Here is a 72,089-nt window from a genome sequence, read left to right on the forward strand (position 1 = left end):
TTATTTCATAATACTCTCTAGATCCATCCATGTTGTTCCAAATGGCAGGATTTCTTTTGCTTTTTGTTGTGGCTGAATAATATTCCATTGTGTATATGTACCACATCTTCTTTATCCATTCATCTATTGATGGACACTTAGGTTGCTTCAGTATGTTGGCTGTTGTAAATAATGTGGCGATAAACATAGAGGTGCATTTATCTTTTCAAATTAGGACTTTTGTTTTCTTTGGTTAAATTCCTAGAAGTGGAAGTACTGGGTCGAATGCTATTTCTATTTTTAGTTTTTTGAGGAACCTCCATACTGCTTTCCACAGTAGTTGCACCAATTTACATTCCCACCAACAGTGTAGGGGGGTTCCCTTTTCTCCACATCCTCACCAATACTTGTGATTTCTTGTCTTTTGGATAGTGGCCATTCTAACAGATATAAGGTAACATCTCATTGTGGTTTTGATTTGCATTTCCCTGATAATTAGTGATGTGGAGCATCTTTTCATGTGCTTATTGACCATCTGTATTTCTTTTTTGGAGAAGTGTCTGTTCAGGTCCTCTGCCCATTATTTAATTGGGTTAATTGTTTTTTTGGTGTTCAGGTGTATGAGCTCATTATATATTTTGGATGTTAAACCCTTATTGGATAGATCGTTTATGACTATATTCTCCTATACTCGAGGTTGCCTTTTTGTTCTGCTGATGGTGTCCTTTGCTATACAGAAGTGTTTTAGTTTGATGTAGTCCCACTTGTTCATTTTTTATTTTGTTTCCCTTGCCCAAGAAGATGTATCCAGGAAAAAATTGTTTATGCTTATGTTCAAGAGATTTTTGCCTACATTTTCTTCTAAGAGTTTTATGGTTTCATGTCTTACATTCAGGTCCTGATCCATTTTGAGTTTGCTTTTGTGTATAGGGTTAGACAATAATCCAGTTTCATCCTCTTACATGTAGCTGTCCCTTCCTGTCATTTCTACTGCAGACCCGTTCTCCTGCAACCTCCTGCACGAAGTCTTCCCTGATTCTGGCTGGAGGGATGGTGCCCTCAGGTTCTTCTCACCCTCTTATTAGTGGTGGTTGTTATTTGTGGCCTGAATCCTCTCCCTTGCTGATTTGCAAGCATCTTTGGGCCAGAGGATGGCATTTTCACCATGCTCCAAGTGTGTTTCTCCTCTGTTCCCACATGGCTTTTGATCTTGAGGTCATGTGGAGGTTACAAGTGCTGCACAAGATGAGGAGACCCAGGACTCAGTGGAGAACTCAGTGTAGTCGGCTTGGACATGTACATCTCTGTTCTGTGCTCTAGGTTCTCCGTCTACAATGAGGGAGCTGGATTCAGTGACTTCCAAAGTCCTCCAGGCCTGACGCTTTTATAAATAAACAGAAGGCACTAAATCTTTCTGAAAGTAATTCCTCCCATCTGCCCTCCAAAATTCCAAGTCAACATCCATGTACTCATCATTGGTCTTAGAGCTTTGGTATTGGAGTCACAGAGACGTAAGGTTGAACCTCTGTTCTTAGTAATGGCGGCTGCAGGCAAGAAACTTCCCATTTCAGGGAAATTTCCTTTCTTTGTCAGTACATTGGGGATGATCAGAAAAACCTCAGAGTTATTACAGAGGGAGATTTATAAGAGAGACTTATTAAAGGGCTTAGTATTCATAGAGTCACTTAACTGTAGCTGTTTTCTCATTCTCCAAAAAATATGAGAAGCAGAGAGAGACACCTATAGCTCCACTTTTGACTAAAAGTTTACGTAAACAAATAAACAATTGTGTTTAAAAGTGGGATGGGGTGGGGAGATAACCAGTCATCATTAATATGCTAATTAATTTTACTAATGGTAGTCCTTAGTTTTCAGGACACACTTTATGGCATAAGTATGCCTTAAGGAATGGCAGCCCCCTAAATAAAGCCCTTTCGGGACCGTGCCTTCAACCATTTGACTTGGAACCCTTCATCACCTGCCCTTTACTCCTACTCTTCTGTTTCAGGCTCAGACCTACACAGCTATCTAAAGGTAGGACTGAAGTTGTGTTCCATTAAGAAAAGTGATGGGCAAAACTTGCCTTAAAAACCAACTGTAACAATATTGGCTGGGATCAGTCCGTGCCAGGCACCAGGATAAGAGCCTTGGATGCACTGTCTCCTTAAATCCTTTCTGGTGCTCTCTGCAGTAGGTGTTACTATTCTCTCCACTTCACAGGGGGAAAACCGAGGACCAGAAATATCAAGACACTTGCTTGAGAGCTCAAGGGTGGTGTAAGCAGAGAAGCCAGGAGTTAAATGCAGTAGTCTGATTCCAGGTTCTCCGCGATTAACTACTGGGCTTCATTCCCTCCCCACAGAGGATGATGCCTACAGCCTAGGGAAAGCCGGCAGGATGAGACCAGCTAGGGGGGCCCAGAGAAGGGTTGAGGGCTGACAGCTCTCTCTGCCTACCTCCTGTGCATGTGCTGTAACCCAGGCATCCACCTTTTCTCCCACACTGTATCCACAACTGAGCCTCCTGCTGTTCCCATCTCCACTCTGGCCACTCTGAGTCAGTCTGCCGTCTGTCCGGCCGGGGAGATCCTTCTGATACCACATCTCACTATTCAACTATATCATCCAAACTCACACAGATGAGTAGGGGAAATGTACATTCTTCAATAAGTGGTACCGGAGCAACTGGCTGCCATTCAGGAAAACAACATTTATACACACACACATACGCTTGGAGCTTTGCCCCACCCCTCATGCAAAATATACTCCAAGCGATTCAAATATTTAAAGATAACAAATGAAACCATATTAGAAAAAATATATGAACATTTATAGAATTTTGAAATGGAAAGAGCTTTCCTACGTATTTTACAAAAATACAGAAGTTATAACAGATGGACAGATTTCACTATAAAAACATTGAAGATTCCTATACATAAGGGGGAAAAAAACACCACAAATAAAATTAATGGGGAAAACCCAAATATTGGGGAAAATATTTGCAATGTATATAACAAGTGAAAATGTCCTTGCTACGTAAAGCCTTCTTTCGAAATTATAAGAAAAATTTAATGGCAAAGTGGACAAGATGTGTGAACTGCCAATTATGAAAGAATAAAAATGACCAACACATGCATTAAAAAATTTAGTGTCAGTAGTGCTCAAAGAGATAAGTGAAACAAGACACTATTTTTCACCAATCATGTTGATAAACAGGGTCTGTATATACCTCTGATGGGAGTGTATGTTGGTCCAGCCTTTAGGAGGACAGTTTTGCAACTTGAACCTGCAAAGAAATAAAAATGAACATAACTTTGAGATCTAGGAATTCATTTTGGGAACACACTTAAGAGTAGTCAGAAAGCTTTGTGTCTTTGGAGGAGATAAGGATCACTACATGTTGTTTGTAGCATATGCTGTCTGTTCCTCTGGGAGCTTGTGAGCCCAGCCTGGTCAGAAATGAGTCATTCCCAGTGGTGTCCACAGGATCTCACAATGGTCTGAGTAGAAAATACAGTATTCCCCCATATCCTCAGTTTCACTTTCCAAGGTTTTTGTTACTCTCAGTCAGCTGTGGTCTGGAAGCAGATGATCCTCCTCCTGACCTCGCCTCAGAAGGTCAATGGTAGCCTCGCTCTAGGCCGTGATGCTGCGCCACTTACCAGCTCATCTCATCCCATAGCCGTTTTATCATCTTACATCATCACAAGGAGAAGGATAAGCACAGTACAGTAAGATATTTTGATAGGGACAGAGAGACCATATTCATATAATTTTTATTATAGTATAATTGTTCTATTTTATTATTAGTTACTCTAGTTAATCTCTTACTTGCCTAATTTTTAAATGGAGCTTTATCAAAGGTATGTATGTGTAGGAAAAGCCATGACAGATGTATATATATATATATAGGCTTTGGTACTATGCACAGTTTCAGGCATCCACTGGGATTTTGCAAACGCAGCCCCTGCAGACAGGAAGGAGCTGATGTATGGCTCAGGGAGTGTTTGATGCCTGGTGAATGGGTAGGAGAAAAAGAACAGCAGTTTGTGCTTGGTGGTAACAACTGTGGAGGCTTCCTAGCCACCACCCTCCCGGTCCAGTCCATTCCCCTGGGAGTTGGGGGAAGAGAAAAATTGGGGCAGGTCCTATTAAAAAAAAATTAAATGGATAGCCCAATATTTACTACCCTCAGAAGTGAGTGACCGCTTTTACTCCATGTTCTTAAGGACACTAGGTATTACCTTGCTTTCCCATTTTAGCAGTTCTCTTGAGAGTCCTTGGTAGTTTTAATTTGCATTTACCTAACATGCCTTTTCATATGCTTATTGGTCTTTTGCATATAGAGTGTGTGTGTGTGTGTGTGTGTGTGTGTGTGTGTGTGTGTGTGTGTGTGTGTGTGTGTGTGATGTGCCTGTTAAGTTTCTCCTCTTCCTCCTTCAGCACATTTTTCTATTGGGTTGTCTATGTAATTGATGTCTAGGAGTTCTGTAAACATTTTTGTTTACAAGTCTTTTCTTGGATGTATTTTTCTAAATATCTTTTCTCAGTCTGTGCTCTGGGTTTTTCAATTCCTTCATGGTGTCTTCTGATAAACAGTTCTTATTTTTAAAGTCATCCAATTAATCAAATTTTTCCTTTATGGTTAGTGTTATTTATGTCCTCTTTATACAAAAATTTCACCAACCCCAAGTCATATTCTACTATAGATACATACACACATACATATATTTAAAACAAAGTGTTATTGTTTCACTTTTAAAATTTAGATTTAAAATTCATCTAGAATTGATTTTAATGTGTGGTTAAATTTTTTTTCATGTATTTATCCAATTGATCTGTGGTTACCCAATTTATCCAATTGATCAGTTACTGAAAACATCATTCTTTCCTTTCTGCATTGCAGTGCACTTATACCATCAATCACGTAACCTGTATTTGTGGTTCTCTCTCTCTCCATCCATGGGTCTATTTGCGTTCAAACCATACTGTCTTAATTACTGTAGTTTTATACTGTGTAGCAGTGTAAGGCTTCCAGCTTTGTTCTTCAAGATTGTTTGGAATATTTTCTGGCCTTTTGTATTTTCATATAAATTTTAGAATCGGCTTGTCAATTTCCACAGCCACCTTAAAAACTGCTTGGCAGTACCCAACTACAGCTGAACACTTGTGCACCTAGGTAAGTACTTAACAGAAAGAAATATCCAAGAATGTTCAAAGCAACTCTATTTATAAGTGCCCCAAATTAGAAACAACCCAAATATCCGTCAACAGTTGAATGGATAAATAAATAACCGCGCAGTCAGAGTGGAATGTTTTGCTGCAAATGAGGATAAATGACCCAGCACTACTCAAAACGAGGTGGTTAAATCACATGAGCATGATGTTTAATACAGTAAGTCAAAACCAAGAGAGTGCATACTGTGATTCCATTTATACATCAGCAAAGCTAAGATACAATGTTAGAAGTCTGGAAAGTCATGTTGTGTGGGGAGGAGGGGTCATGGTGCAGGCCTTTTGGGGTGCTCGATGCATCCTCTTTCACTTTGTGAACATAGGAAGGCTTAGTGTTTGCAGGGAAATTTGTCCTACCTATGGCAGGGGTAAATATCAGGACAGATATGAATACAGTATGGTTACTGTCCTTAGCGGAGTTTAGAGTTTGGGGACAGTTAATGAGTGCTAAGTAGGGTTTCAATTACTGTAGTCAAAGAGCTGTTGTTTTTGAAGCCAGGAAATAGAAACATGAAACTAATGCGGCAAATTGCATTTTTAATTTGAAACAAGGTTAAGTTTAATTTAAGGCCTGACTTAATATTTCCTTGGAACTCTGGGGTAGTAGGTATGTTGTAATCTGGAAGGCAAATATAAAAACTCTAAAATCTCTAATATAAAGAAAATTGCTACATGGATCTCTTTATCCTCTATTCTTGGGTACACTGGACAAGTTGCTGACCAATGTCGTTGATTAGATGTGGCTTCACCGATGAACTAGTGAAACGTCGTCGTAGTTGATAGAAGCAAAAACAAGAAATTTCAAATTTCTCTGGATAGTAAGGAATTGCCAAAGCAGCCCCAAAGGACGTGCTACTCCTAGGTAAATTTGGATGGGGAGGTGGTGGTGGGTATTAGATTCTATGAAGCAACCGGGAAGAGGGAGATGGAATTTTCTGTCTAATCATTGGCAGTTTGGGGAAATCCCAGAGGACCAAATGTTCTGGAAGAAAGTTTGTGTAGTCAGAATGTCCCCAAATTAGAACTCTCCGTTTAATCTGGGCCTTCTGGGTCCCTCTGGCTTCATGAAGGGCAGTTTGATTGCTTCCCTAGAAATGTAAACTAGCTCAATCCTACCAAGTGTGGGTGAAAGGGAGGGAGGACTCGGTTACTTGTGCAATGTGGACTGGTTGTGCACTGTTGGAATGAACTGCTATTTTGAGGCTAATTTGTGGTAACATATCTTGGCCCTGTGGAAGAAGTGTGCAATGGACAGGATTCTGGAGGTGTACAGACAAGGATCCAACCCTGCCTTGGCCATTTACAGCTTCTGTGTCTTTGGGATGCCACACCACAACTTCTCTGCTGCCTCAGTTTCCTTTTTGAAAAATGAGGATAATAATGGACACCTTGAATCACACACACCTTGTGAGAATGAACTAAAATATTTTTGAATCCCCCAGCACAATCCCTCAGTCTGGAACATAGCAGGCCTTCACTCAATGGTCATGGTGTTACAATGGTTTTCACAATGCTTTCTGGCTGATGTCGGGCTGGACAGTAAGTGCAGCGCTGAACATCACCTTTTCTAGGTCACTCTGCCCTCAGTTAGAGTTCACACTGAGATTCCACTGAGATGACGTGCAAAAACAAGCAAAGCTAAGTGATGTGCGGTGTTAGAAGCCAGGGAAGTCATGTCATTTGGGGAGGCTTGAAGTCATGTTGCAGGCTTTCTGGGCGCATTCTCTTTCACTGTGGGTATTTTCTCTCTACGTATCATGAGCCAAATCACCTGTTCACTTAGAGCTGGCAAACAATGGAAAATTGGTAGTTAGGCAAGGAGTACTGTGGGCCTCTTAATTGTTCTGTTTCTGCTACTAGCCTTGAAAACTCAACATAGTATGTTTTGTACTTTCTAAAAAAAACCAGTGATAACCCACAATGAGAAATACATTTTGTCTTTAGCACATATGTGTTTATAGTTGAAACAAAAGTCTCACAAGACAATACCTATCACCTATTAACCTCAATGCCCACAGTTACTTTATATTCCAAACTCTTGCATTTCATTTATTTTAAAAATGTTCGTTGCAACCCTTGGTATTGATTTTATTACCCAAAAGTGGACTGAAACTTGCAGAGTAAAGACGCTGCTGTCACCCAGTCCCTGATTGCAGATGGGGGAAGTGAGGCACAGAGAGGGGAAGGGGAGTTGCTTAAGGAAAGGGGTGGGTGGCTGAAGCCTGCTGCAGGGGTCCCAAAGCTCTAGCTCTTTCCACCAGCCACTGCACGGAGATGCATCTACCGTGTGTAAACAGCGACACTCCTAACACCATAGGCTGGGAGGGATTTTTTTTTTTTTTTTAATTCTAAAAAGATCCACAAAGGCTCTCAGGTACAGCCTGCTCTAGAACAGGCCCATTGCTAAAAGGCAGTGCCAGGAAATCTTCTCCTGGAGCTCAGAGCCCCACCCTCACCTGCCAGATGTAGGCAGAAGCCTCACTTTTTCCAGGTAGCCATTAGCACTGTCCATGCTGTGGTCAGAAGAACTAGCTGTTCTTCCTGAGGAACTCTGTGGTTCTGAGATCTTGTCCTGCTTTCTGCAAACAGCGGGAAGCAGTACGCCAGCCTGCCCCCAGGCCTGTCACTGTTGGCAGAGCTAGGATGGCAGACCTTCCAGGGGATTCCGCAGGGATCACAGGGTCTACAGGTTGCACTTTCGCCTCTGTGGGAATGCAATGCCTGGACTTCATTTTGGGAGGGTTTCCTGAATCCCTCCTCTGCACTCTGGGAGAATTTAGCGCTCTTTCGTTACTCTTTCCTCATTCTGTTTTGTTGCTCCCTTTCTGATCATTCCATCCTAAGAGATAGAGAGCTCTTGGTCATCCTGCTGCAGGCGCTGGCCCAGTAAATGTGGGTTAAATCAAAGTGAGCTGTGCTATTTCCCGAGAATTTGTTTCCCTTGAGCTAGATTTTGTCTTTTGTTTTTATTCAGGGCAGGACATGGTCTTTCAGCCTTGTATTCTCAGCTGCACCCAAGCCCAGATACGAGATCTAAGTGTCCATGTCAACGTGGAGGCTTATGTCTGAAGATGCACAATGCCGATGTTGCTGAAACCAAGCTTACAGTTTTCTGCTATGGCAGGAGCCTCTTGTGCCCATTGCTACCTGTTCCTTAGCCCAGGCTGCCATCTACTCATTGGCTAAAATGCCTGAAATTTTGCCCAGGTTACACGCATGCACAGTCAACTGGGAGGTGGGGAATCGCTGAACTGCCCCTTACCAAGACCCTCATCACTGGCAATTGGCATGTATTCATTTATTCTTCTCTTCTTAAATGCTTGAGTGCCTGTTAGTGTTCCATTGCTGGAGATCTAGAGGCCTGAGTGAGACAGATAAGGTCCCTGATCTGATGGTGTTTACATTCTAAGGAAAGAAAGGCACATAATAAACATGTAAACAAATGAGAGATAACTTTAGATAGTGTACAAGTGTTATAAGGAAAGAAAAGAAAAATGATAATGATAGAATGATTTGGGTTGGTTCCTGGAAGGAGATAACATTGATCAGAGATCCCGAATTGCAAACATGCAAGTATCTGGTTCAGGTGAAAGGATTCGAGGCTGGAGGGGGTGGGGGGTGGGGTGGGGCTGCGAGTCAGGGGGGTGGCTAGCCCAACATGCTGGATGAGGTGCAAGCCCACAGAGAAAGGAAAGACCTGAGTCCTACCTTGAGTACTTCTGTATTCAAAGAGGTACTTTTAGGCCCCAAGAAGGAGCAGGGATTTTATTTCAAACTCCATGGGAATCTATCACTTCAACACCTTTTGGACCTTTCTCCCTGCAAACTGCAGATTTCTGTCTCCACCTGCCTGACACTTCTGAAGTATTTTGAAGGCATCCTCAAAACCAAGGGCAAGGCTTGTCTTGTCTTTTTTTTTTTGGTTATTTATTTATTTATTTATTAAGGTATTATTGATATACACTTTTATGAAGGTTTCACATGAAAAAATAATGTGGTTACTACATTTATCCATATTATCAAGTCCCCACCCATACCCCAATGCAGTCACTGTCCATCAGTGTAGTAAGATGACACAGATTCACTATTTACCTTCCCTGTGCTACACTGTTTTCCCCATGACCCCCCCATACCATGTATACTAAACATAATACCCCTCAATCCCCTTCTCCCTCCCTTCCCACCCACCCTCCCACACCCCTCCCCTTTGGTAACCACTAGTTCCTTCTTGGAGTCTCTGAGTCTGCTGCCATTTTGTTCCTTCAGTTTTGCTTCGTTGTTATATTCCACAGATGAGAGAAATCATTTGGGATTTGTCTTTCTCTGCCTGACTTATTTCACTGAGCATAATGTCCTCTAGCTCCATCCATGTTGTTGCAAAGGGTAGGATTTGTTTCTTTCTTATGGCTGAATAGCATTCCATTGTGTATATGTACCACCTCTTCTTTATCCATTTATCTACTGATGGACACTTAGGTTGCTTCCATATCTTGGCTATTGTAAATAGTGCTGTGATAAATATAGGGGTACATATGTCTTTTTGAATCTGAGAAGTTGTATTCTTTGGGTAAATTCCAATGAGTGGGATTCCTGGGTCAAATCTATTTTTAGTGTTTTGAGGAACCTCCATATTGCTTTCCACAATGGTCGAACTAGCTTATATTCCCACCAGCAGTGTAGGAGGGTTCCCCTTTCTCTGCATCCTGGCCAGCATTTGTTGTTCTTAGTCTTTTCGATGCTGGCCATCCTAACTGGTGTGAGGTGATACCTCATTGTGGTTTTAATTTGCATTTCCCTGATGATTAGTGATGTGGAGCATCTTTCATGTGCCTGTTGGCCATCTGAATTTCTTCTTTGGAGAACCATCTCTTCATATCCTCTGCCCATTTTTTAATAGGGTTATTTGCTTTTTGGGTGTTGAGGCATGTGAGTTCTTTATATATTTTGGATGTTAACCCCTTGTCGGATCTGTCATTTACAAATATATTCTCCCATACTGTAGGATGCCTTTTTGTTCTGTTGATGGTGTCCTTTGGCAAGGTTTGTTTTTTCTTTTTGAATTTAAAGAATATAACAAACTGTATCCTTTGTGCAAACATTTCAAGAGATAAAAGAAAAGCAATCACCTCCCGTCTCTCCACCCTAACTAGCAATATAATTCTCATCTTTAATATGATGATGCATTTCTTGCCAATATATGTAATTTTTATGTATTTCATTAAGGTGAGAGTGACCCCTGGTATGGAGCAAAATATATATAATTTACCAGTTACTACATTCCTTCTCTTCTGTCTTCCTTTGTCCATCCGGCCCACCTACCACCTACTGAAACATTGTTAACCTTTACACAGGAGCCAGGCATTGTGTGAATTAAGTGCATTATCTCCAATAATCAACATAACAACCCTGTGAAGTAAGTACTATTATTATTCTCATTTTATGGAGGAAAAACTGGAGGCTCAGAAAGATTAAATAAATTGCCTAAGATTATGTAAATTGTCATCTCTACAGACACAGGTAGGATTTGAACCTAAAAAAATCAACCCCAAAGCTACGGTGCTCTTGACCCTGATCTAGAACCCCTCCCTGAGGCTCTATCCTAACAAGAAGACTCCACCAACTGGGTTCTTTTAAAAGGAACTTCTGCTTCTGCCTAGTTTGGCTGAGAAGTGGACTGTCATTGGGTTTCCTTCATATTTTTATCTCACACACTTACTATAAATAATGCTGATCATTAACATGTGGACAGCTTGTAAACAAAACAGTTAAGTGTTTACCAAGGTCTCTCAAATATATGACCTCACTTGTTGCTCACACAGTATCCATGTGGTATGCCCAGCTGACTGATAAGGAGGGAGGGAAGACAGAGAAGCGAAGTGACCAGCCCAAGGTCGTCTAGATTGCAGGAGTCTTCTTCTGAAGACTAGGAAGACAGGGTGGGTGGGGAGTGGCCGGCGGCTCATGTTATGGGTAGGTACTGATATTCCTTTTATCTTGTCAGGGAATCTTCCTGTGGCAGGCATTACCACAGGAGAGGAAGTGGGGATTAATGTTCTTGATTTGCTTCAGCACAAAAGGGCTGATGCTGTTGTTTGCCCCACGACTTGCCCCAGACCCTTGACTTCTGGAAGCTCTTTGCCATTTGCCCTATCACTATCTCCCAAGGAATCCTGTGAAGTAATGCAGGCCACCTTGTGTCCAAAGTGGCCCAACTAGGACGAGGCAAAGGTGGGCTGCTTGATGCACAGTCCTAGCTTTTCTTTCTAGCACAAGGTATCAATGCTACCTGCAAAAAACCTGTGCAGCCCGTTTGAGTAATAGTTTACAGCTCACAAAGGGCTTTCAGATCTATTAGCCCCAGCGAGGCAGGCGGTCTTGCTACTCTTTGTGCCTGTTGTATAGATGAAGAAACTGAGTCCCAGAGAGTACACGAAGCTAGTGAGTGGTACTGTCAGGACTAGAGTCTAGCTGTATCTAAGATGAAGCCAAGTTTATTCCACACTGTTTCCACTGCACCATTTTAAAAAATAAAAAATAGATATGAAACAGTCAGCAGCTCCCATGTCCCCCACCTCACTCTCAGGATAACCTTGTAGATACTTTCTCCAGGTAGCATCTGAGCATCTGGCAAATGGTGGGATCTCTCCCCATGGCAGCTGGAAATCAGTGAGTGAAACATTTACCAAGTTATTGACATAATGTCTCCCAGTGTTTGTGTAGGTATCAGGCAGTTATAGATTGCTCTTTAACACTCTGTTTAAAAATGAAAATAAATGTGACAATAAGCTCCAAATGGGCCTAATAGAATGTCAAGAATAATCAATACTTGAGTATGGTAAGTTTATAGTTGTGGAGGGAACCAGTGGGGAGCCCTTGGTTCTGTCTGAGTGCACGATGTGGCTGGGGGCCTGCAGGATGGGAGTGAGTTCAGGAGGCCTTTGAGAAGAACTGCAGGAAGGGGCTGGAGCAGGGGTGAGTAGGAAACAGTTAAGAGTTATTAGGCGGAAAGATCACTAACTCCAGGTAGATGATCTCATGCCAGTCACAGGGTCCCTCGTGGATGATACCCAGAGCAACAGCACGGCCACCTCTTAGCTGCTTGTAAAGAGTTTACCTTCTAAGATCAAAGCAGGAATGGGACCAGAGATATGCAAATCCAAGAAGGGATAGAGTAGCTGATGAGAGCAAACCTATCTGGAATTTTAACATATCTTAAGAAGGATTATATCAATCTAAAGGGGGCCAGGTCCTTCCTGGAATCTTGGAAAACGGGATTTGCAGAGGCTGATGGGGTCTCTGCACCAGACCCGAGAGGCTGCTCTACGAGGGGTGTGTAGATGGCTGCTCCAGGACATGTGAGCTCACACCTGCTAACCTTTCAGCTCACATGACTGCATCTGGGCCTCTCCAAGATTCTATTTTACCTGCCCACAGGCAGTTCTGTCTACAGATAGAATATCTGCTAGTCACACCCAGGGGGCTGCTGAGGCCAGGCACCTGTAGGAGCATTTAGGGGGTGGGGATGAAGGGTTAGGGAAGAGGATGGACTGAGCCAGGGCTGTGAGCAGGGAGGGGGCTGGGTGGTCAGGTTAACAACTGGGTCAGGCCAACAAAAGATCACAGTGACCTTGGTAAGAACCGTTTCAGTAGCAGAACGGGCCTGATGCCAGCCTGTGGGCTGTGCAGGTCCAGAGAGGGAGATGGTCGAGCCAGCTGCAGTGAGAACTCAGGCAATAGCAGGAGGCGAATCGGGATGAAGGGAGTGTTATATTGTTTGTGGTGTGCGAGATGAGAGCATGTCGGAATGTTGGCAGGAAGAGCTGACAGAGAGGAATGGGTCATTGATTCCGCAGGGAGAGGAGGCAGGTACAGAGCAGAGCCCCTGAGGAGACTGGAGGGTGGGGGCAGCTCAGGTGGAAGGAGAGAGGCTCAGGCCTGGGGGTGTGCACAGCAGCTGGGGACTCCTTTGCTGAGGCTGAGCAATCCCATTCGGGGTGGGTGCGGCGGTTAGTTTGAGGGGGGGTTGGAGGTATGGAACCAGCTGCTGAGAGAATAGGGGTCTCCTCAGCAGGGGTCAGGAAAAGGCTTCCTAAGTGATGCTTCAGAGCCAGCATGACCCCCACCTAGCAACACGACTGTGAGGGCCAGTCAGGGTGAGGAACACAATCTTTCTGCCCTCCATGACGCAACCATGAATAAGAGGCACCAGATCCCCTCTCCGATGTAAAAGTGAAAGTGATATTAGAAACAGACATTATGAAATCTAGACACATCTGTCTTTCCCTATGTGTCATCTTGCATATGGCTCGGGCAGCCCCGTATCTTTTCCCCAAGGTGGAAAGTCACTGAGGGTGCAGGCTCCTCCTCCTCTTGCAAGTTGGGGTCTCAGTCTCCACACACGTCTTGGGAGGAAAGGGAAGCAGGGTGAAGAGGCGCAACTCCAAAGCCAGGCCGTGTGGAGCCCAGGAGGATAACATTTCTAAGAACTCTGACCTTGGGAGTGGGAGCTGACAGGTGCTCCTTTAGGCAAACCCATCAGGTATAAATAAGTTTTTCTGGGGCCAGTTATTCTTATCACAGGAGTCTTTGCTTTGCCTAATAATGACCAGCTGGGCTCCCAGAGAGACCAAGGTTCCCAGTGCATTTTAATTTGGACTTCAATGTCTGTGAAGAATTCCAGGGACACCTCCTGGTTATGAGGAACATGGGTCACGTGGATAGGCCACGTCCCTCGGGGGGCAGTTTGAGATTAGAGTGGGGGTTCTATGCCTGGAGGTGTGCGGGAAGGAGCTCTTCTGAACTGGGATCTCCTTCTCTAGCAGCTATGTCTGTGCTTCCCCTTCTCTGAGACCTGCTTTGGGCCTAGGTGAGAGAAGAGCAGGTGCCGAGATGCCCCAGTTCATGAAACGAGATGAGCGGTTCCAGAATGGTCTCTCGGTGAACGGCAAATCAGAAACAACAGCTGGAGGGCAAGGCTATCCTACTAAAAGTAAGTTGTAAAGATTATCTAGACTGGACTCGTGATGTGCATGGAGTAGACCTGCCAGTGCCCCTCCAGGGCCAGCAGTGCAGTGGAGAGGGAAGGACCAGAAGGCTGGGGTCTCAATTCCACCACTTTTCACAGTGTGACATTGTCACTCCCTAAGCCTTCATTTCCTCATCCGAGAAGGGTCATGATAATACCCGTATCTTAAAGCTGCTCTGAGGATCGGAGGGGAAATAATGTAATCTGAAGTTCTGTGCCAGTTGAGGCACCCATTACAAAGATTTCTCATAAGTGGAGGTTTCAGATGGTTATAAACTTGCAAGATTTGAGGTGTAGACCACATTCATTTCTTCTGCAAACTTCTGATGTTTCCCTCTGCATGCCAGGCCCTGTGCCAGGCCCCTGGGATATAAAAATGATGAAATGTGAATCTCTGACCTGAAAACTGCTTACAGGTAGTAGGTGAGGGGTGGGCACAGTGATTTCAGCAGAATGTGGTGAGTGTAGAGAGGGCATGAGGAGGGGTGCTCTAGTTTAGGGAGGGGGTCTTAGGTGAACTGAGCTGATTCTGAGAGGGTGAATTTTAGGCTCAGGAAGCAAGAAGGGCTTTCCAGGCATGGAACAGTGTGTTTGGAGAACTTGGAAGAAAATCTATAGGGCCTAACACACGTGATTAGTTAAGCATTTGGAATACGCATAAATAATCATTTCGCATTGGTTCTCATGGTTCTAGGCTGAGGGCATAAGATGATATCTATTGGGCAGTGAAAAAGGCATAGCGCATGCGCCCTGTAGCCAGCTTAGCCTGGGACCATCCAGGCACCGTCACCCGTAATATGCTCATCATTTGATCCCCTTAGGCTGAGTTTACTCATCAGGAAGACAGAAATATTACAACCCACCTTATAGGCTTTTAGAGGTAAATGACATGAAAGATGTGAAAAATTGCTTGAAATACTTGAAGGAAGGAGGAAATGATTGGATGAGGAGTTCAGTGCTTTATGCAACATGTATATTCGTATACACATGATCATATACATATTTATCCTCCCTTCTGTATTACTCCTCCTCCCCCTATTTTGTGGTTCCAGATGGAGGAAGCTGTCTAAGGAATCAGCAAGGTGAAAAAAAAAATTTTTTTAAATTTCCTTTCACAAGTCTTATGTCCTGAATACGTGACCGAGTTACAGAGGTGTAACTGAAACATATTTGGAGAGGTGCAGCATGATGATAAAGAATATGGACTTTAGCATCAGACAGACCAGAGTCCAAACCTCAACACTTCCTAGCTGTGCTTAGGTGCTCTGAGCCTTGGTTTCTTAGTCAGTGAAATGGGGTCTAACACTACCGGCTTCACAGATTACTAATATGCCGTTCTGCCCTGTGCTTTGTACAGGGGTGGGGCTGGGAAGCCTGCACTACACACAAGCGACTAATCCTAACTCCTCCTTCATCAGCATCATCTTTCTGAAATATTTTTATTGTCTCAAATTTTCTTTTATAAAGTTTCTCTGATGACCTTGAAGGCTGAAGTTTGCCCATGCCTTCATTTATTCAACAAATATTCATGGAGTTTCTACTCATGGTAGGCACTGTGCTAAGTTCTGTAAAGTTTTAACTGTGAAAGTATTTGTAGGAGCTCATACCTATAATGCAAGTAAAGTAGTTATTCTGTTGCCATAGGGCTTTGTCAAGTTTCAGGTGCTCTAAATCAGCAATTAATATTGAATCCTCTATTCAGTTCAGAAGGCAAATGTGATTACATTTAAGAAAAGTGTTGGGTACTGGTCTCCCTCTTTTTTTTTTAACCTATCATTAAATTATTATGCTCTGCTTTTTTTCTCACAAAAGAGATTTGAGGTGCCATAACACAGAACTGTCGAAATTAGGAAGACAGATCAAGAGTCATGAAATGTAGTGGAGAAGCTAGTTGATCCAGATATATAATGTAAGAGTATCTGTTGCAATAATGCACACAATTTAGAATGGAGCTTCCTAGGAGCCAAGGAGAAAAGTGAACCAGTCTACCAATAGTCACTTTCTTTGTTCTTCAATAGCAAACTGTAAGAGAGGTTATGAGATACAACTTTAAGGAACATTGAAATGAAAAGTACCCCCAAGACAGAACTATTATTAAAGAAATAGGAATGTCCTTTGTGTGCCTGTCTCCTGTACCAAGAAATGAGAGCTCTTAATGCATTTAGATGATGAGTTAAAGCATCACAGTCAAGTTACCAGGCTTTTTAGTGCTCTGTTTGATGTTGGAATACCTTGAGGAGACTCCAGGGAAATGAAGTGTTTGTATTGTCTTAGAGTCAAGTATCAATTGTCTCAATTGGGCTTTTGACACCTGCTGACAAGCAGAAAGCTGTAGATACAATTATAGGTCAGGTATCTTAATGTTGTTGAAATAGGCAAAATCACAGTAGGAAAAAAACACTAAAAAGCAAAGACAAAACAAAACAAAACAAAAACCCAGACTACCAACCAGTATGTTGACTGAAGAAACATTCATGTTCCATACTGTGTGACTTTAATGGTATTTGATAACAACCAGAAAATTGAAAGACTTTTGTACTATTTTTATGGTTCATTATGTGTAATGTATCATTATGGTGGTTTTGTTCTGATACTAAAGGACAGCTCTTAAAAATACCAGGTGGAAGCTGTGGGCACAGGGCCTCCCAGAAGCTGTAACAATGTGCACCTGGAGAGCAGAGAACTGAAGAGTCACATGTTATGTGAAGACTTGTGCAAGATGCTACAGCCCAGATTTTACAGGTTCCTGTAGGAATTTGATGAACTTGGCATACTCCAGGAATAATTAGTTTAGTTGGGAAACTTGGAAAATATTTGAAAAAAATGAAGGTAGAAGGTTCCTGACAACCCTCTGTTTGATCAGCAGTGGTTTTCAGTAGTGAAGTAATTTTTCCTTTATCCATGAATATTCATTATGCAAGCATTACTGAGCATCTAGCATCTACTATGCATTAGGCCCATTGTAGGGAGTGGTTGTGGCATGGATACAAAGATAAGCCAGCTAGTGTGAGATGCTGGGGCGTAAATGAGCAGCAGTGTGCCAGGTGGCACAGTGCAGGTGGCAGCGAGTGTTACTGGAATCCAGATGAAGAAGGTCTCGGCCTGTGTGAACTGGGGAGGAAATCCCAAAGACAGGAACTCTGGCTGAATCTTGAGCATGAGTTAAGTGTCCCAGGAAGGGAAAAGAGGAAAGGTGTTCTCCGCTTTGAAACAGCATGCAACGAGCAAGTGTTGCCACACCAGAGAGTGTGATGCAAATAGGAAACAACGAGGCCGGTGTGGTGTGAGCAGTGGGACCAGGTGAGGTGAGACCTGAGGCTGGAACCTCAATCTTTAAGTGTGTGGGCTCTGTGGGAGCTCCTGCTGCTGTTCCATAGAGAAGGTGGTCCTGAGAACTTTAGTGTGGATAGGGCTAGATCATGTTTCTGCTTATACCAGGGTCCCTCTTTCTGGGATTGGTATCATTTTGTATATTCAGACTCTGGTCCAATGTGTCTTCTTGGCTGTTGGCCAAAGAACTTAAGTTCTTTGGAAGGTTTCACACCCCTTGAAAACCAGAGGACAGGTTTGGGCAGTTGTCCTTTTGGAAGTCACTGGCGACAGTTGTAGGCATGTCATGATCAGAGCTGTTTTAGAGTGGTCAGCCACGGCCCAGGGCGGGTGGGTAGAGACTGGAGGCAAGGAGGCCACGTGGGATGATGTCCTGTGTGTGGTAAAGTGGTGAAGGCTGGACGGCAGGAGTGGAGAGGAAGGAGTGAATGGGGAGAAGCTACCAGTTTGTTATGGGCCAAGAAGGAACTGAGAGATTCAAAGATGACAGTCATTTCTGGCTTGAACAAAGGGGCAGTTGGTGGCCCAGTTCTTTGAAAGAGGTGGCATTTGAAGAACAGGGATTTGGAGAACACGGTGGATTTATTATGGATGATACTGATTTTATGGGGCTCAGAGGACATAGCCAAATGGTGACTGGATATAAAGGGTTGGAGCTCAGGAGAGAAATGGCAATTATTAGTGAGAGGATGGCCACAGGGAGGACATAAGACCCCGCAGAATGAAGAGTAAGAGAAGAGGCTGTGGGACAAGGACCTGGGGAACAGGGATCCTTCCTGCTGGCCAAGGGAGATTCTTAAAATGGCAGCTCCACCTACTGTGTGACGTCAGGTAAGGGACTGAACTCCCTATACCTTGGTTTGTTTAAGGTAAATTAGAGATAATTGCAGTATGTTTCCCTTGCCATCCAAAAGCAGAGCATGCCTGTGATACGAAAACTGAAATGGTATAAAGCGAAGAAGCAATTACTATTTTGAAAAAGCAACAATCCTCTTTGGATTTCTTTTGGACAGCGAAATCTGGTACTAATGTAGGCTTTGCATGAAAGTGAAGTGGCAATGTGCACACTTTCAGTAGTAGGGGAAACCTGGAACCCTCTGTGGGAGATGCAGCAGGTTAACACATGTGAAATGCTTACCAAGGTGCATGTGGTAAGAGAGCCATATATGTTTGTGACTTTTCTCATGTGGCTGTAACAAAGGGAGTGGTGAGTTTGAGAGTGAACAGAGGACCTGATTTTGAAACCCACCTCCACAGACGGTGAGACTTGGGGCCAACTTCCTGCACCCCTTGGGAGGCTTCCAAACCTTGGGAAGACAGCCAGGGCCCTTGCCCTTACCTGGGTGACATTGAAATTAACTAGTGCCTGGACCCACAGCATCCCTGAGATTCTTATCTAATTGTTCTGGGGTCTGACCAGGGCGTCATGGTTTTGAATATCTCTCTGGTGATTCGGTTGTGCAGTCAAGAAGAGAAGCTCCTCAGAATAGGATCTTGGGGAGATCAAAATGAAGCTGTGTGAAGGGGCATGGTCAGTTCTAAAGTACTTCTGAAACCTTCTCACTGTCTTCCTACGCTAGCTCAGAGTTTTCTCTCTTCCTTTAACTTTAAAAGAAAAACAAGTCTGGTACTGAAAAAAAAAAAAAGAATCCTTTCAGTGCCGGCCATCGGCAGAAAGCGGACTCTTGCTGATGCTTGTCTTTGTCTCCAAAGGAAGCCCAGCCCCACCCTAATAATCCTGAGCTAAGCAGCCTTCTCTGGTCTCCAGGGGGCCCTCTCCAGCCCTCTGGAAGTTCTGGAAGGCAGGATTTGACAAGTGTTTGAATGCCTTCTGTATGGGGAGGGGGAAGAATAAGGAGAGGACTGTGGGGTAGGGGCGCTAACGTGCAGTGTGCATTTCCAAGGAGCAGTGCAGTGCGGGACTCGCCTGTCAGAACACTTTGGGATTCCAGAAAGCCCACTGGAGGGGGAGCATGCTGAGGCATTGAGGGGGAGGCCGGCTGGTTCAGGACCTGTGGCTGTGTGTGCAGAGAAATTGCGTGTTGAAGCTCTGATACTAGGAGAGGAATGTCCACCTTGTTTCAACAGTACTTCATGCACCCCTCTCTCTTCTCCCATCTATTTCTTCCTTGTTATCTTGTCACAAGAATCACAGAGATCATATACGGTCAATTAATACATGATAAAAGAGCCATGGACATAAAATGGGGAAATGACAGCCTCTTCAACAGCTGGTGCTGGCAAAACTGGACAGCTACATGTAGGAGAATGAAACTGCACCATTGTCTAACCCCATACACAAAAGTAAATTCGAAATGGATCAAAGACCTGAATGTAACTCATGAAACCATAAAACTCTTAGAAAAAAAACATAGGCGAAAATCTCTTGGATATAAATGTGAGCAACTTCTTTGAACATATCTCCCCCCGCAAGGGAAACAAAAGCAAAAATGAACAAGTGGGACTATATCAAGCTGAAAAGCTTCTGTACAGCAAAGGACACCATCAATAGAAGAAAAAGGCATCCTACAGTATGGGAGAATATATTCATAAATGACAGATCTGATAAAGGGTTGACATCCAAAATATATAAAGAGCTCACACACCTCAACAAACAAAAAGCAAATAATCCAATTAAAAAATGGGCAGAGGAGCTGAACAGACACTTCTCCAAAGAAGAAATTCAGATGGCCAACAGACACATGAAAAGGTGCTCCACATCACTAGTCATCAGAGAAATGCAAATTAAAACCACAATGAGATATCACCTCACACAAGTAAGGATCACCACCATCCAAAAGACAAACAACAAATGTTGGTGAGGCTGTGGAGAAAGGGGAACCCTCCTACACTGCTGGTGGGAATGTAAATTAGTTCAACCATTGTGGAAAGCAGTATGGAGGTTCCTCAAAAAACTCAAAATAGAAATACCATTTGACCCAGGAATTCCACTTTTAGGAATTTACCCTAAGAATGCAGCAGCCCAGTTTGAAAAAGACAGATGCACCCCTATGTTTATCTCAGCACTATTCACAATAGCCAAGAAATGGAAGCAACCTAAGTGTCCATCAGTAGATGAATGGATAAAAAAGATGTGGTACATATACACAATGGAATACCATTCAGTCATAAGAAGAAAACAAATCCTACCATTTGCAACAGCATGGTTGGAGCTAGAGGGTATTATGCTGAGTGAAATAAGCCAGGAAGAGAAAAACAAGTACCAAAATGATTTCACTCATATGTGGAGTATAAGAACAAAGAAAAAAACTGAAGGAACAAAACAGCAGCAGAATCACAGAACCCAAGAATGGACTAACAGTTACCAAAGGGAAAGGGACTGGGGAGGATGGATGGGGAGAAAGGAATAGGAGTTGGTGGGGGAAGAAAGGGGCCATTAAGATAAGCATGTATAGTGTGGGGGGAGGCACGGGGAGGGCTGTGCAACACAGAGGAGACAAGTAGTAGTTCTACAGCATCTTACTATGCTGATGGACAGTGACTGTAATGGGGTTTGTTGGGGGTACTTGGTGAAGGGGGGAGTCTAGTAAACTATGTAAAGTAAAATAATGTTCCTTATGTAATTTTAGATTAATGATACCTTAAAAAGTAAATAAATAAAATAAAGACTCACAGAGATGTTTTTGACAGCTCTCATAAGTTGGAAGGTTGATTCCTGGAGACTGGGTCCCCAGATTCTTTTTGATCCAGTTCATGCAAGTCATTCCATCCATCCAGCTATCCATTCAGGAAGCCACTCACCCATCTAATGCTCCATCCATCCACCTCCTCTCACTCACCTGTCCTTAGCTCATCCAGCCATCCATTCACTTCCTCTTCAAGTTCCTAGTATCCTAAAGGCTTGTTAATATTTCTATTATGATCCCATGGAGACAATATACTCACCACATCTTAGCTATTTTATTATTATTGTTTCTTAATCAGTTGAATCATTAATTACAAAAAATAAGGGACTTTCTCTATGCCTGGTATTGTGCTAGTTACTAGTGGGAATGTAGTAACTAGCCTGATCGAATTTTGAAGGTTAACATTTTCCAAGTGAATAAAGTGGGCAAGGAGTGGGAAAAGCCTTTTAGGCATAGGGAACAGCTAGTGCAAAGTCTTGCAGGTAAGAGAGGAAGTGCAGCTTAGGGGGAACTGTAGGTAGCTTCTAATGCCAGGGTCGCAGGGCCAGAGACACAGAGCCTGCAGTAGCTGAGATTGGAGAGAGAAGCAAGGGCTGCTGGGTGATGGGAATCTTGGGTTGCTATGCTACGATGTCCAGAGTTGTTGAAGGGATTTCAACTTAGCAGTTGTTATCTGAAATAGACACAAGTTTTCTGTCTGAAGTCAGAAGCAGTTGTCCCTCTAGACTTTGCAAGTTCAGTCAGTGGACAATCTCAGAGTCACCACTCAGACTGGGCCTGGGAGCCAGGTCTCCTGAACCCAGAGCCACTGCCCTCTGTCCACTACGCCACACTATCACCCCTCCTCCTCTGACTCATTCTCCTCCCCATATCTAATCTTTCTCATTTGTCAGTTTTTAATACAGGTCTGTAAACCCTGTCAAAGCTCAATAAATGTTTGTTGAGTGAATCATTCCTTCTTGTTGAAGGTATGTGTATGTGTATGTGCGTGAAAGGCCTCTTGAATTTCTTTGTCCATTCCAGGGCCACTTAGAGTTGCATTGGTGGAAAGCAACTGGGTTAGTGTGGAAAATCAGGGTGTGGGCCTTGGTGCTCTCACCGACCAGCCATGCCTCTTGGCCGAGTCCCACATACCCTTGGGCTTCTGCTGCTCCATCTGGGAGGTGGAGTTGGTGGCTCTGACTGCTTCACAGGGTAGTTGTGAGTTGTGGTAGGTCCATGCCCATGAGAACACTTTACTAACTCTAGAGGGCTGCACATTCATCGGGTGATGTCTCTGCTCCTCACCTGGTTTAGGTAATTGTCATATTTTTTCTAGATCCTGGAAAGTCTCCTTCCTGCCTACTGTAGTTACAGTCCTGGCAGAACACAGATAATACACTGAGGGGTACTGAATAAATGACTTTTACAAAGGGGTGGGGTGGGGGACTTGGGGAAACCCAGAAGCATTCGGACAGTACTTTGGGACTAGTAACAGTGGCATCTCTGCCCACTCTCCTGAGCCTGAAGGGCCAAGGGAGGCCGGCAGGGGATCATATACACACCTCTCTCCCCATCTCCTCCCAGCTCCTGCTATGCCTCTAACTGTGACCCTGACCCAGAAGTGAGGGCCAAGGTTATCACTGATGTAGGCCACAAGTGCACCTTCTGGGACACAGGGCAAAGGGAAGAAGCATGTAGAGCAGATCTGGGGGTCAGACGGGAGGTGTCCAGCTTGCCTCCCCTGCCCACCTTTGTGGTCTCTCCTCTCCAAAGCTGTTCCACTGCATATATGCCTTGTAGCCCCCTTGCCCTTTATTTCACTCACTCCTGTTTGCCAACCAGCCTTTATTCAGGTCTCATCTTCTTCAATAAGCCTTTCTGGGGCTCCTTTCTCTCATGATACAGTCATACTCTGGGATTATTTGCTCTCTGGACATAGGAACTCTTGTCTTATTTCTCTCTCTTACCACCTCCCCCAGGCCCCCAACCCCATGTCCTGGCCTACTATGCCCACTCAGACCCAGTACCTAGCACAGCACCTCTAGGGTGCAAACCAGGAGGTTGTGGCTGCCCTGAGCTGAGCTTTGTGACCATGAAGCACAGTTCTCAATGGGTTTCTCCTCTCCAACAAAGCCTTCGGGGACTCCCTATTTTCCATGAGTTGGGGATATTCCAAAGCTCTTTCTTTGCTATCTGAGATGCTCCTTTGTAACCCTCCCCCTCACCTGTCTGATCCCCAACAGCCATGTTGGCCAGCCTGCTGGGTTTAGGCATTCCTGTCTTCCATTGTTATGCCTTGGATTGTTCTGTGATTCATTCTGATTGGATTTGTTTTTAGAAGTTAGTACTTCTTGGTGATGCATGTGATATAGAATTGCTAGGCAACTCTGGCAGCCTCTACAAAATTATGGGAGAATCAGAATGCATAACACAATAATACGTACACATACATTCTCCTCCTCTCTGTGCAAACACACTTATCTCCTCCATTACCAGCTCAGGGCTGATAAGGTGCAAGGGGTGCCAGAAAGGGCAGGAGAGGTCTGTGGATTCATTGGTTCCTTCTTTCACTAGCTGTGATCTTGAATGAGAACCTTTGTTTCCTACCTTTTCAAGAAGAAAGTTGCACTACCCTCTTTCTGGGCAATCCTGGAGACCCTAGGTGAATTTACATGTAAGCATTGTGAATAAAGAAGCCTAAATGAAACATCAGTAGGTAGGATTCTGTGCTGTACCCAGGGCAGCCCATTGGCATTGCCATTAACCTTCTTGAAGGTGGTAGATTCCATCCCATTTGACCTCTGCCGATGTGTAGTGGTTGCATGTGTGTATATGTTTTGTATCTAGAAAACATAGATGTTTTCATATCAGATGGTAGTTGTTGCAGGCTTCTCAAGTATCATTTATGCTCATCACTGCTTAGAAATTAGATTCACCATTAGATCGTATTAGTTAATGCATTAATAAAGAAGCTTATACCATTCAATCACAAATTTGCTTTTAAATATTTCGGTTTTACAGAATGGCTTTTCTTTGTAATCACATGTATGTTATTTTATGCATGTAAAGCACATTATTTTGAGATGTCCAGAGATGGTCAAATGGGTCCCTAGTATATATTTGCACACACAGAGACACACATATACAACCCACAACCTCTAAAGAATCCAGGCTTAGATTCCAGGAAATACCCTTAGGGGAAACTGCTGGAACCCAAAGCTTCTGATTGCTGTTGTCTATAGATGCTCCAGGCAAACTGAGGAAAGGGCTTGGAAATACAGAGCAAGGGAGATAAAAAATGTGAACAAATTCAGGGAGGCAGGGGGAGGAGCAGGGAAAGCCCACCTCTGACAAGGACTTTGTGATTTTGGATAAATTCCTTCTGTTCTGAGCCACAGTCTTCCAACTTGTGTAATAGTGATGATAGGCTTTACCTTGCAGGGTCATAATGGTGATAAAAAAATATATGTCATGTGTTTTCCACTGAAATTGATGCACATCGTAGGCACTCAGCCATGGCCAGCCCATGAGAAATGAAAAGAGGGAGGTCAGAGGTCAAGTTCTGTGCCCTCTGGGGAGTTGGAGAGGTGGTGAGCAGCCTGGAAAGTGGGCTCTCACCTGCCCTCATGCTCAGGCAGCCTGGCAACAGTCCCCATGGAGCCCGCTGGGATGCAGACCACCAGGATTCCTCAGGGCTGGCACTCGAGGTCTGAAGAACAGAGGAAATCTTGCTTAGGTGACAAGTCCTAGATTCTTCAGAGGACCTGGTACCCTGAGGTGGTCAGACTTCGTGGGGCATGAGGTTAGAATCAGTCTGCCTCTTCCCCACTTAAGGGAAAGCAGACCGTTAATGGGGCTGCAGTGGTCGATGGAGCCTCAATTCCTAGGCTATGAGGACACCTTGTCCTCAGCTCACCTGGGCCTGCCTGTGGCTGAGGGCCGGGAACTCCCTAGGCAGCAGGCTCAGCCAGGTTCTCATGAGGGCTTGCGCGGTGGGTTGGGCAGCGGCGGCTGGGCACAGATGAGCCCACACACTGGACCAGCCTGCTTTGCGGGGCGCTCAGCAGGACCTGCACAAGGGTGATGCAAGAGAGGCACCTGGGGTCATGCTTTTAAGGGGACCCTCTCTCTCTCAGGTGGGACCCTTCCCTCTCACAACCTTGAGAGTGGCGTCCTCCTTAAATTTTGCACCCGAGTGCCTCTCTCTTTCCTTACCTTAGTCCAGGCCCTGGGTCAGGAGTGTGAGATGAACCTCACTGGCCAGCTGTTTCCAGGTTAGGCTTCCTACTGAGACCACTTGAAAAGGTTGTTAAAATGCAGAATTTCTCCTGAGTCAGAATCTGTGGGTGGGGCCTTGGAATCTGTATATATCAGTATCCCTTCAGGCCTTTAGCATGGGGCCAACCCCAGGCAGATCCAGGGATGGCCCTTGGGAAGTGCTGGGCCTATTCCAGATCCCCGCAGATCTTTGTGGCTTCCAAAGCACTTTTCTGTGTGTAATACTTATTTGATTTTCACATTGTCCAAGTGAAATGGGGCATTTTTCAGCAAGGAAAATCACATCAGTGATTATGTACCAGAGCCAGAAGTAGCACTATCCCTTTGTTCATTCATTCATTCATTTTCACTTAGCAAACATGGATTAAATATTTATGGAGGCACCCACAAAGAATAGTAGGGTACACACACACACACACACACACACACACACACACACACACACACACACACACTACTTAACACACAGGACAGTGGAGAGCAGAGGAAGTTTCAGTGGGTGGTATGCTGGGAGGAGGCGTCCCAGAAGGCTTGCTGGAGTAGATTCTCAGGCTGGGCTTTGAAGGTTGAGTGTGATTTCACCATTTATGGAAGGCCTTCTTGCACATACAAAGTTGTGCTTTTTTGGGCTTGAGAAAGCCTGTTCTCCTCAGGGTATGTTCAGTATGTGGGGATTGATGGAGAAGAGGCCAGGGTAGCTATGAGATTGCTGAGTTTGGACGGTATCCTTCAGGCACAGAGAGCCCCTAAGCTGTCTGGGCAGAATGACATCAGCCATGCGATTTAGCCTAGGGCTTCTCAAAGGTGCTGTGCGAGTGGGAATCACCTGGTCATCTTGTTATGATGCAGATTCTGACTCTTAGGTCTGGGGGGTCAGGGTGGGAGGCTGACATTCTGCATTTCTAACAAGTTGCCTTATGGGGCTATGCTGATGCTGCTGGTCCTTGGAAAACACTTAAAGTAGAGACATAAGTAAATATAACTGTACTTCAATCAGTGCGGATGAATGGAGTGAGACTGGAGTCAGGGAAAGCCCAACGCAGGCACTGGGGAGCCGGAGCTGCTTGCTTGCTCTGTCAGCTGGGGAATCAGACCCCCTCATCAGCCCTGGGTTATGTCATCCTCTGTGTTTCTCCCACCCAGGACAGGGAGGAGACAGGAGGGGTCAGGATGCAGCTTTGCTCAAGTCTCTTTAGATGGTGAGTTTTGACAATGGGTATCACAGTGCTCTTGGGGAAGCATCATAACCTATTGAGATTCACTTCCACTCAGGACTTGGAACAGTTTTGCTAGCAGAAAATAGGAGCATCTTCCGTGCTGGGGTAAAATAGTACAACCACAAATGCAGGATCCATAGAATGTGACCAGCTGTTTCAGTGGTTTTCTGTTACTACTTGTGAAGTCTTCCTTCTTGTCATCTGCTCACAGAAGAGCGGTGGCAGTTGCCAGAGGTTTGAGGGAAAAAAAATCATGGGAGAACTTACATTTGAGAAAATTCCATTCATTGACTTAATTATTTCTGGGAATTCAGAAAAGACCACCATGATTCGTTAGCCACGAAAATGCTTGGGCCGACCTTGGAAGTGCTAAAATTCTGCAGGGGCAGCTTTTTGAGAAATCCTGTACTGTGCAATTTTGTAGCCTGAATATTTTGCCTGTATTGAAAGTTTCTGAAAAATCACACAGTGCTACAGCAATATAAGGTGAAATTAACACAGAGAATGAAAATAATTAACACCGAGGGGGCGGTGATAAATCTTGAAGTCCTCACCCTGCCATGCTTCCCCTCGCATGTGAGTTAAGCCTGGTTTCTTTCCAGTCCTCATCATTATGTGGGCTTTTTTTTTTAAAAAAAGTGCAGTGGCAATAACATTTGATTCTGTTTTCTGTTTTTTTTTCTGCTTGACATTGCAGCATAACTATTTTTCCATGTTGTTACACAGGCTCATAATCAAGTTCATGGTCTGTATAATTCACTGGTTAGACGTATGATAGTTTATTTCAACCTTGCTATTGGCCACTTCAGTCACATGATGCTATTAAACACAGAATGAGCAACGCTGTTAGTGGGAGTGTGACATGGTACAACCCTTTTGGGAGAGCTATTTGGCAATATATGTACCACAGGCCTGAAAAATGTTCATTGCCTTAGAGCTAGTCATTCACTTCTGGGAACCTCTCATAAGGAAGTAATCTAAAGTGCAGACCCAGATTTTTGCATCAAGATAGAAACTTTATGTATAATAGAGAAAAATAGAAACTTTATGTATATTAGAGAAAAAAATTAAACATGGGGGAACATGACTATGTAGCTGCTCAATGGAATATTATGCAGCCATTAAAAATGTTTATGAAGCGTTTATAAGTGGAAAATGCTTACATTATGATTGAAATAAGCATGATGTAAAACTATATTTATAGTGGTCCCAGATGTGTAAAAATAGGCTAGTGTGTATGCATAGAAGAAGGTTGGAGGAAACATGCCAAAGTGTTACCAGTGGGTGGTGGAAATAGGAGTGATTTTTTTTTTCTTTAAACTTCAAATGTCTAAAAGTTTATTTTGTTCTGATAAAAAAATTAACACATATTTACTGAGTAAAATTACAAGGATTAAAGAATATGTAATGTAGAATGTTAACCCTTGTTCATTGTCTTCTCAGTATGTATCTAAAACATATGTTTCCAAAATCAGATTAGTGTGAGGATATCAGACCAAACTATTTTTGAAACAGTTGTACATATTGCTTTTTGTCTTGCAGACCTACTTTGCTTAATAAAAAAGACATACATATATCCTAAGACAATTTTAGTTCTAATGCAAGTTTTGGATGTCAGCATTACATTATCTGGATTTCTCTTCATAAGAAAGAAGAAGAGGATGAGTTCAGTTATCAGGAAAACTTAGCACTGGTTATGCACATTATCAGGCAGGCAAGAGCACCATGTTCTGAATTTCCTGGATGTCTTGGATGTGAGTGAAATCAGTTTGTTTCTAGGTCCTTGTCATTCTAGATAATTTATATTGATTCAAAATTACTTTTTATGAGAAAGTTAAAAAATGAAAACCTTTCCATTTCGATGTTTTCTGAAAGTTCTGTAAGACCAAATATTTATTTTATAATAATTAGAACAATCTTTAAAACACATAGTCATAGTATAAAATGAAAAAGTCATGGGGATGTAATACACAGGATGGTAGTTATAGTGAATAAACACTGTATTGCATACCTGAAAGTAGCCAGAAGAGTGGATCTTGAAAGTTCTCATCACAAGAAGAAAAATTTTATAATAAAAAATGGTGACAAATGTCAACCGTCTTTACTGTGATCATTTTGCAATACAGTGGTCCTTTAAACAACACAGGATTTGTAGTGCTGACTCCCTCTATGCAGTTAAAAATCTGTGTATAATCTGACTTCCCCAAACCTAACTATTAATAGCCTACTATTGACTGGAAACCTTGGTGGTAACAGTCAATTAACACATACTTTATATATTACATGTATTTTATACTATATTTTTACAATAAAGTAAGCCAGAGAAAAGAAAATATTTTTTCAAATTGCTAAAAATCCCCAAAACTTTTTCTAAGATGTTTATCACAGAAATCTGCATATAAATGGATATGCACAGTTCAAATAGATGTTGTTCAAGGGTCAAATGTATATGTGAATATCAAATCATGTTGTGCACCTGAAACTGATGTTATGTCAGTTATACCTCAATTCAAAAAAAAAAAAAAAAAAGATTACATAGTTAAAAAACAAAACAAAATAACAACCCCCCAAAAAACATACAGGTACATAATGAGTTCTTTAAGAAAGGTTGGGTTAAATAAATGATGGTATATACATTCAGTGGAATACTATACAGTTGTTAAAGATAATAACAGTGCTTCATCTTTATTGGCATGAAGAAGCATGACTGCAATGTGTTAACCAAGTGATGAAAAGTGAGCCCTAAAACATGCACACTGTGACCCTGGTTTGTAAATATCATGTTCACACACACACACACACAAACACACACACACACACATAATATTCTAGAAGGGGATTCACCAAAACAGTAATAGTGGTAATCTTTAGAGAGTAGCAGCATGGGTGATTTAAACTTTCTACTCATTTGCCTAAATTTTAAAAATTTACTAATTAAACACTCAATATTTACATAATTTAGAAAATAAATTAAAACATTTTTTCAACCTCATTAAAGAAAAAAGGAGGGAAGAAGCAAGATTGGCTTTTGTATGGAAGGTGAAGAACTTTTGAAAGAAATTTAGCTCAGTTTATTTTTTCTGGTTTATTTTCACTGCATGATCTTTCTACTCAGGCCCCATGTGTTCAGACATGCTCCTGAGAAAACCAAAGCTGCTCATTTTTTTTGCCCATTCCACTCTCTTTCTCACCCCATCAGTGGAATTTTCATAGCACTATACCAGATTCTTTAAGACTCTGCTCACTGTTTATTGAATTAAGGATATATAAGGTACTAAGATATCATTAATTAATATGTGAAGGTACTCTCATTAATCCTTTGAGTTCCTTCAGAACAAGGTTGTATGAGCTTGATATTTCTGCTTCTCCCACATCACACAGGGCTTGGTGAGTAGCAGATTCACAATAAAACTTTGCTAAAGGACTGACATGTTGACACAGGATCCTTTCTTCTCCACGAGAAAGGACTGCTGAGAGATAATATTCACCAATAAATGTGCACTAGCAACATAAGACAGTGCCATCCAAGAATTTTACTGAATAATCCAGTATGTGCTAGAGGTTGCAATAGGCACTTAATTTCCCTTAATTCTTTTCAATAACCCATCAAATAGGTATGACTAGCTCCCAACTTACAGATGAGGAAACTGAGGCTGGAGTTTGCACAGCCTGTGAGTGGGACAGACAGTACTTTAACCTATGTCTCTCTGACTCCACAACCCCTGACCTTTCCGCGGGGTAAGAGAGGCGCCAGATGAGTGACTCAGGATATAGGGTCAAAGGTTTCCTTTTTCCAAGGCAAGTGCCCTTTCATGCCAGGTAGCTAATAAACGCTGCTCATTTCATTTATTATTGTCTGGGTACCTTCTGTGCTGGTACCATGTGCCTATAGTAAACTGGTAATGGGTGTGGCAATTTTTTTTTTCCATTAACAGGATGTGCGGAACCTGTCTGCCCAATTAAGGGTTTAATTTCTGTCCTTTAGTCCACATGCCGATGCCTGTGCCTGACCAGCATAACCCCTCCTTTGAACAATATGAAAAAAATCAGGATGCGTTCCTACTAATGAGCATTGACAAGTGATCAGCTCTACCTTCTCTTGTCTTTCCTGAGCACATCTACAGAACTTCACTGGGTTATATGCTGGTGACTGTCAGTTCAAAAGGGAGAAGGGCAAGCCCAGGGAGGTTGATGCACAGAAAGAGCAATGTAGCAAAAGAGCAAAACTCCTATGTCATTTATTTAAAAATATTTACAGTTGGCTTAAAAAATTTTTGTTTTATTATTGAGATAAATTGATGCATCACATTGTATTAGTTTTAGGTGTACAATATAATGTTTTGATATATGTATATATTGCAAAATAATTATCACAGTAACATCCACCACCTCACATAGTTACAAATTTTTTTTCTTGTGGTAACTTTTAAGATCTGCTCTCAGCAACTTTCAAATATATAATACAGTATTGTTAAAGATAGTCATCTTGTGGAACATTACATCTTATAACTGGAAGTTTGTTTCTTTTCACCATCTTCACTCATTTCCCCACCCCACCCCCCACCTCTGGCAACCACCAGCCACCAATCTCTTCTGGGTCTATGAATTTGTTTTTTTTCAAGATTCTGCATATGAGTGAGGTCATGTGATATTTGTCTTTCTTTGTCTGACTTATTTCACTTAATATAATGTCTTCAAGGTCCATTCATGGAGTTGTAGATGGCAGGATTTCCTTCTTTTCGATGCCTCTAATATTCACATATATGTACAGAGAGACACTATATATATACATATATGTGTACATGTATATAATGTATATATTCACATATATACATTATATACACATGCACACACCACATTGTCTTTATCTGTTTATCTTCAATGGACCTTAGGTTATTTTCATGTTCTGGTTATTGTAAATAATGCTGCAGTGAACATGGGGGTGCAGGTATCTTTTTGAGATAGTGATTTGTTTCTTTCAGAAGTGGGGTTGCTGGATCCAGTCAATTTTCTTTATATGCTGCAGTTATGGTCTGTAAAGTCACCATGAACACTAAATGTGCACGCACGCACACACACACACACACACACACACACACACACACACACACACACACACACAAACCCTATATATGCCCATCAGTGCTGTTAAAAGCATTGTAACTCAGACCTGAATGAGCTTCTCTAACATGTATTTCCTCTGAAAGGCTTATTACCACTGTCTGGGCTTATTAGGAAGCGTAGATGGTACTTCAGCACTGTGCTTGGGGACCATTTTAAGCCACGAAATCACCAAAAAAAGTGCAAAAATATGAAAAATGTGACACTAATAGGCCATGAAAAGGATACCTGATTCCAGTATGAGAACTAAAGCAAGAAGGCAGAACCATGCGTCGTTCGCCCTCAGCTGGGAGCGTGTGCGGCTGTCCGTCCGGCTGCTGTATGTAACAAAGCTCCATGAGCTGGGTGGTGTCAACAACACTAATTTTTCCACAGTTTGGAGACTGGATATCAAGGCGTCAGCAGGTTTGGTTACTCCTATGGCCTCTCTCCTTGGTTTGTGGGTGATCACTTTCTCTCTGTGTCTTCATATGGCTTTTTCTGGGGTTTCTCTGCATGTCCCAACCTTTTTTCATAAGGACATCAGACAGAATAGATTTAGGCACATGCTAATGGCCTCATTTTAACGTAATTATCTCTTTAAAGCCTGGTCTCCAAAAACAGTCACATTCTGAGGTTCTGGGTGTTAGGGCTTCAACATATGTATTTGGGGGATAGAATTCAGCCCACAGCAGTGTGTATTCAGGGACTCAGATTTCCCTAGCTCTGTGCTGGTCTCTGGATGACCTTAGAGACCCTGTGAGTACAGTGGTTCCTCCCAATGTGCAATTTTGCTTTCTGCAACTTCAGTTACCTGAGGTCAGCTGTGGTCCTGAAGCAAGCGATCCTCCTCCTGAAGCATCCTCAGAAGGTCATAGCAGCCCAATGCTACATCACAGAGCCTGCATCACTCGCCTCACCTCAGCACATCACACAGGCATTTTATCATCTCCCAGAATCACAGAAGGAAGGGGGACTACAGAACAAGAAGATATTTTGAGAGGGAGAGAGACCACGTTCACATAGGTTTTATTATAGTATATTGGTATAATTGTTCTATTTTATTACTAGCTAATGTTGTTAATCTCTGGCTGTGCCCAATTTGTACATTCAACTTTATCATAGTTTGTATAGGAAAAAACAGGTACAGGGTTGGCTATTACCTTCAGTTTCAGGCATCCACTGGGGGTCTTAGAACATTGCCCCTGTAAGGGAGGAGACTGTATTGATTTGGGGTTACAAATATATTTTAGTGAGTAGGCTAGATTGTAAATTGGATGAATAATTTTGGAATGATGAGGATTGACTGTAACTGCATCATGGACAATTGCTATTAGACACCTGGTGGGCTGTTGAATTTTTGATACTGGCAGGACTGCTCTAAGATAAACTTTCAACTCTAAGAAGATAACTTTGCCTCTAGTTCCCTAGACATGCAGCAAGGATACACAGTCTGAGCAACTAAGAGGAGGGGAGCAGGAGCCCATTCCTTCCTTCATTCCCTCTTTCTTGAATGCTTCTCTTTGGGTGAAATCCTATTTACTTTAAAGACAAGAAAAACAATAGTGCTTTTAAAGTTTCTGGTCTCACCTGAAACATTATAAAATGAGCTATAATTCCTGGGAACACAGTATCAGCATACACTGTAGCTTTCTAGAAAATCTAAGCCAGACAACTAGAGGGGATGGGGTGGGAGAATAGGGGATAATTTCTCACACTCCTCTAGTGCTGTCGCTGCACTGGGCTCCTGTTTTATTGTCTCATTCAGCTCCCAACAGAGCCTATGGGGTGGACATGGCAGCAATTATTGGAGTTAAGGAGATTGAGTTGCATGAAATCATCTTGCTGCTCAGGGGTCAGCATCAGATGCAGGAACTTTAAGCCCTCCCCACCACCCCCAAACTTTTCCTTTTTCTTTGGAACAAACTGAATGGGTCCCAGATGTTGATATCAATGCATCTTCATTTAAGATCGATACTGAAGGTATTTGTGAGTTCTTTTATTTTTCTACACTCATTTCTTGACTATCTATTGTGTGCAAGAGATTGGAGGAGGCATCGGGATCCAAAGGTGAGTGAGCCCTGGCCTCATCCATGGTGGAATTCTGATTGTAGAGAGTGCTGTCCAGTAGAACTATGATGTGAGCTGCATGTGCAATTTTAAGTTGTTTAGTAGGTGCAACAGAAAACTGCAACAGGTGAAATTAATTTGATAGTATACTTATTTAACCCAGTATACCCGAAATATTGTTCTAACATGTAATCAATATAAAAATTGTTAATGCTGCTTTACATTCTTTTATTCATACTATGTTTTTTTCAAACCCCAGTGTGGATTTTATACTTACAGCTTATCTCAGTTTGTCCAAGCCCCACTGGTGGTGCTCAGTAGTCATATGTGGCTGGTGGCTACCATACTGGATGGCACATATCTCAGGGGAGAGAGTTCCGAGCTAATTCGTATACCACCGTAAGATGCTGGTCAAAATGAATGCCTACATTCTGTACCCTGGGAACACAGGGAAGGAGTATTTCTCTGGGAACTGCTTCTGAGGGCTTCCCAGAAGAGGGGATTTTTAAGTTAGAACTTGATTGCACCCAGAAGGACTTGGCAAAGGGGGCAAATGAAAGGGAGAGGCCCTGCTCCCTGAGCTGTTTGCTTCTGAAGTTCTTCCATTTGGCTTCAGTTTTGCAGTGAAAATTCATTTCCAGGAGGAACAATCAGTTTTTAGTTCTGATGAGCTTGCTTGGTGCCATGTGCTTAGAACCAAATACCCCAGTGCTCTAGGGGCTCATCTCTAGACCTGTGCTTCCCAAACTCAAGTGGGCATCAGAGTTACCTGAAGAGCTTGTGAAAACACCAGTTTCTTGGCACTACCCCAGAGTTCCTGATTCAGCAGGCCTGGGCTGGGGCCTGAGAATTTGCATTTCTGGCAAGCTCCAAGCAGCTGCTGCTTAGAGAATCAGTCTTTGCGAACCATTGGTCTAGCAGAGGCGTAAAGCCATCAGATATTCATTCCGCAAACACTCCCAGCTTAGCACCTTGTGATAGGCATTGCTTTAGCACTGGGGATGCAGTAGGTAGTGAGCAAGACAAGTGAAGTCCCCTTCTTCAGCGGGGCTTTGAGCGCGGCCATGAATAACAGACAGCGGTGACCTCAGGGATCTGGAGTTGACTGATAATGTTATCCTACTCTTTGCCCTAAAACTCTGATGCTTAGGAACAGTGCAATGTTTTTTTTTGGTATCATTAATCTACAGTTAGATGAGAAACATTATGTTTACTAAACTCCCCCCATCACCAAGTTCCCCCCACATACCCCATTACAGTCACTGTCCATCAGTGTAGTAAGATGCTGTAGAATCACTACTTGTCTTCTCTGTGTTGTACAGCCCTCCCTGTGCCCTCCCCCACATTATACATGCTAATCGTAATGCCATCTTTCTTCCCCCCAACCTCCCCTTATCCCTCTCTTCCCATCCATCCTCCCCAGTCCCTTTCCCTTTGGTAACTGTTAGCCCATTCCTGGGTTCTGTGAGTGTGCTGCTGTTTTGCTCCTTCAGTTTTTTCGTTGTTCTTATACTCCACAGATGAGTGAAATCATTTGGTACTTGTCTTTCTCTGCCTGGCTTATTTCACTGAGCAGAATACCCTCTAGCTCCATCCACGTTGTTGCAAATGGTAGGATTTTTCTTCTTATGGCTGAATAATATTCCATTGGGTATATGTACCACATCTTCTTTATTCATTCATCTACTGATGGACACTTAGGTTGTTTCCATTTCTTGGCTATTGTAAACAGTGCTGCAATAAACATAGGGGTGCATCTGTCTTTTTCAAACTGGGCTGCTGCATTCTTAGGGTAAATTCCCAGAAGTGGAATTCCTGGGTCAAATGGTATTTCTATTTTGAGCATTTTGAGGCATCTCCATACTGCTTTCCACAATGGTTGAACTAATTTACATTCCCACCAGCAGTGTAGGAGGGTTCCCCTTTCTCCACAACCTCACCAACATTTGTTGTTGTTTGTCTTTTGGATGGCAGCCATCCTTACTGGTGTGAGATGATATCTCATTGTGGTTTTAATTTGCATTTCTCTGATGACTAGCAATGTGGAGCATCTTTTCATGTGTCTGTTGGCCATCTGAATTTCTTCTTTGGAGAACTTCTGTTCAGCTCCTCTGCCCATTTTTTAATTGGATTATTTGCTTTTTGTTTGTTGAGGTGCATGAGCTCTTTAAATATTTTGGATGTCAAGCCTTTATTGGGTCTGTCATTTATGAATATATTCTCCCATACTGTAGGATGCCTTTTTGTTCTATTGGTGGTGTCCTTTGCTGGGAAAAGTACAATGTTTTGATGTCCAAAATTATTTCTACCCCCTGAGGGAAATATCTTTGGACTGAAACATATATATACATGAGAACCTACTACGTAACATTTTTGTGCCAGGAGCTTTACAAACATGATTGTGCTGTATCCAGACCATGGGATAAGCACCATGACCAGTGACTGAGTTTCAGAAAGGTGGGCAGAATGTTCTCGTATTCCCACAGCTAGTTCACGGCAGAGCTGTGCTTTGTCTCTCGTCTGTTGGTTGGTCCATGTGTTCCCTTGGTCCCCTCCACTTAGCAGCCCTCCTCCCTTCTCCAGGTTTTCTTCTAACTTGTCTTACTCATCTCTGAGATCTTTGAGCAACCACTGATTCTTCAGCAAAGCCTTTCTTGACCTCCCTGAAATGTTTCAGTTGTATATTTATTGATTCTTTAATTCACAGGGCTCGTCATATGGCAGTGCTTAATCAAACTTGTTGATTGAATGAATGAGATAAAGGAATTTGTTGAAATCAGGGAAAGCTTCTTGGAAGAGGCAGACCTTGACTTACTAGGCTGAAAAGAAGACATTTTGGGAAACTGAAGGAAGAAGAGCAGCATGGTGTTTAAAACCAGAGACAGTCTTGAACCTGGAGAGGTGGAGGCCCATGGGGGACCAGGCATACTATGCAAACTTGAGACTTAGGTGGATGGGTGGGGGTCATGCTGGGGACAGACTACAGAGGTAGGTGAGGGGTTCTGATAAGGAAGTTCAAGAAATAGGAGCCGCGAAATGCCTGGGGGGTGGGGGGGCAGCTCAGCCACATTTAGCTTTTTTTTTTCTTTTTTAGAGGAAAAACTCAACTCCTCAGGGTCCTCTGATGGGTGCTTGAGGGTTTGATAGGAGGAATCATAGTTAAGATTCAAACTCAACAACCATAGGCTAGGATCAAGTCCTAGTTCCAGCCCTTAATAGCACCTGACTGTGGACAATTTGCTTAACTGTTTTGGAGGTCAGTTTCGTTTGCTGAAAAATAGGCAAACCCCCCCCCCCCAAAAACCCACCGAATTCCTGTACTGCTTTGAGGGCTGAATGAGGTAGTCTGGACTACGTCTGGCATGGGGCAGGTACTGAAGACGCACTAGCTGTTACTTTGAAGATGATTTTCCTCTTGTCTCTCTTTTCTTCTTTCCTTCTCGTTATCCTCCTTCTCTCTCCATACACTGCCCTCAAGAAGAGTTTTAAGGGCTCTGGGTAGAACCCTAAAACTGGTTCTTGGCATGCAGGTAGGTGGGACATCGCTGAGGGGCTAAAAGACTGGGTCTGGGTGGCAGGGAAAGGCACAAAGCAAAGGCGGCCACAGCCAGGGGCACTGAGTCCCACCCTGGTTCCCCACCTCAGGCAGGAGGCAGGTCTGGCCCTTTGGGCGTCTCGGCCTCCCATCAGCACCAGGGAAGCCATAATCCCAGCTGACTACGATTGCTCCTGTTATTCTCTCACTGCCCCAAGTTCCCGATCTCCTCCCAGGAAATAATTTAGCAACTGCTGAGGCCTGCGAGGGGCTGTGGCCACACTAATCCGAAGGGAAGTTCCTGCCTGCAGGGAGGCTGCCATGCACTCACCTCCACACAAAAACAGAAACAAGTGATGCTTAAAGAAGGAAAAACAAACGTTCTGAGTTCACTTGGCTGCAGAGCCTTTTAGAAGACTGCATTACAGTAAATCTAAAAATAAGGCCTGGGGAGGACCAGTGTGCTTTTTCCTTAAATGCACAAAAGGTTTCTCTTTTCTACCTGACTAGGGAACAATATAATTCAACAGGCACATTTTGCCTTATTTTATTGTGTAGAACCAGAAAAGCTCAGGGGAGAAAGAGTTCCTGAGATTGTAGCTTGTTGCTTGAAGATCAAACCCAGGGAAAGTTATTTTTATACCTAGTGGTTTTTTTTTTTTTCCTTCTGTCTCCTTTCAACTGCCTGGTATTTATCCTCACAATTAGGGGTTTGTCTTGTTAAGCAAAGTATTCTTTCTTTCCTTGATTTTAAAAGACATATGCGTTCATTGTAGAAAATAGAAACTACCAAAAAAATAGGGAGGAGGGCAGGGGGAAGGCATCCATCATGCAAAGATAACCATGGTTAACACTTAGATACATTTTCTTCTTGGTGTTTTTTTCTATGCTTTTTAAAAATAGTTAAGTTCATATGATACATATAGCTTTGTATCCCACAGTTGTAATGAAATATTTCCAACACATGGGAGAATACACTGCATGCCCTGTTCCCATCAACTCTCCCTCCCTCTCTCCCCAGAGGTAAGTTTGTTCATGAATCCCATGCTTTTCTTCATTGTTTGCCGGATATTTAGGGGTCACTAAACAATATGTTGCTTACATTTGCATTTGATTTGTATGAATACCAGCATAGTGTATGTTAGAGCTCACGAGTGCTAAGGAACCTTACAGGGGACTTGTCACCCTGTGATTCTGGGTGCATCACCCCAGATTGCAAGTTGAGTCTGGTGTACTGTGTAGGCAGAAGTAATATCATTTTCTATGTGAGCCAAGACATAAAGAAAGGTTAGGAAGCCATTGCTTTTATTTTTGATTCCTCATAAAGTCTGTGATATTCAGCCATGATGATGCGTGAATGATACATATAGCTTTGTTCATTCATTTTTTTCTGCTGTACAGTATTTCATTGTGTGGATCTATCACAAATGGCTGGACTTGCCCATCACCCTATCGGTAGGCACTTAGGTTGTTTTCTGGTGTTTGGCTATTCCACACAATGCTTTTATGAACATTCTAGGCATGTCTCCTCGCTCACATGTGTAAGAGTTCGTAATTTAGGGCCTACATTCTGTGTTGGATCACACATGCCCAAATGTACTAGAAAATGGCAAATTGTTTTCCAAATGACTGCACAAATAATTTAGACTCCTTTGGCAGGGTTTTAGGGGCTCCTGTTGCTACAGATCTTTTGCAATTCTGAGTATTGTCAGACTTTTCAATTTTTGCCATTCTGGTGGATGAAAATGATATCACATTGTGATTCCAATTTAAATTTTCTTGATTTTTCATCAGGTTGGCTGCCTTTATTTTTGTTTTTGTTTTGGCCATTCAAGTTTTCTTCTCTTTTGAAATATCTTTTCATATCTTCTGCTCATTTTTCTGTTAGGCTTGTTTTTTTCTGGATCCATCTGGCTTGGGTTTTTTTGTAAGAATTCTTTATAAATTCTAAGTACTATGCCTTGGTTGTATGTAAATATTTTCTCCTATTTTTTGCCTTTTCACTTTTCTTTATTGTAGTTTGATGCAGAGGTTGTTGAAGTGATAATCTTCAACAGTAGAGTAATCTTTTTTTGGTAAAGTGTAATCTTTTTTTGTTATGTCTTATTTAAGAAATCCCTCTCTACCCTGAAGTCACCAGTATATTCTATATTGTTTTTCCAAAAATTTTCGAGTATTGCTTTTCATTTCAGTCACTAAAATAGGTTTTGTTTTTTTTTTGTATGGGTGAGGTAGGAGTCAACATTTTTGTTTTATCTCCTATATACATAACTGATTGCTCCTTAAACATTTTGAATGGTTCATTTCTATCCACTGACCTTCCATGAAACTCTTTCCTGTTTTAGGTGCCTATGAATGCACAGATTTGTTTCTGGGCTCAATTTTCTCCCAGTTGGCATATATGTCTCCCACATATCAATAGTACCCTGTCTTAATTTTAATAATTTTATAGTAAGTACTGATATTTGAAAGGGCAAGCTTTGTTTGTTATTCTTCAAAATTGTCTGAATCACTATTGGCTCTAGTTCATACATTTCAAATTAGATGTTCGAATTGCTTGGATAACCCTGCTGGTATTTTTTTTTTTTTGAGGCCTCTATTTTATTTCTTCTTTTTTTTTAAAATTAAGGTATCATTAATATACACTCTTATGAAGGTTTCACAAGAAAAACAATATGATTACTACATTCACCCTTATTATTGAGTCCCCACCCACCATACCCCATTGGTGTCACTGTCCATCAGTGTAGTAAGATGCCACAGAGTCCCTACTTGTCTTCTCTGTGCTAAACTGTCTTCCCCGTGACCCCCCCGACACCATGTGCATTAATCATAATACCCCTCAATACCCTTCTCCCTCCCTCCCCACCTACCCTCCCCCACCCCTCCCCTTTGGTAACCACTAGTCCCTTCTTGGGGTCTGTGTCTGTTGCTATTTTATTCCTTGAGTTTCCCTGCTGGTATTTTTTATTTCAATTGTTTGAATCTGCAGATCAGTTTGTGGACAGTTAACATCTATACATTGAAACTTCCTATCCATGGACACAGTATTACTCTCTTCTTCCATTTAAATATTTTAAAATATCATCTAAGAAGTTTTATGGTTTCCTTCATAAATTTCTTGCATTTTTTATTAGAATTATTTTTGTTAACATCATAAATTGTATTTTTTAAATCATACTTTGATGGTTCTTGAGTTATAAAAGTATAACTTCTAAAAATGTTACTTTTTGAGTTTTAACTGATAACTTTTTGCTAATTTTATTATTTGTTCAATAATTTATAGCTTCTATAGTGTTTTTCTATAGACAATAATATAATTGGGGAATAAAGATACTTTTTATACCTTTCTCTTATTTGTACTAATGGTGTGAGGTAGGTCCTCCAAAAAAATGTCGAATTTAAACCAGGATAGCAATTTCTTTGCTGACTGTGAAGGAAATTCCTCTAATAATTCACCATTAAGTATGATATTTACTTTGGATTTTTGTAAATATCCTTTTTCAAGTTAAGGAAATTTCTTTCTATTTCTAGCTTGTTACATTTTTTTTAAAGCCCTTATTAGTGTTGAATTTTTAAGGGACTTTTTGCACATCTACTCATATGATCTTGTGATTTATCTCCTATATTATAGTGATGAATAACAAAAATAAATACCTAATTTAAGTCTACATGGCATTTCTTAAGTAAACCAAATTTCATCATTTTATCTTTATATTTTCTGGTTTTGATTTGCTAACATTTTGTTCAGGGACTTTGCATCTAGCTTCATACGGCTATTTATTGAGTAGTGATTTTCCTTTTTTGCCTCTTTTTGATATCAAAGCTATACTTCTCTCACCAAATGAGTGGGGAGGCCATTCTCCTCTCTCAGTTCTCTTGCAAGAGTTTGAATTATCGGTAATTACCTGTTCTTACATTTAGTAAGAACTTGCTTTTGTAACCATTGGGTCTGTGAGTTCTTTATGGGATGGTTTTAAATTATAAATTTAATTTCTTTAATGCTAAAAGGTTTCCTAGTTCTTTTTTGATCAATTTTAGTAGGTTATACTTTTCTAGGAATCTTTCCATTTTATCCATGTTTCAAAATTTCTTGGCATAAAGTTGTTCATAGTATGTCTTATCTTTTTAAGCTCTATCTGTAATTGTTCCTTTTATCATTCCTGATTCTTATATTATTTACTTCAGCCTTGTTATTTTCTTATCGATCATTTTTGCTGAGTTTATTAATTTTATTAGACTTCATAAAAAACCATCTTCGACTTGGTTAAGGCTGTCTTATTTTCATTTTCTAGTTTACACATTTCTCTCATTTTTGCTTCTTTCTTATGTCTACTCTCCTTGAGCTTATTCTGTGGTTATTTTCTCATCCCAGAAGTTGGAGTCTTAGCTCATTGGCTTCAGCTGTTCTGTTCTTTTCTAATCTAAGCCTTGAAGGCTCTATATTCTTCCTCAACTTGTGTTCAGTGCATTCTGATGTGCAGCATTTTCATTGGCATTCAGTTCTAGGTATGTTCTAATTTTCACTTTCATTCTTTCTTTGATCTTTGAGTTATTTAGAAGTATACTAGGACATTTCCCAAACCGTAACATTCTTTTGGTTATTTTTTCTGTTATTTTTTTTCCAACTGAATTGCTTTGAGGTCAGAGAATGCAATGCATATGCTGTGTTTCTGAATCTCACTGGGCTTGCCTTATGGTCTGGAAGACAAGGCTTCATGTATAAAGTGAAAACCATATGGGTGGCACTTTATGTGCATTAGCTTGACTCCTCCCAGCAAAGGTTCCAAATACAAAAGAATGTTTATTTAACAGGTGAGGAAACTGAAGCTCAGAGAGGTAACTAGAGGAGGCAGGAGTTCATTCACATTAGTTTAACTCAAGACAGTTTTTCTACTCCTAATAATAGTTTAGTTACTCATTTGGAAAATAAGATAAAATAATAATAAAGTCAGATTATTATTTTTGTATGAATATAATATTATTCGTATTAGCAAAATGTGAATTTAAGGACTATCTGGGTATTTCCTTCTGATCTTAGTGCTAGCTCTTCATTAATTTCTCCATCTGTTCATGATATTGATTGAGGCTGCCCTGGGCCAGGCCTTGTGCTGGGCTATGGGTCTAGAGCTTGTTGTACTTGAGAAGTTCTTGTTCTAGTTGGAAAGTAAGGAAAACTTGGGTTACTTTCCTCTAACATGACTCTTAGCACTGTGGGATCACCTGTTCCTTTAGTGGAAAAAAAAAAAATCTCTTAGAAAATACTTGGAGGAAAATGTTGAATAAACAGAGTTGCTATTTCTGGGCTGATTGTTGTGGTGGCGATTCTATAATCATTGTGTGTTTTGGGTCCCTGCCCTTCCCAAGTCTCTTCCCCTGCCTCCTGGTCCTAGGCACACCTCTGGTTTCCATCTTCAGCTCTCTCCCTGGGAAGGTTCAACTTAGCCCATCACCATGGTTTCCTTATGCATGCTGAATCCCCAGGTCTGTGTCTCCTGCCCCAACCGTGCCTCCCCTCCTTCCCTTGTCTCTCTGCTGAGGACTCCACATGTGCCTGGTCTTTGGGGTCCCGAGCCCAGGAGAGGAGGCGGGGTTGCCTTCTGCTTTTCCATGCCACTTGCAAATCTTTGCGCACTTGCCTCTGTGCAGCACGTCCTCCCCCACTCCTTTCCCAAGGCCGGCCAAGGCAGTGGCTGGGCACTTTATCATACAGCAGGAGTCTCAGCTCATCTTCCCAAACCACCTTGCAGGAAGTCATTCTTACCTCCACTTTACAGATGAAGAAGTTGGGAGCCTAGCGTGATGAACATTTGCCCAAGTCCTGGGTGGGGTGGGATATAAACTCAGATGCATCTCCAAATGGGTGTGCCTTTCTCCATTCTTCTGTGTTGGAAGTCTCAAGATTCTATTCCTGCTGCTACTAAGTGGTGACCATGGGCAAGTCACTGGTTTTCAATGGACCAAAGTTCCTTCATTTTAAAACTGGAGACTCATATCTACTTTTCTTTTTCATAGGATGGTTGGATGTTTCAAAGCAAGCAGAGAGCTCTTTTCAGAAGGCACGTGAACTTGGGCTGGTTGCGAGGCCCAGCTCTGCGTCTCACACATGCTCTCTGTGCCACTGGGATAAACCTCTCAGGGCCAAGGTCCTTTGTGGACACTTTTCAGGGTTTCTTGTCTGTGCATGCATGCATCTTGGGGTGCCATTCCTGGAAGGCACAGAAAGCTACACGAAGAGCTGAGGTGGAGAGATACTGGAGCATTTGGGAAATTACGAGGACTTTTGCGGCTGGATTGGGGAGGAAGGCATGAGGATTGAGGTTGAGAGGCATGCAGGACCCAGGTGTCATGAGCCATGCTGAACTAGAGCTTACCTTTTCATTCGAGGACAATGTGAAGGCAGTGAAGGTATTTTAAGCAATCATGATGATAGTAATATGCCGTTGTTAATAGCTAATGTTTATTAAGTGCTAGGAATTTCTTCACTAACTCAGAGTGCACACAACTATAAGGCAGTAGATTCTATTATTATTCATATTTAATAGATGAGGAAGCTAAGGCTCAGAGATGTTAAGTAATTTACTCAAGGCCACACAGGTGATCTATTGCTGACCCAGACTTCAAACCCAGGCTGTCAGATTCCAGGGGCCACTACTGTAACTATGATCTTCTCTTTCACTTTTTTTGCTTGTCTTTTGGGAAGCTAATGTAGAGGGTGAGAAGAGGAGAGATTGGATGAAGAGAAAACAGTTGGAGGTCCTGGTCTAGACTAAGACAATGGTGGCTTTAATCTGAGGTAGTGTCTGTGCAGTTCAACAAATATGAGAGGCTTTAAGGCACTGAGTTGAATAGTACCTTGATTCACTCACTCAGCAGGTACTGATCGAGTGTCCAAGGTGTGTCAGGCTCAGAGGCGACCAGGTCTTGGTTGGGGGGTGGTCTGGAAGGGTTGTGGGTCTGTGAGTGAGAGGAGAGTCAAGAGCGACTTCACCAGATAAGGAGGATTCTTCCTGGGAGTGAAAGGACTGCCTGGGGCAGAAGTTGAGGGGAGATTACTGGAAGGTTCTGGAACCTGCTGCTGTGGGAGGTGTGGGCTATGGGGAAAAGGAGCCTCCTGTGGTTCCCGCCCTGCTGTGGCCGGCTCCCTTTTGGCTCAGGATGAGGTCTGCCTTGGCTTTGATTCCTCATTAATTATCTGCCAAGGTTAATTCTGTAAGAGCCAGTAATGACCTAGAGTTAATTTCTCTCTCTCTCCAGTCAGCCTCACTTTTTCAATGTTTTTTTTTTTCCTTTCTTTAATGGGCTATTCAAGCTTGTTGGAATGTTTACCAAAGCAGGGTAGTTAGAGATGTAAATAAATGAATCTACCTTGTCAGAAGGATCTGGAGATGGAGTTAAGGTGTGAGGGGTAATTTACAGGTGAATAGCTACTTGGAAACCTCAGCAGGGAGACTGCTGCGGTTCTCTAATTATCTCCTCCCAATTTTCTCCTCTTTGAACTCTAGCATGGGGGTGTATGGGGGTGGCATGGGGTGCAGGAGATGTTACTTAGGATTTTCCCTCTCAGTTGTGAAATACGTTTCGGGGGCGCCTCGGCAGGATGCAGGGTTGGCCAGTCAAACCCTGTGCGATTTGCAGGTGGCTTTCTCCCTTCATTCAGATCCTCTCAAGTGCCCTCTGATGGCATTGCCAGCCCATTGAAGGATGGGAAAACTGAGGCTCCTGTGGGTGGGATTACTCCCCACAAGCCACATGCCAAGTGAGTGTGGTGCTGTGGGTCCCAGGCTTCTGATTCTTCCTGGCCCTCCAGCTGCCATCCACCTTCCCCAGGTGGTTCGTGCCTTCTCCCAAGCATGCTGGGCTGGCGGTGTTCCTCCACAACGAAGCCCAAATGCTTTATCCTGAACAACCTGCTCAGTCTTTCCTGTAGGCTGGTGGCCGCGCCCCTTCCTTACGCAGCTCATTTTCCATTTTAAGATTTCCTGTTTGAACTAAAGGGCAAAGATCTTGGCAGTATCAGCCTGGAGCCGGGCTTCTGTGTGTATAAAGGGGAGCCTCAGCCCCTGCCCTCTGTTTGCCCACTGGCTTATCGACAGAGCCCAAGTCCCAAGTTCAGAGGTTCCAGTTCCTTCCCGATTTGCTGGGTAAAGTCTGGTGCTTCCGTGCAGGCGGCCAGGGTGGGTGGCCAGCCTGGAGCCAGCAGTCATTTACAGCCAGGCAGTGCTTCCGTCCTGCCAGGCAGGCCACTGGCTGCAGCAGACAGACAAATGGACAGGCGTGAGGACACGGTGGTGCCTTCTTTTTCTTTCCTTTCCTCCACTTTGCCCTCCACTGTGGGCTTATTTATCTAGTGCCCTGCTGACCTGGGCAGCCATGTGTCCTTGTGGGAGGGCTCGCTGGGGAGGAGGTCCCTGCTCCCTGAAGCCTCCTTGAAACTTCAGATCTTCTTTTGGGTCCACTGTGGCCCTCCAGGCTGGCACGGGCAGTCATGCTCACACACGTGTTCCTGCATAAGCACATGCTCCCATCTAACACTGGGGATCTCCACGGCTGAGTCCTCTCCCAGAGAGAGGCGCTTAACTGGTGCCATTTTTATGGGGGATAATAAGAGCTATTGCTGGAAGAGCAGCTTGCTGGGTCCAAGGTCCTTCCATCTACTCGTCTCATCTGATCTGCGGGACCATCAGGTGTCTCCAGATAGTTATCGCCTCTGTTTGACAGATGAGCAAACAGAGCTCAGAATCAATGGCTTCAATCAGCCTTTTATGCAACAAGAGTTTATAGGGAGCGCTCATCTCCCAGGTGCTGGGGATTAGAGGAGACATGGATGCAGTCCCTCGTCAGGTTGCTCAGAAAGTCAGAGAACAAAATCGGGGATTGCAAGGCCTGTGCCAGACGTCAGAACCCTCGGGTATTGTGGGAGCAGGCAGTCAGGCTTTGGGGGGCTTGGGAGGTGTTTCCACAAGATTTGCCCAAGACCCCTTTGAAGCACGAGGAGAGCAGCAGACGGGTTGTGGCTCCCAAGAGTATTAACGGGACATTCCCCACCTACCAGAATCTGGGCACAAGTAATACACTAGAGTCCTTTGTCATAGACTCCCACAGGCTACAGGATTCTCCCCTGGAACCTCAGCCCACAAGAGGAGAGGCTTCATCTGGCTTGTGAATTGCTGTGTCTCTAGTGCCTAAAATGGAGCCTGGCCCCAGACACTCGATAAATATTTGCTGTTGAATGAATACAGACACGAGCATACACGATGCATGCATGCCACCCTATACCTCAGAACTATAGAATCCACAGGCTGAAGGAAGCTTCTAGAATGGTACAAATTGCTTACTGGGATTACATCCAGAGGCAGAGCCATGGAGACTTCTCTTCAGATCTCCTATATTTCCCCCAAAGACCATGGGACAAGCTGTAGGTGTTGGAGCACCCAAATTCTGATTCCATTTTCATCTGCCAAATTTGGGTGACCTTATTTTCCTCCACTACGAAATATGAAGGTCCCGTTGGCTGACTTTGGGAAGCCCCTTTCCTGCTGTAACATTTGGCAAGTCTGGAAATGGGTAAGTGGTACTAGGCAGGAATGTCTCTGAGCTGAAGAGACTCCTTCTCTTTCTAGTCTGAGAAGGTAGTTTGGTCTTCTTTTGCCATTGCTTGTGGCCAGAAAGATGCCTGGCCTGTGGTCACAGCTGCCAGTCCTCAAGGCTCCTGCCCATGTCCTCACCAGCCTGCCCTGCTGCCTGTGGGATGGATGGGGGTGTGGCACGCCCACCCACCCATGTGGTTCCACATACTCTGAGCCCTGTCCCCCCATTCCCTTAGCCAGAATGACATGTCTGGGATCTGAGGAGCCTGGGGACAGTGGGGTATCACTAGGCTGTCCTAGCCTGTGGTTGTACTAGATCCCCATGGCCTGTGTAGGGTCCTGACTTGGGGCTACGCAGACTGGCCTGCACTTCTCCTTTCTCCCTCATGGCTGCTGATCTGTGGTGTGTCTGCAGCAGGACTTCTCCTGTGGCTCAGAGCCTGCAGCATTGCTGGGAAAGGCCTGGAGCCCCCAACAGACCCTTGGGCTGCAGCCAGCATCCTCCCTGGGAGGCAGTGCATAGTTGATGGGGAGAAAAGATGCTCCATCTGTCTGCCCCTTCCCAGCCAGCCTCTCCCACTTTGAGCCTTTCTCATTGGTGTTGATTTCCCTTCTCTGTCATTTATCTCCCTCTTTCCCACAATGTTGTGTTTTCTATCCCCTCCCTCCAGGAGGGAACCTGGTACAGTGGAACTTCAAGTTACAAAGAACATCCTTTAAGTCTCAGCCCTGCTACAAACCAGCAATGTGACTGGAGCCTCAGGTTTTTCACCTAGAAATGAATTCTTTCTTCCCAGGCTTGTTATGAAGATTCTGTGAGATAATAATGTATGTAAACCTCTGGGCAGGTAATAGCAATGAACAATACCATAGAATTAGCTCTGTGCTAGGCTCTGTTCTGAGCATTCCATGACCCGACGAGGCAGGTGCTATTAACTCCCATTTTATAGGTAGGTCAAGTCGTGGCCCACAGGCAGGCAGGTTCTGGCGGGGGAGTTGGGATCCGGAACCTGGCTCTGAGGCTCTAGCCAGTCCCCCTGCCTGGGGGAGACCTGTGTTTGCCGAGCGCTGGCTGGGTTCAGTGGCTCCCAGGTAATTTGGGAGCTGCTGGCCATTTGCCTTGGTGACACTCGCCCTGGGGCCATCTGAGGCCGTCACCTGCTCCCTTGAGCTCCCAGCCCTCCCAGCTTGTGTCCCCCACATGCTGTGGGCAGGGACTTGCCTCGGTTTTCTCCTGCTGCACCCAGGGTGGAGACAGCACCCAGGCCAATGGGTTGTTGTTAAGAGGCATTAACTGAAGTCGTATCTGAATGTCTTTAGGGTCTGCCATTTAAAAGGAGGCTAAAGCATGGCCGAGTGATCATTCAACAGGCATTAACAAGGCAGGCAGGCCAGAGGCTGCCCCCTGCAAAGCTTACAGCCCTAAGCTTTTCCAGCAGGACACCCCTGCCCCTCAAGACTGAGCTTGCTGGGAGCAATGGGGGTCTCAGCCTTAGCACCTCAGAAGCCAGGCTGAAAAGGAACTGGGAAGCCAAGTGCAGAGGTAGGAAAGGGCTGTGCCCATTCCACAGACAGGAACAGTGAGGGTCAGGGCCCGAACCCTGCACTTCTGATTCCTGACTGGGTACTTTCTTTGACTGTTTTGTTCCTTTTACATTTGAACTTCATGTTTAAAACTTTGGGAGAGAGAAGGCCCTTGATGGCCCATGATTGCTGTAATTCTCACATTTGAATATTTGAAAAAGGAGGCCTTTGAAGGAGGCCCACTGCTTATCCTGAGAAGGAGGCTGGGGCAGGGTGAAGCTGAGGGAGTCTGAACAGCAGAGAGGGGATGAAGTGACTGGCTCATGGACACAAGGCCTGTTCCGCCTCCAGGACGGCAGCATCGCGCCTCACCTGCCAGCTGAAGGCTCCTTCTGGGCAGGGAGTTTGAACAAACAGTGGAAGCAGCAGAGCGAGAAGCGTTCATTCTGGGAAGTCAGAGCCTTGGGCTCGAGGCTGGGCACCACCACGGAGTGACTGAGTGGCGCGCAGTGGGCCACCTCCTGTTTGGACGCACATGACCACTGCCCGCGCACCTCCAGCCTAGGGCAGGGGATCCAGGCTCAGCCAGCCGTCCCCATGTCCTTGCATTAGGGGCAGAGGAGAGGGGAAGTCCTGGAGAGAAGGTATGTACTGTCTCTTTCCCTATCACTTAACTCTTCACAAGTCCTGTAAGAGTGCTGGTTGCCTCTCATCTACTGATGAGGGTGGCAGAGTTTTCCTCTTCTGACTTGCAAGAGGGAAAGGAAGGCAGGGGTCAGAGTCAGAGCAGCTTTACCTAGGGTAGAGGTACGAGTCCAGGACCTCGATTCTAAGGCAAATCCGTGGTCTGGCACATTCTCAATTTAATACCAACCTTTACAGGGGGCTGGGAAGAACAATTCGTACCCAGTGTCCACACATCCCTAGTGTGTTGCACCTGGACTTGGAAATGACCAAATGGCGGGGGGGTGGGGGAGGTGTGTTTTCAGCTCAAGGAAATATGATATTTACTTAGAAATGAAAATCTATTGCCTTTAACTTGTGATAAGATAATTATGCTCTTGAGTCATTGTCATGCATTTGTGTTCATAAACCTCCCTCATTAAGTAGTAAGGGTACATATTTTATCTTAATTCATTTTTTATAGGGCTGTGAATTCCTGTATTTATCTGCCTTTGTTTTCCTGTGTAGACACAAGGCTGCCTGGCCTGGCAGAGGTAAAGTAACTTATTATCTAGTGATTGTATTCCTGGAACTCAGCACAGGGCTGGAGTGGGCTCTCATTTTCCTTCTCACTGCCGGACCATCACCTTGGATGATACACTTTACCTCTCTGCCTCTGTTTTCTCGGCTGCACAATGAAGTTAATATACTGTGTCTCTCATGGGGCTGTTGCATGGATTTGGGGAGACACTGCTATTTCGCCTCGAGGAGGCGCAGGTACTGTCCAGACTCCACACCTGGTGTTACCTGTTCCTCCACACTGCCCCAGTTACCATGAATGGCCCTGTAAACATGAATAGGTGTGTGTGTAAATTCCTGAGAAGGGGCAGGGAAGGCCTCCGGAGAACGCAAGCAATTCAGATGGAGGCTCTGAAATCTCACTGCCTGTATTCAGGGTCCTGCTTGACAACTCCCCAGCTGTGTGACTTTGAACATGCAATCTTGTAACTCTTTATACCTTAGTCTCCTCATCTGGGAAATGGGACTGTTAATAATATCTGCCTCATACAGTGATTGTGGGGATTCAATGAGGGTATCATATGCATGTATAAAGTTTACTACAGTAAACAATAACTATGATTATTATTTTAAAATGAGACTGTGGGCTGGCCCCTATGCTAGATACTTGCCCTGTGTTAGCTCTGATGATCCTCTGTAAGGTCGCGTTATCTGCTTCATGTTGCAGGTGGAGAAACGGTCTCAGAAAGGTTAGGAACTCCCTCTTGGTAAGTTCTAGAAGTGAAATCAGGCTCCTTTCACTTCCATCTGCTGCTTCCCCGACTCCACTGGGGAAAATGCCGCCTCCCTTACAACTGGGCGCTGTGCTGTCCCATTCACTGACAGGCTGGGGTTCAGGGCTCCTTTGAAAGTTTCTCCTGGAGATGGTCCCTCTGCTTCAGCATCCGTGGAGACTCCTGGAGTTGACTCTGATAGCCACTGGTGCTGATGGATCCAGGCAGCCTGGACCCCAGCCCACCTCCTGGGGAGCCCTACCGGTTCCCCCAGTTGGCCACTAAAGCTTCCAGCCAGAGCCGTTGTCAGGCTCCAGATCCCCAGCAGCTGACACCAGCAGGTTCCCCTGGAAGCTCATCACCTCTCCTGGGTCCGTTCTGTGGGGAGAATCCTGGGACAAGATGGAAACTTCAGAGACATGGGGCAGTCATTCAGTGTTGTCAGTCTCTCCCTGAGCACACCTCCTCGGGAGGTCAAAAAAAATCCCCTCCCACAGCACAGTCCCCCTTAAACTCCAGGGGTACAGGGGTTGTGGGCCAGGCACAGCACCTTGTATATCCCTGTTTCAAGCCCCCAGGTGTGTTACATACATTAGCTCAGTCAGTCCTCACAACCCCCCCCCATACACAGCTGTTACTGGCCCATTTTATAGTTGAGGGGTGTCACAGTGTGTGGTTATAAAGACTGGGAGCCACACTTCTTGGGTTCAAATCCAGGTTATTTCATCAACTAGCTGTATGACCTTCGGTACTTGATTTCAACTGTCTGAGCTTCAGTTTACTCTTCTGTAAAATGGGAATAACTGTCGTGCCAAGTGTCATGGGTGATGGTGAGGCTTCAGCTAGATATTGAAGAAACTCCATGAATGGTAGCAGAAGGCTCATACTTCTGGGGAAAGATGACCAGGGAGGGGGAGTCCCACACCCCAGGGCTGTCAGCCAGGAGGAGGTAGAAGTAATTCTGCATGAGTCTGGGCATGGTTGAGTCTAAAGTTTCTGCTCTTCTCAGCAGCATTGCATTTTCTCCCTTCTTTGAGCTTCTAGCCTAGGTTCAGACAGAGCCTGGAGCCTGCTGATGGGCCATTAAGGAGAAGAGGAGGCAATGGGGGCAGCCCCTGTGGGGACTCTGGGCAGCAAGGACCTAACAGCTCCTGCTTGTTCAAGGGAGAAAGTTCACAAGGTGAACAAAGTTCATGATGATGGCTAATTGTTGTGGCCCATGCAGTGTGGGGCATTCAGGGGAAATCTGTCTGGCTCGTACCATTACCAAGAGAATTGGGTGGCACATGTGCCTCTTTAGCAGAGTGTCCCGGGAATATCTATCCTTCTAGAGAGAAGGGAAGAATACACAAGCCGGGCCAAGGGAATAGGCCTTAGCCAGTACATGAGTTGGGGGTGGAGAGGGAGGGAAATATTTGGGCCCTACTGTCTGCCCAGCACAGAACCAGGCATGCCTGTGGGTGAGCAGGCGCTGCTCTTCTCCCTGCCATAACATATGGGAGCTCAGAGAGTGGAAGGGGCTAGCCTAAAGTTCACATGGACAAGTGGCATAGTGACTGTTCCAGGCCCCTCATCTTATTTCAGTGCCTTTACCATACTGAGTCCTTTTCCACCCCATGCCCTTTGCACATGCTGGCCCGTCTGCCCAGAATTGTCCCCATACTTGGCATGCTTGTCTATGCTAAAGGATTCTTTCTTTAAGCTCCATATTTGCTTCATGGTCTCACCACACTTGCAATTAATTATTTGCCTTTTCAAATCACAGAAAATTTTTTGGGGGGAGGGGAAAGATTTCTCCAGTGAATCATAGGCACCGAGAGAACAGGGCATTGTCCATCTTATTCACTGTTGTAGACCCAGCGCCTTGACCAGTGTGTGACACTAAGTAGGTGCTCAAGTTTTCTAAAGGAAAATAGGAGCACCAAGAACCGACCCAGAGCTCAGGCATGAGCTGCTGTTGCACACTGCCTCCTTCCTTCTTTCCTGCTCTTTTTCTCCCCTTTTTCTTTCCTTTTCCCTTCTCTTCTTTTCTTCCTTTTCATTTCCTCTCCTTTTTTAATGTAATAGCTTTATTAAGGTATAAGTCACATGCCACAAAATTGGCCTGTTGAAAGTACACAGTTTGGTGGTTTATAGTGTATTTTCAGAGGTGAGCATTTTCATTACCTCAAAAGGCAACCCCGTGCCCATTAGCAGAGACTCCCCAACCCCCTGTCCCCCCAGCCCCCTGGCATCCTAATCTACTTTCCAACTCTGTGGATTTGTCAATTCTGGACGTTTCATGTAAATAGACTCATAGGTGGTCTTTTGTGACTGGTTTCTTGTACTTAGCATAATGTTTTCAATTTTCATCCTTGTTGTATCAGTTCTTAATTCCTTGTTAGTGCCAAATAATATTCCATTGCATGGATAATACTGCATTTCAGTTGTCCATTCACAGTTGATGGGCATTTGGGTTGTTTCCATCTTTGGACTATTATGAATAATGTTGTTATGAATATTCACGTGTGAGTTTCTGTGTGGACGTTTGCTTCTGTTTCTCTTGGGGATAGCCCTTCACTTTGCTTTCTGACTCTCCTTTGCCAGCCCGGGCAGAGGACTGTCATTTGAATGGGCAGAGCCTGGCCTCCTGGAGGAGCTGTCTGCCTTGTTCCCGTGCCAGCTGCCCTCAGGCTGGACCTCCGGAACATTCGCCGGCTGGGGGCTGGGGGCTGAAGCCTTCCCACCAGGCAGCCAGGTAGGCATGTTGTCCTCTCCGCTCAGAGTCTGAGCCTTTGGTAGCACCTTACCTTTCATCTTTATAGAAGGAGAACAAAGATCAAATGCCTTGTCCCCAGACAAAAACAGACACAGTATTTTAATAATTAACATTGTGACACTATTATTGGCCCCTCTGCTGCCGCCCCTCCTGCTGTAAGGCCCAGGGTGAGGGGTGACTTTGTAACGATGCGGTACCGCCCGGTGGAAGCCCCCGCACGCTCACCTTCTGCCACTGGCAGCCTGCCTGGCATGTTCCCGGCAGTTCTCAAACTGCTCAACAGAACCCAGGAGCCTCTTTCACCTGCCCCCAGGTGCTCTGCTGGGTACTCGTTATCTGTTACCACATTTGTACCCCCTCAGCCACCCAGCAAACAGCTGCTACTGTCCCCATTTTACAGGTGGGGAGACCGAAACCAAGCTTTAATCCCTTACCCCACCTGCTATATCAAGGAATCTAAAAAGACCAAAACACTTGGAAGTAAAGATGCTACAACCAAGCCTGCAGGTCACCTGCCTCTTTGTCTCTTTTTTCTTGGGGTTAATCTTTCTTTTTACTTTTCTTTGTAGAGTCAGGTCTCCAACCTCTTAATTCCTCCTCCTATCCTTTCCCCTCCCCAAACATCACTTTATCTAGAATGGACACACAGAGGGACTTAAATTTGTCAAACTGAATAGCACAATTCACGTTCAGCCTTTCATTCAGGCGCCAACTCAGTTGTTCATTTGGTCATTCACTCCCTGCCCACTTAGTGAGCTTCTTCTATGCCCAGCACTAGGCTCCGTGCTGCACACTGTGGATACAAAGGGGGCTGTGGTATGGAATGAGTCGCAAAGCCCTCACTGTCTGGCGGAGATGGCAGAGACGCAAGCAGGCAGTTGCTAGTTAACATGGAGAGCGTTTCTCTAGAGAGATTCACACTGTGCTGTGAGAGCACAAGGAATAAGTCAACCTGGAGAAATCATGGAAGACCTCCCAGAGAAGGTGTCGCCAGAGTTGGGAACTGAAGGAAAATAGGAATTTATTGATTTATTTTATTCTCGACCACACAATGTTAGTGGTGTCAAGTCTGCCTTGAATACAGTGGTTTACAGTCTGTTTGATTAAAGCAGACATTCTCCATATTACATATGTGGCCTTTCCCGGCAACAACTGCTGAGACCAGAGATTAACCTTGGGCCCCAGGAAAGCTGATTCATAGGTAGGCTGGTGACCCCTGATTAGTGGCCCGACTTGCAAGATGAGCCCAGCCAATCAGGTTCCTTTTCCAGGAAGTTAGCTTGGGAACAGAGATGCAGCTAGTTGGTGGTGGTGCCGTGTTTGGAAAGTTGCAAAGGAGCGCTGAGGCTGGGGGGCCCCAGCTAGTGTGTGCGAGTGAGGGGACAGAGGCTGTAAAGCGGCAAAAAGCAGTGGAAACATGGGAGGGAAAGGAGATTGAGGCAGATAGGCCCAGGGTGGCAGAGAAGTCACAAGGGTGAGAGCACTGGCTTCTGAGGGAAAGAGAGCAGGAAGTGCTTGGGGCTCCGGGATTGAGGGCAATAGTTTTCGAGTCCCCTGTCTGATCCTTTACTCTGCTCCTGTCTTGGGAAGGCTGTGGGGCACCCCTGCCCAGCTCCACTGACATCCCCCCTTTCCAAATGAGCTTGACCATGGCTTGGCTCTTGAAACCCAGTGTCTTGGCTCTAAGGACACTCTATTCCAAAAGTGTTTTCAGGTGCAGTGGGGCTTTTCCAGTTGGGGAAGGGCAGGAGGTCATGATAGGACACTCAAGCTCTGGGGAGGTGGGGCTTCCCTAGAGTCGGCGATGGGGCTGGTTAGTTCTAGAGGCAGAGTAGGAGGGCTTTAGGAAGAGTCCTTCATGATTTGTGGAAGCAAGGTTGCAGTGACAGTCAGTGAGCTGGGCTGTAAACCAGGATGCACAAGGCCAGCCCTTGTCAGGAGTGAACCATCCGTCTGCCTTTCACTCCCGGCTTCTTTGTATAGACAGTTCTCACCTGAGGCATCTTAACCCAGCTGAGCTTTTGGCAATGCATTTGTAGAGTAGAGGAAATGCTTTTTTTTTAAACAGGCCTCCACCTTTTTACATCCTCCCTCTTGCCAACACTCTTTTCTGTTATTAGGAGCTGAGAGATTTTAGTTACTGAATGAGTGTTTTTCCTTTCCTGCCTCTTACCTATGGTGTTGGCCTTGGGCAGACAACTCAGTATCCCTGAGTCTCATTCTCTTCACCTGTAAACTGGGAGTAATTATACCTACCCAGGCAAACTCTAAGGTGGTGCTTTTCCAGATTTCTGTAATTAAGTACAAAGATTTAAAAAAAGTTATTTATTTATCATAACCATTTTCCAACCCATCATAGACCAACACTAGAAGGCAGCTTGTGCCATATGCAACCTGAGTTGAGCAACACGCAAACTGGCCTAGCCCCTGTCTGCCGATTATGTGCTTCGGTGTCCTGGCAATGCCAAAGCATTTCTATCCTCTGGCCTTCATTTCTGTATTTATAGTGAACTGAGAACAAATGGTTTGCAGAGCAGCATTGGTCCATGGACCAAAGCGTTGGACCAAACTTTGGTTTAGGGGTCTTATGAAATCAATCATGGCAACACAAGTAGGATTCGGGGAGTGCAGAGGGCTTCATCTGTAACGTGTGCATGTGATGCATATTTATGTGGTCATAATATGCTGATTTCTGGTTTCCTGAGTATGATTAACTCTTTCTTCAGCTTTTCTGACTATATTCCTACACTGACTTAATGTTTACTGGTGAGTTTCTTCTTCATTACTTGTGGCCTGGTGCTCTGTTCCACCCTGGCAGGTGACATGTCTGCAGACGGAGCTGCAGGCTTCAGAGTCAGGCACCTTTGAGCTCGAGTCTTGGCTCTGCTGCTTCCTAGCTGTGGGATGTTGGGTAAGCTGTTTGATCATGCCTCAGCTTCTTCATTTATGACCAAGTGCCAATGCTGCTCAGCGGACAGTTACATGAGAACTGATTGATCTAGTGTGTAAATGCCTGTGTCTAGTAGGCACCCAATAAAGTGGCTCCTTTTGCCCTTGGCCCTTGACCATATTTTCATCCTCTCATATCCTCTGGGATTTGGAAGCCTCAGGAAGTGGCATAGGTGGGTAAATAACCCATGGGGGCAGTGGTGCTGCAAATCATCATGTCAGCACCTCCCCAACACACTTTGCTGAGGCCCCAAGGAGAGCCAGAGGCAAACACCATGGTTGACCCAGGTGCCAAAGCCCTTCTCTTCCACAGCCTCTCAGCCTGACGGGACCTCTGGGACAGACAGCATAGAACCCCGGAAGGTTCCTGTTGATGGGGGGCCACATTGTGTGGCTGCTGCTAGTTGACTGCCCATGCCTACTTTCCCTTTCTTCTCTGCTAATGGATCCCAGTTTCGTCATGGAGCTGTCTCCATCTCCAGTTAAGGGTGATTTGTGATTAGTTTAACTAGTTACAGAAATCCCATTTTCCCTTGTCAGCCATGGATTTGATTTTAGGGCAGATGTGTCATCTACTATGGCCAGAGAGATGTAAAGGGGACTTGATGGGAGGCTTGTGGAAAAGGTTTTTTTCAACTCTTCAAAAGGGGAAGCTAGAAGATTGAGTTTCTTTTGTGCTTCTAGATGTTTTCCTGTCCAGATGTGATTCCTGAAACAGTGGCAGTCCTCCTGTGACTATGAGGGGAGCCAGACTGGAAACAAAATTGACGGACATGGAAAAAATCTGCATACTTGATGAAGTTGTCAAATCAGCCCTGAAGTCACCCTACCTCTAGCCTTCATGTTACCTGAATTAGGGAAAATGGATTTGTAGTCATGGTACTAGCATTCTGTATCCAGTTCTCAGATACAATGTGAGGAAATGGCTTTTCTGGTACCCAGAGTGAGGTTTGAGGATTCCTTGGCATGGACTCTGCTTTCTTCCTGCAGGTGAGGAAATGGACTCACTCATTCTGTGTTTAAATACTCCCTTAAATAGAAGCCATAGATGTTAGGGTAAATTCTTCTAGCCTAGCAACATAAGCCATGAATAAGAAAAGGCAGTAACATGGCCCTTTGAGTGTCATCAGAAGCTTGGGAGAAACCTCACTAAGACATGAGCCTTGTGTAGCCACTCAGAGATCAGTAAGGTTTTCTAACTTTGGATCATTAGCCTGGGGACTTACTATAACAGGTGCATTATGTATAGGAGGCTCTTGGCCAGCAAGAGCATCACAGTGGGAAATGTAATAGCCACATGTTTTTTTCTGTGTAGTTAAAAAATTATAAATATTCACATTTGAGATATGGACTAGTCAGTCATAGATGACATATCTGAGTCTCAGATTGTCAATATAAAGTGGTTAATTGTTGTTAGTTGTGTTATCTGTGCAGCGTTATGATCTACCCTAGCGATGGCAGGAGTAATCATCAGTTCTTCCGTTCATGTCCCTTGTACTTCCACTGGCTCCTGTGTCCTACCTGCAGAGCATTGTAGAAGAGAGTAAATAAATATGATCTTCAGGACTTTGCAGGACAGGGATATCATATGAAGCCTCTGAGGCTTTGGCCTAGAAGTCTTCAACTTGTGATTTCTGGGGAAAGTGAAGCTGTGGCCTAGGAGAATAAATCTGTCTTTATATAACGAATGAACTGCTAGCATCACTTGGACAGCAGTGAGTCCCAGGATGTGGGCCTTTGTTTCCATCCCTTTGGACTTTGTGTTTTTGCTTCTCAGAGGAAGAAATGTCATCCCTCCCCACCATCCCTGCTTGTGGAGACTCAGAAAGAATGGTTGAGTCGGGAGGAAGGGAGAAGAGATTTGGGGGTGTGGGAGACGGTCATTTTGGCTGTGGGCAAACATGTTCATTCTGCTTTCCCTCAAGCTTAGGTGAGGAAACCACAAAGGCAGAGAGATGGCCTGAGGTGTGTATATGCTCATTGCGGGGGCACCATGGGGGCGAAAGGCAGGCGACTGGACTCCCCCTGCAGGATAAGGTTGGGGCTGGTTGCAATAAGCAGGGCTTCTCAGTAAGTGCAGAGCCCATGCTGTAGGCCTCTTGACAACTGCTCACGCCCTGCTTTGTACCTTTTCCCAGTACTGTTTCTACCATATGACAAACAGTTTATTGTATTTCCATCCAATGCAACACATGGTTGTTGAGCTGGGCTTAGAGGTGCAAGAGACACCAAAACAAATCTGATGCTAGTCTGCCTGGGACTCATGAATCAGTGGGGGAGACTGACAGAGGTACCCTGAAAGCTCCGTATCCTAACGAGATACACAGGGGCTGCGGACATGGAGATGGGGCTCTTAGCCCAGCCGTGAGAGGTCATGATGATCTGGGGGTGGGGGTCAGCCAGGGGTTCAGTGTGAGTGAAGTCAGGATGTCCAAGTGGTAAGAATAATAAGAGGGAGGCTGGGAGAGAGGCTCAGGTCACACTGGAGGACTTTGCATGGATGTGTCTAGATGATGGACTTCATTCTGTAACTGAAAAGAAGCAGTGGAGAGTTTTATGCTGGGATGCACAAGGTCAAATTCCTTCCTCTCTCCCTTCCTTTCCTTGTTTTTCTTTTTTTTAAAAATCGTTTCCTAACTGGCTTCTGAAATCCCTCTCTAGTCTTTGTAATAATAATAATAACCACCACCACAACTTCCACTTTTTGAAGACTTTGTGTTCCAGGCCTTGTGCTAAGCACCATCCCCAAATCTCATTTAACCCTGTAAGAGCCACAGGAAATAGCCACAGATTATTTAACTTGCCCAAAGTCACACAGCTAGGAAGAGATAGAGCTAAAATTTAAATGCAGATGCAGTTTGACTATAAACCTGCTCCCCCAAAGGGGAAGGGGCTGCCTAGGGCCCATTTTTAATGTGCTTGGGTGAGGAGATGAGAAGCAGGAGACAGATGTGACATTGAGAGGGATGAACCGTCAGAAGCGGAGGTGGATTAAGATAGCTGTCCGATCCTCTGTTTGCTGCATAACAGTGCTATACTGGGTATAGAGTCTTCTGCTCCTTCGATTGTTCCTGACTCTTCTCGGTAACTTGAGAGATGGCTCCTTGTGGTCACAGAGCTCGTTTTCTACTTCCCTTTACCCTGGAGCTCAGACTTCATTTGCTACTTCAATTTACCCTTACAGCAGGCCTTCAGAAGAGGATGGAGGTCCTGACACAGGACCCAGCTAGTAGCCAGTAAGTGGTTGCAAACCATGTTAGAATAATTAAGTATCTTTTTGATGTGACATAGGAGTAATAATTCTCCTCTCTTGAAGGATCACGATTCATTTCTTTCTACACTTGTTTTTGCCTGATGAAGCCCTTTACCTTGCATTCAGTCAGCTACAATAAAGGAATAGTCGGCATCAACCGAATCGAGGGACAATACCACGAGGCCCGCCAAAGCATTATTCCTCACTCTTCCTGCTTAATAATGATACTGATACCTTGTGAGTGCTTCCTATTTTCAGGGAAACTTCACAAGAACTCTGGAAGGAAGATACTCTCATCTATTTTTGCATATGGGGAAACTGAGGCTTAAGGACATTAAATATTTTCTCCAAAGTCACACGGGTAGTAGTGGGGCTCATTCTCTTATCTGCAGAATATGATGTTTACCAGCATCATGCTTTTATTGTAGTAGTAGTTGTTATTATTATTATTATATTTTATGGAACAAACATTTATGCTGGACCTGTCCTGGGCATTTAAAATCCAGGATCTCATTTAAACTTCACAGCGGCTCTGTGACATCAGCCTTCCTGCTACAGCCCAAGGTTCTCTAGCATTTTGTTCTCAATCTGGTCATTTCGTACAACTCCGTGCTGCCTATTTCTCATTAAATCCACATGTAAAGAAATAAAGAGTACTATAAAAAATAATCTGATCCATACGCCTTCCAAATCACCTGTTTATTTTTGCACCCTCCCTTCCTGTATTTATCTATGTGTGTTTTAGATTTTGATTACAAGTACATATTCATTGTTAAATATGGGTGAAATCCATATGATGTTTTATCCTTCCTTCATGACTTGGTATTATTTGGGGACATTTTTCTAAATCTTTGTAGCTGTAATTTTCTCAGACTGCAGTAGCTACCTTGCGGACATATTGCTATTCATTTAAAGACCTCTATTTTTGGACATTTTATTTACAATGACTACATGTGTCTGTATGATTAAAAAGACTTCTTTTGAGTTGCCTTTTTGAAATAATTGTCAGGAGAGGAGTTATTGGGCCAAAGGGGAGTCAGCATGTATTTATTGAGCACTGTTGTGTTCCAGGCTGTGTTTAGGGACTACAGAGACAACTGTGATAGGAACAGACCCAGTCCCTGTGCTCCCGAAGTGTACATACCCCTGTGGGGAGACAGAGACCAAAGGGACAAATAAGTTAAGTAATTATGGATTGTGACAATGCTATGAAGGATAAGCAAGTGATAGCATAGAAGATAACTGGGGGAGTCCACCTGGACAGATTTCCTGGGAGCCACTCTGAGGAAGGCTCATCTGAGGCGAGACCCAGAGAATGAGAGTGGCCCAGGCAGAGAGACGGAGTCCGTGCAAAGTGAGGTGCCTCCACATATCAAGGGAGCCTGATACATGTGGCATACAGGACACAGATGGCCACACATTTCAGTATAATCACTTGCACCCCAAAATCTGGATCCTGTTCCGCGGCACTCTGCAAGCCTGCTTGCCTGACTGCTGTTGTAGCCTCCTTACGGGTTTCTCTTTTCCTTCTGTCCCTCCTCTATCCATTTGCCACTCAGCAGCAAGCATGACATGTAAGTGTGGGTCATGCATGAGCTTCAAGTTATAGAAACTCCTTCTCAAACTTGGCTGAGCTAAAAAAACACAAAAACCATTTAGTGGCTCACATAGATGAAAAGCCAGGTGCAGCTGGATCCCAGGGCTCAAGCAGTGGCTGCAGGACATCCTCAGCTCTGCCTTACTCAGGGCTGGCTTTATTCTGAGGTGTGTTCTCCCCTTGGTTGTGTAAGAGGGTCACCAGCAGCAGCTCACCCTAATGTCTATACCAAGAGTTCTGGCTGGAGTCTTATTTACACCTGGTCGAGTTACATGGTGGTCGGGTGGTGGGGTGGGTGGCTGAGTAGGTTGGATTGCTGGGGGACAGACCAAGGCAGGGAGTGATTATCCAAACATGGATTAGGTGTCCATTTCTGGTGTTGGGAGTGTCAGCACCATCCAAACCGGATGGGATGAAAATAGTGGGAGGGTGATTGTTCAAAGGGAAATGGTATTCTGATGTCAGAAGAAGGAGGTGGGATGCTGGACGGGCCAAGGTGAAATGATCTATATCTACAGCTACATCTATATCTCCATTTACCTCTGCCTCCGTGGGAAGATTCTCCTCTCTCGTTCATTATACTCATTGGCCTCCTTCCTCATCCAGGAGCCCTCAAGCTCTTTGCCACCTCCAACCCTTGGCACGTGAACGCTCCCAAAAAGATTGGATCATTCTCTTCCATTAGCCCTGGTTTCAGATGACCCTTTCTCAGAAACTTCTCTGGCTGCCCATCCCAGTGAACTGCCCCAGTTATATTCCACATTGTCACCTTGTTTCTCTCTTTCACGGCACTTCTCACAGTGTAGGATTATCTTGTCCATCTTTTTGTCTCCATCTCTCCCAGCAGGATGTCAGCCTGGGGAGGAGACGGACTGTGTACTGTTTCTTGCCATGTCTCTAGCTCCTCAGGTGCCTGGGACCTAAGAGGTGTCCAACACACATATGCTGAGTAAAGGAATGAATGCATGGGTGTTAGTTTCTCTAGTCTTCTGGATTGTGCTGGAGTCACTGGCTTAAATAGTGTAGATTTAGACCTGGGGGCTCAAACTCATAGAGCCACCAGAGGTTAAGCTTTGATATCAAAAGTTTCATTTCATAGCTCTGCTTTATTTATTTATTTATTTATTTATTTATTTATTTAAATCTTGGACAATCCAGCAGACCTTTCTGGGCTTTGGGGGGGTGATAATCAGAAGCAATGGGGGACTTGGAGGGGCTCTGTAATCTGAAAACTGTCACACAAATGTCAGGGCTTGCCATTGCCAATAGATCTCTGAGCTCTCTGGGTGTAGGATTCCAAGCCACATCTTCTTTAAACCCTTTCTTCTATCTCTTCCTTACGTATCTGTTTTCTAGCTCATTTACCGATCAGTTCATTTACCAAATACTCATTAGGCGGTTGAATCACCAGTGCCAGCGCTAGAGGTTGGGTTCTGGTGGTGGACAAGCCTTGCTTGAGGAGTCACAGGTGTGTGTGTGTGCACACACATGTGATGTGTGCACTGGGGGGAGCAGGGGTGGGAATGGAGGATCTCCCCCAACCCCCACCACGCTTCAGGTCTTCTCAGAGATTCTTCTGCCTGTTTATTTACAAAAAAGGTGGGGGCCACTGGCTTTCAGTGATGATTGTATATGTGAAGCACTGGCAGATCATCAACAGTAATATTTTTTTAATTAAAAAATGAAAATGACCTTCAAAGGCACAGAATTAAAAACACCAGGAATGGAAATCACTAGGTTTCTAACTTGGTCTGGACACAATGGCTTGCTTCCTCCCTGTTTCTCCCCAGGGGCCCAGGGTATTGGGCAACCGCAGGCCAGCCCATCCGACTCTTCCTCCTTTGGCCAAGATGCTGGCTGTGTGTGAAGCCTTCTCCCAGGCTCCACGCTTCATGTGAACAGACTACACACAGTTCTTCATTGCCTTTAAGGGCTCAGAACCCCCAGGCATGCTTTTTAGCTGGGTGTTCTTTATTCTTTTGTACACAACCGTCTGTTCTCAAAAGGTCTGGGCCTGACAATGTGGTTCAAAACTCTAGGGGCTTTATCCAATGTCACCTGAGCTTTCTCAGAATATGTATGCCTCGCTGAGGGTGGTATAGTCATCCTCATGCACAGTTTGGTATTGGCTTTTGTGGAAGTGAGCTCTGCATTGGGGCCTCTCTGAAATCTCCATGCTAATGCATTGATGGGAAAAGAAGTACCTTCCCAGAGCAAGTTGAAGGATGAAGGAGAAAGGGCATTGTCAGTTATGAAACCTGTTGCTTTCAGCCAGCCCAGTTTACCCACACCTCAGCTGGCAGCCGGCGTGCTGTGCTTCTTTGCTTCATGAACATTTCTTGCTTTGTCTCTGTTCTAGATTTGTTCAAGATCTGGCCTTTGACTCTACTTCCCATTGGTAGTGTTTAATTTGAGGTGTCAACTTAACTGTGCTAAAGGATGCCCAGATAGCTGGTAAAACATTTCTGGTGTGTCTCTGAGGGTGAGGGTGTCCCCAGAGGAGGCAAGCATTTGAATGGGTATATTGAGTGGCAAAGATGGCCACTACCAATGTGGGCAGGCATTTCCCAGTCCTCTGGGGGCCTGGATAGAACAAAAGGATGGAGAACAACAAATTCTCTCACACTCTGCTCAAGCTAAGGCATCACCCATCTTCTCCTGCCCTCGGACCTCATCAGCACTCCTTGGTCTCAGGCATTGAATGTAGACAGGAATGTATGCTATTGGCCTCCAGTTCTCAGACCTTTGGATTTGGACTGAGTTACACCACTGACTTTCCTGGTTATTCAGTTTGCAGATGGCAGGTGGTGGGATTTCTCTGTATCCCTAACAATGTGAGCCAATTTCTATGCTGAATCTCCTCTTATATATATATATATATATATGTACAAATATCCTAATATTTCTGTTTCTCTGGAGACCTTAACACACCACCATGGATCTTTGTCTTGCTCCTGCTCCTCAGAATTACCAGTTTATTCAGGTTGGTCCTTGGCATTCCCTCAGGACTTGCCTTAGACCTCAGCCTCTTGACCTTGAACAGGATTCTCCCACGCCAACAGCATCCTCCAGGCTGCAGCCCTTAGCCAAGGCCTGTTAGTGGCCCATCCTGGACTCGGATACCTACCACAGACCCGGCTCTGGCTGGGCACTTGGTGGTGTGTTTTATCTGCTTGACTCACAGTGGGGGCACTTTGCTCTTCTGAGGGTTTCATTCTCCAGAAATGCCAGAGGGCTTGACATCCCGCCTCTCACCCCCAACAGGTGTGCAGCGTAACTGTTCCCTGTGCTGGAGCAGTAAAACAATTCTTCCGTGCTATAAACTCAAGGGCTCACCTGCTGAAGGTCAATGTGTTCAGAGACGTTTTTATAGCCAGTAAACACAGCAGCCATTTACAGTGGGGCACACTGGGTCGTAAATTATTTCGCTGATATCACTAGCCCCTTACATACAGAGAAATGGGGAGAAATTACACATTTACTCTGCCTGGTAAGAAACTGCAGTTCTGGTTTTACTGATGGACTTCCTAATAAATTATTTCATTTTCCCCCTGCCTATTACTTAACATTGGCATTTGGCCTACAGGTCCAAAGCCACATTTGCTCATTTTTTTTCACTGCTGGAAGTGTATCCTCAGAGTAGCACTTTTTTGGCCCAAGTTGTACATGGGAAGGGTAGTTCCTGGGGCCGAGGCTTCATCAATGACAACTGCTAAACTATGGAACTTAACAGGTATTTCAGGCATCAACAGGACAGCTTATATGCCCTGTTCTGCTCTCGGATGACTCCTCAGAGCCCTGGTCAGTTCTACCGTCATGAAGGCTGGGCGTCCCTGCCCCACGACTGCAGAAGGGTGGCCCCACTCACCCCCCAGCAGTGTATTCTGTTGCTTGACACCTTGCTCTTTCTTCCATTTGCCCCTTCAGGCTGGGTCTAGAACACTGGAAGCAGGTGGAGAAGGACTGAAAAATTACAGATCAGGGAGATGGGTGTCTGACAGCTCTTGGGATGTGGAAAGGCCACTGGATAGGAAGTCAGCCAGACATGCACTTCAAACCTGGGGCTGCTGTGGTCCGGCCAAGCTCACTTGGGTACTTCACATCTCCCTGAGCCTTAGCTTCTTCACCTGTAAAATGGGCCCAACAGGGTCCACCTTACAGGGGAGAGTGACATGAGGGTGCCTGTGAAGGGCCCAGCATGTCGTGTGCCGAGGACCGAGCTGCACAGAGCACGCTCCAGCTCTCAGCCAGCCTCTCAGGGCTATGCGATGATTCCTGCTGCTTCCCCCTGAGAAGAGCTTCAGGGGCAGGAGCACCAGTGTGGGGCAGCCTGGGTACCCTGGGAGCTGCCCTGGGACTTGGAGGGCTCACCCAGTGTGAGTGGGCAGTTGGCCACCCTCCTACGAAGCTGCGCTTTGGTGGCTTAAGAAGGTCCCCATCACAAGCCTCCGTCCTGCTCCAACAGTGTCAGAGCGCTTCCTAATTACACGCTTCCCCAGCGTTTGGGTTGAATTGAGTTAGGGGTTTGGGGAAATCTTTCTGAGAAAAGAGTGTCTCTTCCTCTACAGCTGACCTGTGACCAGCTCTGGCCAAACAGGCAGGCAGACAGAGAGACGGAGAGCCATGGAGCCAGCAAGAGGAGAGCCGCTGGCCCTTGCAGCCAAATCAGCCTTGTAGCCCTGGAGGAAGGCGCCAGAGGGTCATAAAACACCAGGATGTTTCTATAGGCGTTTGCAGGATAGGGCTTTCCCCACAGCCTGACTTCCATCCAGTACAGGTCTGGGTCTGGGGATTTCTCACTTCCCCTTCTTCCTGAATGAATGACTCAGATGCAAGGTCTCCCTGACTCTGGAGAGCAGCCCTGCCCCCAGGCTAGAGAGGAGAACCCTGATGCCAAGGGGACTGGGGCCGTGAACCTACCTGGGGAAGGGCCTGCAGCAGAGAGGTGGCAGCCACGATTTGAACCCAGCACCCTGACCACAAATCCCTGAACAGCTTTGCCACCTCAGAGGCTGGGAGGGAAAAAGACCAAAGCAGGGGTCTGTGAAGGAGGCAGAGTAGATGAATGATGAGGGCAAAGGAGGGGAGGAAAAGGGAAATATATAAAGCAATTCACACAGTTATTGCTTCATTGAGGCAAATGGCATGTGATGGAAAATTGTGAAACTTGGCTTTGAAAGCTTTGTGCTCCATATTGCCGAGCTGTGAGGCCCACATGGTGAGAATTCCCCACACGCCCCAGGCCCCCCAGCCCCTACTAGAGGTCTGTTTGTTGGGTCATGCTTTGCCACACAGTTTGATCAGGTTTGTCGGTACACCAACATTTCTTACCCAAATACCTTCTGTTGGCAGTTCCAAAACTTATGATGCCACTCGGCGGCAGAGGCAAGAGGCTAAGGGGAGGGGAATGCTTGTGTGGTCAGCACCCACACTGTGCACATTGCCTCCGCAGCCCCTTCATAGTTCTGGGGTGGGGAGCAATTCCCATCCTGTGACTCAAATGAGGAAGCAAGTGCAGAGAGTTTATGGACTCGTCAAGGTCAAACTGCTGACAGTGGTCAACCCAGACTCCGAATCCAGCCCTGCCAGATTTTTGGGACCCAACCTTTGCCACGGTCCTAGTTGGAGGGCAGCTGCTTTCTACAAAAATGTGTTCACATGTGTTCTCTAATCCAATTGTACAATAACTAGAAATTCAGGTGTTTGTTCTTTGTGAGTCCATCTCTTGAGATTAAATGCCTTGGTTTTTAGCCCTTCGAGCTTTCTAGTGCATCGTAGAACTTGCACTTGAATTTTCTAGACTCTAACTTCCTGGTCTTTTTATTTTACTATATTTGAAGAATAGAATCCCCCATCTTTTCATGCATGCATGCATCCATCCATCTATCCATTCTTCCTTTCCTCCATTCAGCCTCCCTGCCTGCCTGCCTGCCTTCCATCCATCCATCCAATCATCATCTTTTCAGTGCCTACTTTTACCAGGTACTGTGTTAGGTTCTAAACATAGTCCTATAGTGATGAGAACCTGTCATTTGCCTCTAGGAGCCTGTGGTATGAAAAAACTATATGATAATTATATGATAAAATGCTGAAATAAGTGGCTGAAATAAAAGATGGGTAGGTGGAGGGAGATCAGTCTGCCCAGTTGGTTGGGAGAGGCCGTGATGCTCTGCCCCTGCGTGTTGAATACCTTGTTTTGAAGAGTGTGTTCTGCCTGTAGTTTTCAAACTCTCCTCCTAATTGAATAAGGCGCCTGCCTCTCTGGCATCCAGTGGCTGAGCAGGAAGTCATTCTCTATGTGAATTAGGTTAATGTGGTGAGAATGAAATGAAAAGCTTTGTCATTTGGGGTGATGGGAAAGTCCTGGGAGCACAAAGCTGTGCTTGCTGCAGATGCTGCTAATTGAATTGTGACCTTAGGCTCTAGCTGATTACATAAGCCATCTTCAGGTGAGAACTAACCAGGGCTGGCTCATCACACAGGAGCGAGGCTGCCTCTTCTCATCAGGATCCTGAGTGCATTTCTGTAACTGCCCAGGCACGTAGAGGGCTCCTGTTCTGGCTTTCACATGTCCGAGGAGCATTCCGGGTGGACTTCCCTGAATTGGATGTAAAATGTGTGTTAATGTATATGTGCAGTTCTCTGGGAAAAGGGTCATGGATAGCTTTAATCAATTTCTCAAAAAGGTCCCTGTGCAAAATAATGTAAAGAACTAGTGATGTGGTTCCCGGTTCCTACTCAAGTAGAGTGTTGATTCAGTAGGTCTGGGGAGGGGCCCCAGACTCTGTTTTTTTGGTTTATGTATTTGGTTTTAGATTTCCAGGTGATCCCAAGGCTCAGTTTTGGGAACCACTGATTTAGAGCTCTACTTCCCAAACTGTGATGTGCTTATGAAGCTCCTGGGAATGTTGGTTGCATGCAGATTCTGACTTGGTGGGTTGGGACTGGGATGGAGATGCTGCGTGTATAACCAGTTTCGAGGTGACAGTGCTATTGCTGGTGAGTGGACCACACTTTGAATAGTGAGGGCGCAAAGGCACATGTGTGTGTAGGTCAGCCATGGGACACTGGTTAGGGTCAGACCACATCCAATTTCTCTGCTTGGGATTGAGGTGGATTACTCAAGCCACTTCCCTTTGAGGAACATTATTAGAAGGAAGTTAAGAGATTTCTTGGGGAGTGTTGAGTATTTCACAGGGAAAGTAGAGAGAAAAACGTAGAGGTTAGACAGTCTTAGGGATAAGTCGTGGCCCCAGTATTAACCATTCCTATGCACCATTAGGGACAATATCAGCTATAAAGAAAGAGGATTGACTAACAGTGGCCTAAACCAGTAGTGTTTTATTTTCCATACATAACAAGAAGTCTGGTGTGGTGTTGGGATCCTTGGGTCTGCTGCCAGTTATCAAGGACCCAAGAGCGTTTTGTCCTTCTGCTCGACCTCCCTCACATGTAGCTCTCGGTGGGAGGGGAACGCATCTCCCTGCACCTGTCAGCATTGGGAGCTGGAGGAGGGGGATGCTGGGTATGATCATGTCGTCTGGCCATCCCTAGGGGCAAGGAATGTTAGGAAAGGAATATGAACATTTCCAACCTCTGGTCTTGGGAGCAGCAGGAGAGAAGAGAGTTGAGAGCGGCTAATGGGTCAGTTCACAATAGTATCTGCTACATCATGTGATTCTAGGCAGTTTACTGAATCTGAGCTTCAGTTTTCTCATTTGTAAAACAGAATAAATGTGGTATGTGGTTCCCACACCAGCAGTATCATCTCCTGGGGCCTTGAGTCCCAGCCCAGAACTACTGAATCAGAAACTCTGAGGGTGGAGTCCAGCCATCTGTGTTTGAACAAGCCCTCCGGGTGTTTCTGAGGCACCCTCAAGTTGGAGAACCGCACTGCCTTAAAGGTTTCTGGGAAGACTAAGTAAGCTGGTTCCTTAGAGAGAGGAACCACAGAGAGGGTTCATAACTTGTAGGGACAGAGAATGTTCTCAACTTTTAGCCTGAGAGATCACATCTTAGACCAAAACAAACTGTGAGTGGAGTCCATTTCTTGGACTGCTGGCTTGGACTAAGAAGTTCAGAAACTATCCAATAAGGAATTTCTAAGGTTTGTTCTGATTTCCGAGGGATGTGTTCTAGGAATTCTTTGAGAATCTGTTGATTCAAGGTGTCAAGGTAAGGCTACTGAGCTGAAGGGCACTTACAGCTTTATTGAGATATAATTTATATCCCACATGATTCATTCTTTATAAATAAGCACCCAATTCAGTGACTTTTAGTGTGTTCTGAGTTGTGCAACCATCACCACTATCAAATTTCAGAACATTTTTATCACCCCCAAAAGAAACCTCATACCATTAGCAATCCCTCCCCATTCTCTCCTCCCTACAGCCTCTCTGGCAACCACTGATATGCTTTCTGTTTCTAAGGATTTCCTTTGTCTGTCTGTCTATCAATCTTTCTATCATATATTTATTTATTTTTTACTGACCTGTTTACTAGGGGGAATTCCAAGGTTAATGTTGACATCACTGAGGAAAATACCAAAGTCTAAGACCAAAGTCCAACATGAATTCATTCTGTAATATGGCTGCCAAAGAAAACAAAAACAACAAATGATGCTATTGTTTATCATTGTTGACAAATGTGATTCTGTTGTTCTGCTGGGAATCAGAACACTTGGGTAACTTCCTACAGGTCTGTGGTCTTGCATCTTACCTGAAGGTCCGGGAGCTGAACTTCCCAGGATGATCTCCAAGGACCTCTGGTTCTGAGAGGCTAACTGCTGGTTTGTGTTCCTGGGAGCCAACCGGAAGCTCAACCTGTCTCTCTGGGTCCTGCACTGGTGGAAGTCTACTGAGATGGAATTAGACGAGCAGGCCGGGGAGGGTCGTGAAGCTGCAGCAGAGGAGAGGGGCATGTTTCTTCGGAGAAAGGAAGGGGCTGGGGGCCATAAGGGCCCTGCCTTGAAATCTCTCTCCTGGGAAGAAGAGGCAGTTGGATTTTATGGGCCTCAAGAGGCTGAAGCATGACGATGGAAAAAGCTGTGGATCAGCACAGGGGAAACTCTACAACAGTCAGGGATGTCAAATTACGGACTAGATCATTTTGGCAGGTAGTGAGTGCCCTGTCATCGGAGGTGGGCTCTTGTGATTCAGGTGTCCGGTGGGGGTTAGACTAGAAGATCTTTCAGGTTTTTGCGCAAAATGTGATGTTGCAAGTCTGAAAGTCTGAGATCAAAATGAAGTAAAAATGCATAAACAATTCTTATCTCTTTGCTGCTTCCATGGACATCAGCCTATGGTAAACAGCGCAGTGTTTCGGTGACCATTACCTCTCTCCACTCTCACTCTAGTCTTGATTTGCACATAGGGATTTCTCCAGGGCTGCGTGAGTTTTCCTGTTGGCATTCTTTCATCATGGAGGCGGCCAGGGTTTGGATTCAGAAACGGTCTCTACCTCAGTGTAATGGGGCTTGTAAACAGCCACTGCCATAGAGAGGACCAGGGTTCTTCGTGGTGGCACATACACAGCCCCTTGGGGCCCTCAGGGGAGTGGGCACTCCTCTGCTGGGGAGTCAGGGAGGTCTCCGCAGCCCAGAAGCTTGAGCTGAGCCCTAAAAGAGGCCCCCACCGGAAGGCAAGGGTGGGGCCATGTGCTAGGAGCCCCTGCTGGCAAATCCCTACCAGCTCCCTTGGGATCCAGTCCTGATAAGAAGGATGCCGGTGGCTCAAGCACAGAGTCCAGTCAGGCTCTGGTTAAGTACTGACTTGTTTGGTCTCACTGAATCCTCACATCAACCCTATGAGAAACGCATTACTGTAATTTTCTGTAATTTGCAATGGGTGGGAAGTGAGCCACCCGCTGGCTAAATAGTTTACATAGGGACAAACAGTGCTGGGCAGAAGGAGGCACCAGGGGACTTTAGAAGCCAGGTGAGAGGTGACAGCTGGGCAGGTCCTGAGGGCTGACATAGTGTTGCTCAGGGTAGAGTAGGCATTGCAGAGGGAAGGACATGTACCATGTGACCACAGGGGGCGCCTGAGGAACAGGAGATGCTCACCTTTCCCTGTGGCCAAGAGCTGGCCCTGTGCAGGTGGTAAGGAGTGGTGGGAGATGCCACCCAGAACGACAGGCCAGTCCTTGAAGGGCTTGTGTGGCCTGCTCTAAGCGGCCTGACTGTGCCCTGTAAGACAGACATTGAGGACTCACTCAGGTGCGTTTGAGAAATTTTCCTCCAAGAGGCTATTGGGAAGTAGACTTTCCCATGACCTGCCCTGACCCCCTCAGGGTCTGATTTCCCCCCTTGACCTTCTCTTAATAAGGGTGTGGTTGTGACTCTAGCAGGGTTCAGGAGTCACTGAGGAGGCAGGTGTCTCCTGACCTGTCCCTAAGAAACTTCATAGGCAAGTCCTTTAAAATCTGGGGTCAGATTGCTGCTAGGTGAGTCACCTTCCAGCCAGGCACCCCATCCTGTGGATGGAGAATCTGGTTCCAACTCAGCTTTCCCAGGCACACATGATGCCGAGATGAGGCTGTCTAGGGCACTGAGCTTCCTGTGGGGTCTGACAAAAAGTGTGGTGATTTAGACTCCTGAACACTCTTCATTGAAAACCGGCCTATTCCAGAATTCACTCCCAGCTCACACGGTCTTGTGCTTTTGTATTGGTAGGTGCCTGGTGGAACAGAAAGAGTTAAGGCTTTGGCACCAGAGGGACCAAAATTTGGATGCTGGTATAGCCCTGTCTAGCTGGATGAGGAACTAGTGTACAAATCCTGGTTTAGTGAGATGAAAGCTCATAGCCAGTGTAGACGGCCAGGAGGTGTTCAGACACTGGGTTCCTATTCCTCCGATTGCATTATTCTTAGCAGAGCTACCAAGAGGATTTCTCAAAGAAGCACCCCCTTCCTGGGGCCCCAGATTGTGAGGGGAGTTTATGATCTATCCAGTTTCTTCTGTAGACAAATGTTTGGACTGAACTTCACCCTCTGCACGATGAGGAAACATGTTTTAAAAGCCTCACTTGTCAGAAAAGACTTATAAAATGGACTTAACGAGACTTCTG

At 44.7% G+C, this 72,089-nt stretch overlaps 1 long non-coding RNA gene across 2 annotated transcripts; it reads left to right on the top strand.

Moving 5' to 3' along the window:
- Positions 1–4,379: 4,379 nt before the first annotated feature.
- Positions 4,380–58,445, top strand: LOC130683023 (uncharacterized). 2 transcript variants are annotated; one of them, XR_008996581.1, is made up of 3 exons: positions 4,380–6,075; positions 14,033–14,202; positions 56,487–58,445. It is a non-coding gene; the product is annotated as an uncharacterized LOC130683023 (long non-coding RNA). The 2 variants fall into 2 exon arrangements; XR_008996582.1 differs by having other exon boundaries at positions 14,036–14,202.
- The last annotated feature ends 13,644 nt before the right edge of the window (positions 58,446–72,089 follow it).

The sequence above is a fragment of the Manis pentadactyla genome, chromosome 3, assembly GCF_030020395.1.
Source record: "Manis pentadactyla isolate mManPen7 chromosome 3, mManPen7.hap1, whole genome shotgun sequence".
Classification (NCBI taxonomy): domain Eukaryota; kingdom Metazoa; phylum Chordata; class Mammalia; order Pholidota; family Manidae; genus Manis; species Manis pentadactyla.